Below are 60,948 nucleotides of genomic sequence, written 5' to 3'. Positions count from 1 at the left end.
CAGAAAGAAATTTGTTGAAAATCACAAATGGAAATTAAAGAATAAATTCCTAAATAATTCATGGGTCAAGTAAGAACTCGTAAGGGGAATTAGAAATAATTTGAGATGAATTAAAATGAAAATATAACATATTAATACTTGATTGGTCCCACATACTCTTCTGCAAAGCAGAGGGGTTAGACAAAGAGATCTAAATTAATTAAAAAATCATTTATTATTCTGGGAATAAAAAGAACTGGGCTTAGTCTCAGTTTTGCCTTTATCTTTGTGTCTGTTGATTATCTTGGAATAGTCATTACATAATCAACATACAGTTGCCAGCTCAGGAATCAAATACTGTCATCTCTAGGGCTACCATAACAAGATACCACAAACTTGTTAGCTTAAAAGAACAGAAATTTATTTTATCACAGCTCTAGAGGCCAGAAGTTCAAACTCAAAGTGTTGAGAGGACCATGTTCTTTCTGACGCCTCAAGGGGAGGATCCTTTGTCTTAACCAGATTCTGGTGGTGGCCATCAATCACTGGTGTTGGCAGTTTTTTGATTTGCAGCTGCATCACTCTGGTCTCTTTCACTCTTGTCACATGGAATTGTCTCTGTGTGTTTCTGTCTCTGGAAACAATTTGAATAGAAATTTCTATTTTTAAAAAACAAACTGTTGATTATTATGCTCTATTTAGATACTTCCTCTAACCCCCACCCACCTCCATTTCCCCATATGTATTTGAGAAGGAAAGAGGAACTCCTGTGAGCTATCATATTGGAAAGAATCAATAATACAATGTTTTACTAGAGATGCCTCTTATCTAAAATATTTGAATTAAATATAAAATCTGGGGAAATGATCGCCCAGTTTCCCTCTTCTAGAGGCATGTTCTAAATGAAAGGCGGCAGAATATATTATACCCATGAGGTTTGCTGACATTATTGATTTCGTCCAGGATCTGTATTTTCTCTCTAAAGAAAACAGTATTCTCTCTTTACTTTCTTTAATATATAATGTTGGTGTCTTAAGTTTATTGTCAGAGAGGATGCTTATAGTTCAAATGATTTGGTTGTATTTCACCAGGATTATTACAAGATAGTCAAACAATGGCCGGGCTCCAGGATAGACCTCGGTCCCTTTGTTCCACTGGGATACTGATCTGAAAGCCACTGTTTTCTTATATTCCAAAGACCAAATAAATAAAACAAATAAATAAACAAACAAAAAAACAAGTAAATGAAACTATTTTAAAACCAACTCTCTTTTCTTCCTCATCCATGTTAATTCTCTTCTACCTAAAATTACTTCCTGGAAGTGATTTTTATGTTTCTTAGAGCTTCTTTATGTATATATCCACACTAATGCATATAAAACTGTGCCTTGTAGATCTTATACTTTTTCCATTTGAATAACTATTTTCTCATGTCATATAGAGTTTATCCACTGTCCTAGATATGCATTTTTCCTGTGTATTTGAGCATCATAGGAAGATAAATTCTACTCTTGAAAATGTTAACTGGTCACTGAGACACAGAAAGCTATTATTCTTACCAGTTTTCAATGGTGAGTAGATTCTGTAGGGGTGGAATTTTAAGATGTAAGTATACTGTTTTTCTACACTCAAATTCCGTTCCCCTTATCATAGAAATTGACCAGCAAAGTGTGCTGCTGACTTTTCAGAATCCATGTACATATAATCCATTAGGTTATTAGATATAACATTGGTCAGAAAAGCATACTGTGAAATGTTGCCTTTATTTAAACTCCCACTATTTTCACTACATGGTTTCAAGATTTTACTTCATTATTGTCCTCTGGTGGTGGGCTCTGTGAACTGCATATTTACGGGTCTGGAGCACATATCTTCCCGGAGGTATACAACTCCTCAGGTACCAGCTAAAGAGTAGATGATAAGAAGCATTCAGATTTATTAAAACTCATTAAGAATATCAGTAGCCTGACTGTTGTTTCTAAAAATATAAAATATTTATCCTTCTGTTGTCAAACAACCATACTTCATGAAAAGAAGTATAAATCCTTTTTTGCTTGCAATAGAAGAACGATAATTGAAGATATTCTTCATTTGGACCAAATACCTTCTCTGAAAATATAAGTTAAAATAGGAGTTGAAATTTCCAAAATATTCTTTAGGAAATAAAACTCCACATATAATTTCAAATTATAATTTAGTTTTACCTTAAATTTAAATATCTATATTGAATTTAAGGAAGGAAGGAAGGAGGAAAGAAAGAAGGAAAGAAGGAAAGAAAGAAAGAAAGAAAGGATGGAGGGAGGGAGGGACGGTGGGAGGAAGGAAGGAAGGAAGGGAGGAGGGAAGGAAGGAAAAAGGAAAGAAAGAAAGAAGATAAAGTAAAATAAAATAAAGTGAAATATAATAAAGTTATTAAATTAAAAATTACTTATTAAGAGAGAAAACGAACGGATAGAAGCTTTGGATAAATGGTGGAAGCAAAGCTATACAGACAAAATCTCATACAGAAGCATACACTTACAAACTCACAAAAAGAGGAATAGGGGAAAAAATCATAAATCTTGCTCTCAAAGTCCACCTCCTCAATTTCGGATGATTCTTTGTCTAAATGAGGGAAGGAAAGAAGGAAGGAAGGAAGGAAGGAAGGAAAGAAAGAAAGAAAGAGAGAAAGAAAGAAAAAAGAAAGAAGATAAAGTAATATAAAGTTATTAAAATAAAAATAATTATTAAGAAAAAACTTTTTTAAAAAAACAGACAGAACCCTAGGACACATGATGGAAGCAAAGCTATACAGGCAAAATCTCACAGAGAAGCGTACACATACACACTCAGAAAAAGAGGTAAAGGGGAGAAAATGATAAATCTTGCTCTCAAAGTCCACCTCCTCAATTTGGGATGATTTGTTGTCTATTCATGTATTCCACAGATGCAGGGTACATCAAGTTGATTGTGGAGCTTTAATCCGCTGCTTCTGAGGCTGCTGGGAGAGATTTCCCTTTCTGTTCTTTGTTTGCACAGCTCCCGGGGCTCAGCTTTGGATTAGGCCCCGCCTCTGCGTGTAGGTCGCTGGAGGGCGTCTGTTTTTCACTCAGACAAGACGGGGTTAAAGGAGCCGCTGATTCGGGGGCTCTGGCTCACTCAGGCCGGGGGGAGGGAGGGGCACGGAGTGCGGGGCGAGCCTGCGGCGCCACGGGCCGGCGTGACTTTGCACCAGCCTGAGGCTCACCGTGCGTTCTCCCGGGGAAGTTGTCCCTGGATCCCGGGAACCTGGCAGTGGCGGGCTGCACAGGCTCCCCGGAAGCGGGATGTGGATAGTGACCTGTGCTCGCACACAGCCTTCTTGGTGGCGGCAGCAGCAGCCTTAGCGTGTCATGCCCGTCTCTGGGGTCCGCGCTTTTAGCCACGACTCGCGCCCGTCTCTGGAGCTCCTTTAAGCAGCGCTCTTAATCCCCTCTCCTCGCGCAGTAGGAAACAAAGAGGGAAGAAAATGTCTCTTGCCTCTTCGGCAGCTCCAGCTCTTTTCCCGGACTCCCTCCCGGCTAGCCGTGGTGCACTAACCCCTTCAGGCTATGTTCACGCCACCAACCCCAGTCCTCTCCCTGTGCTCCGACTAAAGACGGATGCTCAGCATGCAGCACTGCCCACCCCCGCGGCTTAGCAGACAAACCTCTCGGGCTGGTGAGCGCCAGTTGGCACCTATCCTCTGTGCGGGAATCTCTCCGCTTTGCCCTCCGCACCCCTGTGGCTGTGCTCTCCTCCGCGGCTCCTAAGCTTCCCCCCTCCGCCACGCGCACTCTCCTCCCGCGAAGGGGCTTCCTAGTGTGTGGAATCCTTTCCTCCTTCACAGCTCCCTCCCACTGGTGCAGGTCCCGTCCCTATTCTTTTGTCTCTGTTTTTTCTTTTTTTCTTTGGCCCTACCCAGGTATGTGGGGAGTTTCTTGCCTTTTGGGAGGTCTGAGGTCTTCTGCCAGCGTTCAGTAGGTGTTCTGTAGGAGTTGTTCCACGTGTAGAGGTATTTCTGGTGTATCTGTGGGGAGGAAGGTGATCTCCGCGTCTTACTCTTCCGCCATCTTCCCCTCCCAGGTATCCGTTTTTTCTAGACTTTTCTTTCTTCAGCTCACAAAGGGGCCCCTGAGGATTAAGCAGAGGAACGTCAGGGTTTCTTCCAGGCCAGCTTCAGCCCTGGGATGTTCAGGGCAGACTCTCATTACAAACCTCAGTTTCTGAGGCTCCTGGCTTATGGCCATTTAGTATAGAAGGAGGCTCCTGGCTGGGGAAGGCTCAGACAAAACGATGCAGGTTCTAATCTGTGGCAGTGGGCAATGGGGGGCGGGGGGTGTCAGTGCAGGAAGAGGCATTCGCTGCCTTAGGCATTTAAACCATTGCCTTCTCTTCAGGATGACTCACCTGCAAGATTCTGTGGGGTCCGCCTCCTGCCACCATGCTACAATTGCCGGATTTTGGGTCTGGAGCAACCCAGGTCTTCGTCCGGCATTTCCAGAGAGTGCTTTCTCTTCGGAGCACGTCTGGGGACTGGCTTCTCTGCTTCCACCTTGGCTGGCGAGGCCAAAGGAGCATCTTCCATGGGGAAGAGAGGGAAGATATTCCAGTTTGGAAGAACAAAAGCAAAGACACACTCTTCTCTACCTTGTCCTGCCCCAAATATAAATTCATAGCACCTTCACATTTTTATAACTATGGACTTAAAAAGACCAAGAGATTAAGGGGCCTACCCAGTGTTACACAGGTAGTGGAGAGGTGTTCTGCTCAATGGTTAGGTTCATGGTGGGGCTCCGGATTTACAGCTGATAGGAATGTGAGGACAAGCTCATGCCATTTCAAACATTTCCAAGTGGTACTGAGAGAGATGTTGAAGGTGCAAAATGAGGGTGCTGAATGACCTCACAAAGTGGGGATGGTGGGCCCATTTTAACATGAAATTGAAAATAAATTCATGACAAAAGGACATAATAGAAAATGACAACATAATCATAACACTCCCCTCTCCCCTGGAAGTAAAATTCATTAGAATCCTCTCTCTCTCCACCATGAAAGGATGAGATAAAGTCTCAGCAGCAGCCCCCGTGAAAAACATGGTCAACAGGGTGAAGAGGTGTCACTAAGACCATATGGTGCGACTCAGAGAAGCAAAGAGACAGCTCTGCCCTTAGCCTGATGAGGCCCACAGGAAGGAACATGTGTGGCAACCTTGGATAGTGTGGCAATGAGAGAGAACCTTCTTTAGGAGGGGACTCCCTGCTGCCACCTTGAAAAAGCAAATATGGGACATTCGTTTACTGTGGCTCTTGCAGAGGCGATGTGCCCAGAGGTTGGGCCACCCTGCTTGACAATCAAAGCACCTTGTATTCCTGTGCTGCTTGAAAGCTCCAATCGCCGGATTTTGGGTCTGGGGCAACCCAGGTCTTCGTCCGACCATTCCAGAGAGTGCTTTCTCTTCGGAGCACGTCTGGGGACTGGCTTCTCTGCTTCTACCTTAGCTGGCGTGGCCAAAGGAACATCCCCGTAGAGCCGGTAGCCACCAACCAGGCAGTATGTCTCCCCATGCCAGCCCAACTGCGTTTCTCCACACCCGCGGTACAGGACATGGTAGTGACCAGGTGTAGGATGAGAAGCGGGAGCCACTGCTGCTGCAAAGAAAATCAGAACTGATCAGTCACTTCTGCTGTGCACAGTCTCCTGCCAGAATTTCCCTCTCTCATGTCTCTCCCAGTTTCTGGCTGAAGACCTTTTAATCTACTTGACGTCCAAAACACAGCCTTGGCGCATCATCTCTATGAGTCCCTAGAGAAGGGACACTGGCTGCAAAAGCAATCCCTAGAGCCTAGGGCTGCAGCACATGAGGAAGTCTCTTCACCATTCCCAGGGAAAACAGTAGAACCCGAAAGTAATTGCAATCATGATCCTCTCCATCTCTCCCTTCCACAACAGAGAAAACATTTCTTGCAGTCTGTCACTTCTGAGGCTTTCATGGAAATGTCTTTCAAGTTTTGGAAAAAAATAATCTAATATAAATTGGTTAAGAGCCCCGCCCACCTTGGCAACCCCTCTTGGGCCCCATTTATACTGCCTATTTCAACCACACTGAACTCTAGCTGTCTAATACTTTTATGTCGATTAGAACAAGGCCAAATACTGAGGCAGAGTGATCAGGAGACTCAGAACCGGGTTCTGGGTACCAAGTCTAGGCTCACATCAACCCAGCCTCCTGGGACACCATCTCCTCAGCCCTCCAGTCTCATTAGCACTTCATCACCGCCCCCCCTTCGTTCTTACGGTCTTCCCATCAATATGGCAACACCCTCTCCCCTAGTACTCAGCAACTCAGTAAGGGATGTGTCTGAGGGGACCGATATAGATGTCTACATGATAGCACAGTGGTGCCTGGGTTTGAAGGTGCGGTTCAAGAGTGGCCCTGTTCCTCAAACCGCTCCATTTGCAACTTGCCAACAAAAATGCGCTTGTCTTTTGTTAAGAGGCCAATCAGGAAAGGGTCTGAATGGAAGCATCCTGTAGCCCAAAGGGTAAGGCTACATTTATAAAGCTCAGAACCGTCCTGCACACTTGTCCAGGGATGAGCTCTCACTTGTCCTCAGCAGTGAGAACTGGGCGTCCCTGAAGGCGTCCCAGGTCACTGGTATTACTTACATTTGGGGGGAAAGTGCTCAGCTGTACGTAGTTGGCAACCCCCACAGGAACATGTGCCAGCCGGGTGAGGTTGTGTGTATATCACACCTCCTGTAGAGTTGCCCTGTCTGGGTGTACCTGCTGCACTGCCCACCCAGGGAACAGAGCACAGGTTAGAGTACACATACACTACCCGGTCACACATTTTCACACAGACAGCCAAAAAGATTGGTATCTGGTGGAGAACGGGTAGAGAAGTTTCTCTGAGCGCAGCCCGTTTGCACAGTTATGCTGCCATGGAAACCCTGAGAACGCCTGTGAGGGCATCACTACCCAGTGACGTCATATATGGAACCTTTGACTTGAGGGGCAGGCTTGAGGAGGAGGGGCAGTTTTGTGGAGGAGAACAGGGTAGAGGCAAAGGTACTCTGCCTCGCCCCTCACCCCTGGGCCTCCCCACCCACGCCCCAGCCTAGTAGACACCCCACGTGGGGCGTGCCGGTGGGCTGGCACAGCCGCAGGGGCCACAGGAGGGCAAGAGACACCCATATTCTGAGTTTGGCTTGAGAGACAAGATTAACGTAAGAGACAGCTAGGTTGTATGGCACTGACCCTAAGAGGCAGAGATTTGTGTGGCCTGGGGAATCAGGGAAGGCTCCTTGGCAGTCGGCCTGAAGGACAAGTGAGATTTGGACCCATGCGGAAGAGAGGGAAGACATTCCAGTTTGGAAGAATAAAGGAAAAGACACACTCTTCTCGACCTTGTCGTGCCCCAAATATAAATCCATAGCACCCGCACATTTTTACAACTGAGGACTTAAAAAAACCAAGAGGCTACGGGGCCTACCCAGTGTTACACAGGTAGTGGAGAGGTGTTCTGCTCAATGGTTAGGTTCATGTCGGGGCTCCAGATTTACAGCTCATAGGAATGTGAGGACAAGCTCATGCCATTTCAAATATTTCCAAGTGATACCGAGAGAGATGTTAAAGGAGCAAAAGGAGGGTGCTGAATGACCTCACAAAGTGGAAATGGTGGGCCCATTTTAACATGAAATTGAAAACAAATTCATGACACAAGGACATAATAGAAAATGACAACATAATCATTACACTCCCCTCTCCCCTAGAAGTAAAACTCATTAGAATTCTCTTTCTCTCCACCATGAAAGGATGAGAGAAAGACTCAGCAGCAGCTCCCATGAAAAACATGGTCAACAGTGTGAAGAGGTGTTTCTAAGACGATTTGGTCCGACTCAGAGAAGGAAAGAGACAACTCTGCCCTTAGCCTGATCAAGCCTACGGGAAGGAACATTTGCGGCAGGCTTTGATAGTGTGGCAATGAGAGACAACCTTCTTTAGGAGGGGACTCCCTGTTGCCGACCTCGAAAAAGCAAAGGTGGGACATTCGTTCACTGGGGCTGTTGCAGAGGCGATGTGCCCGGGAGGTAGAGACTGCTTCGACTACCATTTTAGAGGTTGGGCCACCCTGGTTGAAAACCACAGCACCTTCTATTCCTAAACTGCTTGAATCAGCGGGTGCACGTTAGGACACACGAAGTCAGGCCCCATTTGGAGCAGATTGCCTTTGGGAATGGTAGAATGTAAAATGTGAAGGGGAATGCTCTGGAGGAGCTTTGTCATGGCAGGTGGGCCAGCATGAGACCATTCAGATTCTCCAAGGCTCCAGAGATTACTTGGCTGGGAGCATCCCTCTGATGTGGTGGGGGAACTTCTACCTTAATAGGACCTGGCTGGGCATCTGGGGGAGGCAGAATAAATGGTTTATTAACTACGAGAGCGAGAGACTCACCTGGGGGGTTCCACAAAAGCACTTAAAAAGACTTGTACCTGGATTCTTGAGCCAACCCCAAGAAAACTTATCTAGATGTGGAGTAGGGCTCAGGAAGCTGCACTTTTAATAAGCTTCCTGGGCAGTCCCACCACAGTGGTCCATGGATAGAGTGACCAAATTATTGTGTATTCTCGGTTGCTTTTGGGAGTCAAAGCGGGCAATATGAGAAACCGCAGCAGCCCTACGTATAAACAGGGAATATTCAAGGCAAACAGAGGTGTTTAGTTATTCTATGCATGAATCAGATTTGAGAAAAGCTAGCCTGCTGGTTAAAGAACACAACCCTTACGACAGACAGACCAGATTCTGTCCTACTTACTTGTGTGATTTTTGACCAAGTTCTTTTATCCTTCTGACTGTTTCTTCATATGGAAAAGAGCTATGGCTGTACATTTAGCACAATATTCTCTTTTGGCAAAAGTTGCTCTGGGTCCATGTGTGCTCTCTGCAACGTAATCCTTTACAGTGCGCAAGCATTTTTAAGTTGTTTGGTGAAGTACTACACTTGACTTTTAACTGTTCATTACTTTGGGCAAAGCTTATGTAGTGCTGCAGAGACTAGAACCTATGCAGAGATAGTGAGAGGATGTTATAAGCTTATTCTGCTGGTTTATGAAAAACTTTTAACCTTTTCTCCTCTTCCTCAACCTGCCACCAAGAGATGAGAAAGAAGGCAGAGCCTGGAAATGCACACCAAGCAATACTTCTGGGGAGTTAGTTGGAGCGGGAGGGCTGACGCCTGAGCCCAGCTCCGCTTAGCCGTGCGGGTCCGCGGCGTGTCCAGCGGCTGTGGCGGAACCCGAGGGTGGTGGGCGTGGGCCCGTGTCGCGGCTGCACTGGAGCGGTTAGTGAGGGCCATGGGCCGTTCTTGCGCGGCCGCCACATTCCCAGACCGCCCGCCAGCCCTCCTGGTTCCTTCGCCGCTCCCCGCCGCCGGGAGCCGGGAGCCCAGAGAAGCCCGCAAACGGGCACCTGCGCCCGCCGCCCGGAGATACACCAGAAATACATCTACACGAGGAACAACTCCTACATAACACCTACTGAACTCTGGCAGAAGACCTCAGACCTCCCAAAAGGGAAGAAAGTCCCCACGTACCTGGACGTGTGGATGAAAGGCTCTTGGTGCTGCAGCCAGGAGGCAGTGCTGTGCCTCTGAGGTGGGAGAGTCAACTGCAGGACACTGGTCCACAAGAGACCTCCCAGCTCCACGTAATATCAAATGGCGAAAATCTCCCAGAGATCTCCATCTCAACAACAGCACGCAGAATCACTCAACGACCAGCAAGCTACAGTGCTGACACCCTATGGCAAACAACTAGCAAGACAGGAACACAACCCCACCCATTAGCAGAGAGGCTGCCGAAAATCATAATAAGTCCACAGACACCCCAAAACACACCAACAGACGTGGACCTGCCCACCAGAAAGACAAGATCCAGCCTCATCCACCAGAACACAGGCACTACTGCCCTCCACCTGGAAGCCTACACAACCCACTGAAACAACTTTAGCCACTGGGGACAGACACCAAAAACAAAGGGAACTACGAACGTGCAGCCTGCAAAACGGAGACCCAAAACACAGTAAGAGAAGCAAAATGAGAAGACAGAAAAACACACATCAGATGAAGGAGCAAGATAAAAACACACCAGACCTAACAAATGAAGAGGAAATAGGCAGTCTACCTGAAAGAGAATTCAGAATAATGATAGTAGAGAGGATCCAATATCTTGGAAATAGAATAGACAAAATGCAAGAAACATTTAACAAGGACCTAAAAGAACTAAAGATGAAACAAACAACGATGAACAATACAAGAAATGAAATTAAAAATACTCTACATGGGATTAATAGCAGAATAACAGGCAGAAGAACGGATAAGTGACCTGGAAGATAAAATAGTGGAAATAACTACTGCAGAGCAGAATAAAGAAAAAAGAATGAAAAGAACTGAGGACAGTCTCAGAGACATCTGGGGCAACATTAGACGCACCAACGTTCAAATTATAGGGGTTCCAGAAGAAGAAGAGAAAAACAAAGGGACTGAGAAAATATTTGAAGAGATGATAGTTGAAAACTTCCCTAATATGGGAAAGGAAATAGTTAATCAACTCCAGGAAGCACAGAGTCTCATACAGGATAAATCCAAGGAGAAATACGCCAAGACACAGATTAATGAAACTGTCAAAAATTAAATTCAAAGAAAACATATTAAAAGCAGCAAGGGAAAAACAACAAATAACACACAAGGGAATCCCCGTAAGGTTAAAAGCTGATCTTTCAGCAGAAACTCTGCAAGCCAGAAGGGACTGGCAGGACATATTTCAAGTGATGAAGGAGAAGAACCTATAACCAAGATTACTCTACCCAGCAAGGATCTCATTCAGATTTGATGGAGCAATTAAAAGCTTTAGAGACAAGCAAAAGCTGAGAGAGTTCAGCGCCAACAAACCAGCTTTACAACAAAGGCTAAAGGAACTTCTCTAGGCAAGAAACCCAACAGAAGGAAAAGACCTACAATAATGAACCCAAAACAATTAAGAAAATGGGAATAGGGACATACATATTGAAAATTACCTTAAATGTAAATAGACTAAATGCTCCCACCAAAAGACATAGATTGGCTGAATGGATACAAAAACAAGACCCATATAGATGCTGTCTACAAGAGACCCGCTTCAGACCTAGAGACACATACAGACTAAAAGTAAGGGGATGGAAAAAGATATTCCATGCAAATGGAAACCAAAAGAAAGCTGGAGTAGCAATTCTCATATCAGTCAAAATAGACTTTAAAATAAAGACTATTAGAAGAGACAAAGGACACTACATAATGATCAAGGGATCGATCCAAGAAGAAGATATAACAATTGTAAATATTTATGCACCCAACATAGGAGCACCTCAATACACAAGGCAAATACTAATAGCCATAAAAGGAGAAATCGACAGTAACACATTCATAGTAGGGGACTTTAACACCCCACTTTCACCAATGGACAGATCATCCAAAATGAAAATAAATAAGGAAACACAAGCTTTAAATGATACGTTAAACAAGATGGACTTAATTGCTATTTATAGGACATTCAATCCAAAAACAACAGAATACACATTTTTCTCAAGTGCTCGTGGAACATTCTCCAGGATAGATCATATCTTGGGTCACAAATCAAGCCTTGGTAAATTTAAGGAAATTGAAATTGTATCAAGTACCTTTTCCGACCAAAACGCTATGAGACTAGACATCAATTACAGGAAAGGTCTGTAAAAAAATACAATCACGTGGAGGCTAAACAATACACTACTTAATAACGAAATGATCACTGAAGAAGTCAAAGAGGAAATCAAAAAATACCTAGAAACAAATGACAATGGAGACACGACGACCCAAAACTTATGGGATGCAGCAAAAGCGCTTCTAAGAGGGAAGTTTATAGCAATACAATCCTACCTTAAGAAACAGGAAACATCTCGAATAAACAACCTAAACTTGCATCTAAAGCAATTAGAGAAAGAAGAAGAAAAAAAGCCCAAAGTTAGCAGAAGGACAGAAATCATAAAGATCAGATCAGAAATAAATGAAAAAGAAATGAAGGAAACGATAGCAAAGATCAATAAAACTAAAAGCTGGTTCTCTGAGCAGATAAACAAAATTGATAAACCATTAGCCAGATTCATCAAGAAAAAAAGGGAGAAGAGTCAAATCAATAGAATCAGAAATGAAAAAGGAGAAGTAACAACTGACACTGCAGAAATACAAAAGATCATGAGAGATTACTACAGGCAACTCTATGCCAATAAAATGGACAACATGGAAGAAGTGGACAAATTCTTAGAAATGCACAAGGTGCCAAGACTGAATCAGGAAAAAACGGAAAATATGAACAGAACAATCACAAGCACTGAAATTGAAACTGTGATTAAAAATCTTCCAACAATCAAAAACCCAGGACCAGATGGCTTCACAGGCGAATTCTATCAAACGTTTAGAGAAGAGCTAACAGCTATCCTTTTCAAACCCTTCCAAAATATAGCAGAGGGAGGAACACTCCCAAACTCATTCTACGAAGCCACCATCACCCTGATACCAAAACCAGACAAGGATGTCACAAAGAAAGGAAACTACAGGCCAATATAACTGATGAACATAGATGCAAAAATCCTGAACAAAATACTAGCAAACAGAATCCAAGAGCACATTCAAAGGATCATACACCATGATCAAGTGGGGTTTATTCCAGGAATGCAAGGATTCTTCAATATACGCAAATCAATCAATGTGATACAACATATTAACAGACTGAAGGGGAAAAACCATATGGTCATCTCAACAGATGCAGAGAAAGCTTTCGACAAAATTCAACACCCATTTATGATAAAAACCCTGCAGAAAATAGGCATAGAGGGAACTTTCCTCAACATAATAAAGGCCATATATGACAAACCCACAGCCAACACCATCCTCAATGGTGAAAAACTGAAAGAATTTCCACTAAGATCAGGAAAAAGACAAGGTTGCCCACTCCCACCACTCTTATTCAACATAATTTTGGAAGTTTTAGCCACAGCAATCAGAGAAGAAAAGGAAATAAAGCGAATCCAAATCGGAAAAGAAGAAGTAAAGCTGTCACTGTTTGCAGATGACATGATACTATACATAGAGAATCCTAAAGATGCTACCAGGAAACTACTAGAACTAATCAATGAATTTGGTAAAGTTGCAGGAAACAAAATTAATGCACAGAAATCTCTTGCATTCTTATACACTAATGATGAAAAATCTGAAAGTGAAAACAATAAAACACACCCATTTACCATTGCAACAAAAAGAATAAAATATCTAGGAATAAACCTACCTAAGGAGGCAAAAGACCTATACGAAGAAAATTATAAGACACTGATGTAAGAAATTACAGATGATACAAATAGATGGAGAGATATACCATGTTCTTGGATGGGAAGAACCAACATTGTGAAAATGACTCTACTACCCAAAGCAATCTACAGGTTCAATGCAATCCCTATCAAACTATCACTGGCATTTTTCACAGAACTAGAAGTAAAAATTTCACAATTTGTATGGAAACACAAAAGACCCCAAATAGCCAAAGCTATCTTGAGAACGAAACACGGAGCTGGAGGAATCAGGCTACCTGAGTTCAGACTCTACTACAAAGCTACAGTAATCAAGGCAGTATGGTACTGGCACAAAACCAGAAAGATAGATCAATGGAACAGGATACAAAGCCCAGAGATAAACCCACACACATATGGTCACCTTATCTTTGATAAAGGAGGCAGGAATGTACAGTGGAGAAAGGACAGCCTCTTCAATAAATTGTGCTGGGAAAACTGGACAGGTACATGTCAAAGTATGAGATTAGATCACTCCCTAACAGCATACACAAAAATAAGCTCAAAATGGATTAAAGACCTAAATGTAAGGCCAGACACTATCAAACTCTTAGAGGAAAACATAGGCAGGACACTCTATGACATAAATCACAGCAAGATCCTTTTTGACCCACCTCCTAGAGAAATGGAAATAAAAACAAAAATAAACAAATGGGACCTAATGAAACTTCAAAGCTTTTGCACAGCAAAGGAAACCATAAACAAGACCAAAAGACATCCGTCAGAATGGGAGCAAATATTTGCAAATGAAGCCAGTGACAAGGGATTAATGTCCAAAATTTATAAGAAGCTCATGCAGCTCAATGACAAAAAAAAAACAAAGAAATCCAAAAATGGGCAGAAGACCTAAATAGACAATTCCCCAAAGAATTACATGTATATTGCAGTATAACTGCTTTACAATGGTGTTCGTTTCTGCTTTATACCAAAGCGAATCAGTTATACATATACATATGTTCCCATATCTCGTCCCTCTTGTGTCTCCCTCCCTCCCACCCTCCCTATCCCACCCCTCTAGGTGGTCACAAAGCACCAAGCTGATCTCCCTGTGCTATGCGGCTGCTTCCCACTAGCTATCTATTTTACGTTTGGTAGTGTATATATGTCCATGCCACTCACTTTGTCATGGCTTACCATTCCCCCTCCCCATATCCTCAAGTTCATTCTCTAGTAGGTCTGTGTCTTTATTCCTGTCTTACCCCTAAGTTCTTCATGACATGATTTTTCTTAAATTCCGTATATATGTGTTAGCATACAGTATATGTCTTTCTCTTTCTGACTTACTTCACTCTGTATGACAGACTCTAGGTACATCCACCTCATTACAAATAGCTCAAGTTTGTTTCTTTTTATGGCTGAGTAATATTCCACTGTATATATGTGCCACATCTTCTTTATCCATTGATCCGATGATGGACACTTAGGTTGTTTCCATCTCCTGGCTATTGTAAATAGAGGTGCAATGAACATTTTGGTACATGACTCTTTTTGAATTATGGTTTTCTCAGGGTGTATGCCCAGGAGTGGGATTGCTGGGTCATATGGTAGTTCTATTTGTAGTTTTTTAAGGAATCTCCATACTGTTCTCCACAGTGGCTGTACCAATTCACATTCCCACCAGCAGTGCAAGAGTGTTCCCTTTTCTCCACACCCTCTCCAGCATTTATTGTTTCTAGATTTTTTGATGATGGCCATTCTGACTGGTGTGAGATGTGTAATACCAAGAATGAACTGCAATGTAGACTATGTAATGTAAACAGATGTAAACTATGGACTCTGAATGATTATGATGTGTTACTGTATGTTAAACAGGTGTAATAAATGAACCACTCTGGTCGGGGGAGGCTGATAATAGGGGAGGCTATGCATGTGCAGGGGCAGTGAGTATAAGGGAAATTCCTGTACCTTCCCCACAACTTTGCTGTGAACCTCAAACTGCTCTTTTAAAAAGTATAAATAAATAATAAAAGAGAAATCATATCCTTCAAGAACAACGAAGTGGGGGAAGAAGGGGTACGTCTCCGTCAGAGAATTATTAGCACTGCCTTCCCTTCTACTTAGGGCTCTAAGGCATTAGGGCCATATGCTACAAACAACATTCAAACCAAAATAACAAATGAAAGATTACCACTACTAAGATGAGAAAATGGATCTGTTGAGATGCGGCAGGGTGCTGAATATATCTACTTCCTTTCCCTGATGGTTCAAAACACTGCTAACTCCCTGCCACATCCTGGTAGAAAGGCTGGATTCACACACTTTCCAAACCGTAAAATCTAGAAATACATATTCCAACAAAACCTTAACTAGATATAAAATTACTCTACAATCAAGCAAATTGGAGGTAGTATGGAATTCATTTTAAATTGGCTTTTGGCTGAATATAAAAATCAGCAGTTTAAAGGCCCAGAATAATTTTCAGCAACTAAGGCTTACGCATAACTTAAGAAACTCATTAGCTTCTTAAATTCTTAAATTTTCAGAGCCTGTGAAAGCAGTATAGCCTGGCTATATATTTCAACCAACACTCAAAGCACGTAACACCAGGTAGCATCAGAAAATTTTTTAAGAAATTGATAAAATGCCTCAGCTGCCTGCTGGAGCAGAGGGAGGAAACAGAGCAGAAAAAAACAAAAGACAAATACAACCAATAACAAAAGCAGTCATCTCACAAACTTTTAGCTGAAGGCCTCCCTCCAGACTCTTGCATGATTTCCTCCTTTGCCTGATTCCTTTTAGATGTAAACATTTATATGGTGATCCTACGGTAAAGATTTATGTGAGTCACCACTTTGTTCTATATGTCAAACAACCTAGTGCCTTCCACATATTCTTCTCCTGTAACTCAGAGCAGAACAAGACAGGAAACCTGTACTCTCTCAGAGACAAGACTCTGCCAACATAGGCCAACTTCCTGAGAAGATGAGGGTTCCCATCGTTTTAATTTGCTGGTAAATTATTGTAAAGGCAGACTTATTTTGTTCTTTGTTTGTTTTGACGGGACACCTAAGTCAGCTTGAAATTACCTTTGATTTCAAACTCAAGACTAAACTTTATCAGACAGAACAGGAATCTGCCCAGTTCTGCCACTTGCTAACCAGGTAACATTGGGAAAGTAACAGTAACTGAGTGTTTGCTACTAAAGCACCGTTCAAACTGCTTTACTTAGATTCATCCATTTAATCCTCAAAAAGACCCTTTGAGGGGAGACCCAAGGAGACAAAGTAACTGTGTGAGAGAACAAGTAACCCACTCAAGATCACAGAGCTGGTAAGACAAAGAACTAGGATTAAACCAAGGTAACCTTTTTGCCAGAGCCTGTACTCTTAACCACTTTACTGGTGGGTTTAAAATTTTTTTAATGTAACCCACTATAAGAAATATGTTCTACAGGGCTTCCCTGGTGGCGCAGTGGTTGAGAGTCTGCCTGCCGATGCAGGGCACACGGGTTCGTGCCCTGGTCCGGGAAGATCCGACATGCCGCGGAGCCGGCTAGGCCCGTGAGCCATGGCCGCTGAGCCTGCGCGTCCGGAGCCTGTGCTCCGCAACGGGAGAGGCCACAACTGTGAGAGGCCCGTGTACCGCAAGAAAAAAATAAAAGAAATATATTCTACAGCACAACCCAATACATATATATTTTATCAATTAAGACTGACCTGTAACTTGAGAGTCTTTGTTATATGTATAATTGAAACCAAATTTTATGAAAATATATTCATTTTATGCAGTACACTGGTATTTTCCTACTGTATTTTATTGTTTAAAATTCCTTGTCAATCCTCACCAAACTGATTTCAACTTCCACTGAGACTCATGACCTGAACTTTGAAAAACAAGGTACTACATTTCTTTTTACCACCATGGGAATTTTGTGAGGATTAAATATGATCATGTGTACAAACCTTTAGCACAATGCCTGACACAGACTGTGCACCCAGTGCGTGATAGTGATTATTACTGATCTTGTAAATTAGCAGTAAGTAAGGGAGGCAAGGACACTTAGGGGGAAAACCTGACTGGAGTATAGGTGAATTTATGGCCTGTTGGCATCTTTCCCGGGCAGTGAGATAGGGAATTTCCCCAGTATTTTCAATTTATATTGTAATGGAAATCCACATTTAGAAAGAGACCTGGCTTGTAGCTAACTCTGATTTCCTCTTCTTCACTATAAAGGGCAATTTACAAGTTGCTATGCCTCTCTGCTGGAACCCTCAGTAGACCCAATTTTTGCATTTATGTTCCCATCCCGCACTACTCTGGACACTATGAGCTTTACGAAATTGGTCTTCAGCTGGGGAGGTGCACTCATTTCCTATTGATGCTTTAGTAATTACCACTACCTTAGTGGCTTAAAACAACACACACTTATTATCTTACAATTCTAGGGCTCATAAATCTGAACCAGACCTTACTGGGCTAAAAGCCCTTCTGCTGGCTCTGGGAGACAATCCCTTTATGTTTTCCAGCTTCTTTTTAGATGCCAGTATTCCTTGGCTCTTCTTCCATCTTCAAAGCCTGCAACAGCAGGTTGACTCCTTCTCACATCAAATCACTCTAACTCTGACACGGATTCTTCTTCCCTGAATCTTCTGCCTTCGTCTTCCATCTATAAAGGATCCTTGTGATTATACTGGGTCTACCTGATAATCCAGAATAAGTTCCCTATTTTAATAACTTTGATTTAGTCACATCGGCAGAGTCCCTTTTGCCATGTAAGGTAACATTCAGAGGCTCTGGTGATTAGGATGTGGACATTTGGAGGGGGAAGAGGGTCAACTATTCTGCCCAACACAGGAGACAAACCTTACAAAATAGCAAATAAGATTTAACAACAACAACAATAACACATAACATTTATTGAACATTTACCATACAATAGGCATTGTGCTGAGTGCTTTACCTGCTAACTCATTTCCTTGTTGAGAAACCAAGGCTCCAAAAGATCAGAGTGTCAAACCTAGGTGTGCCTGACTTCAAAGGTCATGCTCTCAACCACTTGACTACATAATTAGGTACTAGATGTGTGTACAATTAGTGGTTTGCAACTTCTCCCCAGCAAGTACTCCTTTTTCTCTTTCCCCGCAAGAACCATATTTTGAAAAATTCTGTATGTTAACTTTTTTCATTAATCAAAGATAATTGTAACAGCTGATAGCTTTGAGCTAACCTCTCTGCCTCTTTGGATTTATATAGTTCCAGCCAAATAATGCAGCTTAATATTTTATTTAACATATTTTGGCATCATTTTGGGATACTGAAGCATAACCCACTTTGTAGATGCCTAGGAGTTCAGAGAAGAAGGAAATCAATGGGGATGGGTGGAGCAGTCAGAAGAAATAGGGTCTGACTTCAGTCTCAAAGAAGCACAAATTTCACATAGACTAGAGAAGAGAAAAGATCATGAATGAGAAGTGAGAACAAGTACATGTAGGAATGAGACATAGGGAGCTTGTTAGGAGAACTGGACAAAAGAAATTAAAGAAGAATAAATAAAACATTGAGGCTTTGAAAGATAGGTAAATAAGGTTGAATTTAACCAGACAGGAAAATGCAGAAGCTGGAAAATTTCTGAGCAGGAGCCCTTGGGCTTGGGGAGATTAATCGGCTAGAACAAAGAGCATGAAAGGAGGAAGTGAGAGACTGGCAATTGTAATTCACCTTCCAGGAGGGAAATTGGTGGCTGGGAGGCATAGAAAGGGGTAGAGACTAACTTTTCACTATACCCCTTTTGATTCTTCTAAATTTTATACAATGTACATGTATGAACTAATGTCATATATAGATACACATATGTAATATATATAATGTATAAGTAACATATAGAAGCAGACATGTATGTACGACTATTATTACTGACCCAAAATACCATATAATAAAACTACACCTCTACTTTTAGCACACTTAAGAAATAAGGATAAACCACTCCTCAGTTGTACTCTGCACCCCACAACGCCTGCCCTGAGTAGAGCAACTTCAGCAATTTTCTCATTGGTTTAAAAAATTGATCCTTTAGTCTCTGTCTACCTACCTCATCCTAAGCATCAACTCCAGGTTGGGCTGGTGCCCAAGCAATTATATACTGCTCTTACATGTTTGCCCAACTCGAACGAGAACCTACTTCAGAACTGACTCAGAAATCTCACAGGATGTTGCCATTCACCCCCAGGATCAATGATCAATAAGAGAGTTATAAGGTCTATACCTTCTGACCCAGCTCAAGGTCCTGACTCAGACAATGCTTGCTAGCTGGCCTCATCCCCACATGAGGAGCCCCTCATCCCCTAGGCTCCACTTCATCACCAGTGTATTGGCATCAATATTTATCTTTTCAAAGGAAATTGTTTACCTCATAAATCAATAGGTATCCTGTTGTTATCAGTTGTTTTGTTTTTAAGAGCTAATTAATGAAATAACTTCATCAACGATTTTGTGGGAAGATGTTGAACCTTTGTACTTTCTGAATAATCTATGTTTTATTTGTAGTGTTAGAAAGCTCAGCAGTGAAAGCAAGTACCCCATACTGCCCAGGCACACAACCTGCTGCATTAGCGCTCTGAGCAGTAACTGAGACAAATGGACGACTACATAATTATTCTAATGTTTTGAGGTTTAGGGAGAGTTGCATTAGAAAACAATTCCTTCATCATACTGTGACTTCATTACATTCAAAGCCATAGTGGCTAGCTCTTATAGTTTAGAAGTTATACATGAAGATGACATAAATAAATACAAGATACAGCAGGCAGAGGAGAGAGATAATAAACCAAAACTGACTGACACAGCTAGATCCTAAAAGCCAGCTTGGTTACTCTTTGAACATGTTGCCAATTTTCATCTGTAAGATAACACGCTATATTGTATGAATCAAAGTGTTACATCTAATTATTTGATCTGCCTGTCTTATGTTAGTCAGTGGAGAAATATTTATTGAGCTCCACACAGATGAGTAATTTTAGAAACCATGTTAGTAGGGAAACATCCAAGAGTGGAATAAGTGCTAAGCCTCTAAAAACTGTTCTCTCTTTTCTTGAAACTCCTGGAAGGCAGGAAATACCCTGTGTTTTTCTATATGTGCCTTGTGCAGTGCTCACCCTCAAATGACACTAAACTAGAACAAAGAAAACCTTAAAGAAGAGCCATGATTCAAAACTAAAATTAATTAGTATGTCACAGTTCATAAAGTACTTCCCTTACGGATGAGGAAAGCAAGTTTCAGTAAGGATAAGCAATGCAGGTACAAAAATAGAGACTGGGGTTAAAACCAAACATGATCTTGTTAACGTGTTTTTATATGTGTGATTAAGGCCAAGCCTTTGCCCATCTACCCACAAATTATAGGTAAGATGTTACAAACTCATATTATGGAACCTGACTCTTAAAACATTTTATTGCCCAGAGTGTAGTGAGGTACACACTTCATTCAGCATGCTATTGCTTCTTTGCAACATACACACCCACCAGTTGTCCTGGTGGGACGTGGTTCTCATTCTTGGATTTTGTAGCCCTCTCTAAAATGTACCAAAAACTCTCTGGAAACAACGAAAAATGATTCTCTCCTTTGAACTGACCTTCAGATCACCTCTTTCTGTAAGTTTTTCTCAATCATTTACACTCTACAAAATAATAGTGATTAAATTCCTCGTTCACTAACTCTCTGGTAACTTCCATACTTCAGCATGAATATAATTGAACCTTTTTACTGTGTTTCTGTAAAATATTTGTGTGCATAAACATATGTACACTCTGCTACGTCTCCAATGATAGCTTCTTAATAACTGAGATATTTCAGGCATTTAATTCAGATGTATGCACCATTTGAGTACTCACTAAATAAAAATATATACAATGCTTTTATTCTAATAAGTTCATTATCTCATCACAAAGCAAATATAAAGAAAGCTGCAAATTTATGATATTCGGCTCTAACTTTTACATGTATAGGTCCTGGTTTTACTGTGATTCTAGGATACTATATCGTGTACCTCATTAATAAGAGCCCTCTGATAAACCTGAAATAAACCATCTGGTTTACTCCCAGTTCTATCACCTTTTACTTGTAATACTTGAAGCTAGTCAATCTACTCTTAGACTTAGTTTTCCCATCTTTAAAATGGGAATTGTTGGGGAGAACACTTACCACCATCCCCTCATTCCACGTATTTTCTTCCAGGAGGAGTTCTTTCACTGGAATAACGTACCCAGGCTCTCGCTGTACCATCCACTCCCCTTCCTTCATCAGGCCAGTACTCCTTCCTAGGGGAAGAGAAGTATCTTACCTGACTTGTAGGTTTGGTAACATAGTAGCTTATCTTTTTTCTTCCCTTTCTTTCTGGAATCTTCCTGTCTTTATAATATCATTTATTAGCCCCATCATATCTCAATAGAGATAATAATTACAACACAAGCTTGTCTTAATGATATTGTATTTGGTAGAATGTAAAACATTTTTATGTGTGAGAAGTTAGTATTTCAATTTTAATACTTCTTTCATCTATTTATTTCATAATAAGTTTTTAAAGATTGATATATTCATTCAATCAGATGACTAAGTTTTCACTAAATCTACTAAAAGGAATAAACTTAAGTTAATACCTAATTATGCTTGAAATCAAATATCTTCCATCCAACATATTCAGTTGTACATGGTTTCTTTAATAATATTTTAATTTTCTAAATAGGTGAAAGAAAATACTACTGCTACTTAGACTACAGTCTAAGAGTTTAGAGATAAAGTTTAGATTCAGAGAGTTATCAGAATATTGGCTGCAAAGATTTTTAAAAATCTGGTACTTTTGTCATAATTTTACCTTTGTGTTGGTGTATTAAGTGAGTTACTCTATGGAAATTGCTTAGAAGAGTCCCTAACACGAAGCAACATTATATAAGTGTTAGGTTGTTGGGTTTTTTTAATTTATTAATTAATTAATTTATTGGCTGCATTGTGTCTTCGTTGCTGTGCGCGGTCTTTTCTAGTTGTGGCGAGAGGCAGCTACTCTTTGTTGCGGTGTGTGGGCTTCTCATTGCGGTGGCTTCTCTTTGCTGTGGAGCACAGGTACTAGGCACGTGAGCTGCAGTAGTTGTGGCACGCGGGCTCAGTAGTTGTGGCTTGCAGGCTCTAGAGAGCTGGCTCAGTAGTTGTAGTGCACGAGCTTAGTTGCTCCACAGCATATGGGATCTTCCCGCACCAGGGCTTGAACCCGTGCCCCCTGCATTCGCAGGCGGATTCTTAACCTATAAGTCTTAGTTATTATTGCTGTTGTCGATATTGTTGTTGTTGTTGCTGTTTTAGAAATTCAGTACCTCATGTCCATATCCCCATAATCCACAAAGGACTTGAAGGGGGATATTATGGCCAACCAGAATCTCTTCCTCAGGAGTTCTGGGCTATGAAAAAGAACCTACACCATAGCTAAGTCCCTAGAGAAGTTAGAGGAGCCAGTTCTTTAACTGAAATGCAGACAGTGAGGGCTCCAGGCTGGGTAATAACTGCTCTATGAATCTGCCAACGTCGTCTATCCAAAGATCACCAGGAACACATCTGCAGTTCTATAAATCTGGGTTTACTGACTCATTGCAAGCAGGAGTTATGGGTACCATGAGGAATCAGGACATCTCAGTAAGAGGATGTTAGAAATAATTTATTATAGGATTTGGACTTCTTGTAGGTGATTCTGTGGAGCATTCAAGGAAACGGGTATCTTCCCTGCATTGGATGCTGTCTGGAAGCAGGAGTGATTCTCTGATCAGGTATCTCAATAATTTATATCTAGACAGTGAGAATAATGAAATTGAGATAAAGCTATAATTGGTAAAGAAGAAGCAGGCACTTATTATTAGCCAGGAAAGGGCAATGTTTGCTCATTTTTGTGGTTTGAACAATGTTTTTACCTCTGTCTGTTCAAACATGATAATGAAGTGGTCTTATTTTTTCTTGCTCCACTACAGTGACAAAATAGTCCTGTCTGACGTTGATGTTCTATGAAAGTGTTTATGTTGAACAGGAGAATGCCACAGATTCACTGGGAGTGCCAGGCCAGCTTCCAGCTAATAAAGGCTGCTTTTCTCTTTTTTAAACTAGGTAAGAATGCTTTGCTTGAAGGGCAGAGCTGGCCAGGAAAATAACTATTATTATTATTATTTACATAGATTGACAGGTTTATAACTTATAAAGTTCTTTTATATTCATTGTAAAACTTGAGTCTCTCAGAACAATCCTGGGAGACAGGTAGGCTATAGGGCCTCCACGTCGCACAACTCTAGGGGGCCCATTCATAACGTATTCCACGTGAATGGCACCTCCCCAGTGTGAACAGTGTCCTTGGCAGGAGTTGTGCAACAAGGTTTCCCTGGCAGGGCAGACATTTCTATTCCTTTTTACAATTATAAAAATTAAGTCAAAGAAGCTTCCTGAGTGTTCCTTAGTTCCCAATAAACCTTAAGAGTTCTCTCTGGCAACCTGTTCAGCTGCTGACATTGGATCTTTGCTTCAGTCATGTTTCCGATTCCAAATTGCACCAGCCGGCGCTGTTATGACCTAGACCAGTGGTCCCCAACCTTTTTGGCACCAGGGACCGGTTTTGTGAAAGACAATTTTTCCCCGGACTGGGTGGGGGGGATGGCAAGCGATGGGGAGCGATGGGGAGCAGCAGATGAAGCTCCGCTCGCTTGCCAGCCGCTCACCTCCCGCTGCGCGGCCCAGATCCTAACAGGCTTGTGCACCGGTACCAGTCTGCGGCCCGGGGGTTGGGGACTCCTGAACTATACTGGCTACTACAATAAGAAAAGCTCTGCCTTCTTCCACAACTTTGTCTATGCTTGCCCAAAAAAGGACACTAAAAAGGGTACTGAACTTATAATCTCTTTCATATAGCCACTGCCTAAAGCAGAAAAAAAAAAGTGTGTCTTTGTCTGTGTGTGTGTGTGTGTGTGTGTGTGTATTGCCTAAAAAATATATCTTAGTATATTTTGCCTACAAGCTAGGAGTGACAGCTGGAGAAAATGATTTTGAGTTCTGAAGACATTTGAAAAAGCAAAATATCCTGCTTAATTCAGGAGCTAAAATTTTTAAATGCAGACTGAGCTACTGGTAACACATCTTTCCACACTCTTGGAAACCTGCCAAGTAAAATGTCAAAGAAAATGGAATTTCCCATGAAATGTCCATTAATAATAAATTTTTGTCCATCACTGTCTTTTTGTAGCTGGGAAATTCCCCCTTGCTACTAAATTCCTCTCCTGAGATATCATATAAAGTGAAACTGAAAATGTAATACCCTAGTGACACAGCAAGCAGTTTCTGGAAAGAATATGAGCTTTAATTCAAATAGATTTGTGCAGGAATCATGTCTCTGTAGTTTAAAAACTCTATGACTTTGGGCAGTTTGCCTTACCTCTCTTCATTAAATTACCATGCAGGCTTCTTTCCCCTAATTTCTGAGTGTGCCCTGGACTTCCCTACCAGAACATTTATCACACTCTACTGTAATTGTATGCTTAGGTTCTATCTCCCTTAGAACACTAAAAGCATTTTAAGGACAGAGACCATGTGTCTTTTGTTATCCCTGTATTTCCAGCACCTAGCATTATGGCACATAATATTTGTTAAATTTATTTGTTGTCTTAGGGAAGGTGAACTGGAGATCTGAAGAATCAGGAAGCCTTACTTCTCCTTTACATACCTTTTTATAATTCTTGTGGTTCTTTGTTATGGCAGTCCCTGGAAACTAATACACCCAGGTACAACTTTTTAAAGCTTTTTAGTTGGAGATAATAATAGACTCACAGGAAGTTGTAAAAATAATACAGAGTGGTCCCACATATCCTTCACCCATTTTCCCCCAATGGTTACCAGATGCTTTCAGACCAAAAAATAGAAAAAATTAGAATATGAGATGTTTTTAATTCTTGCATTTGCACTTTTTTAAGTGGTTTATTTTTCAACTTTTCTGTCTTGTTTCTAATTTTAAAGACTATGAGATATATCCCCTCTTTTTTTGGATTTCCTTCCCATTTAGGTCACCACAGAGCATTGAGTAGAGTTCCTTGAGCTATATACAGTAGGTTCTCATTAGTTATCTATTTTATACATAGTAGCAAGAGTGTATATATGTCAATCCCAATCTCCCAATTCATCCCCCCCCCCACTTCCACCCTTGGTGTCAATACGTTTGTCCTCTACATCTGTGTCTCTATTTCTGCTTTGCAAATAAGATCATCTATACCATTTTTCTAGATTCCACATATAAACGTTAATATATGATATTTGTTTTTCTCTTTCTGACTTACTTCACTCTTTATGACAGTCTCTGGCTCCATCCACGTCTCTACAAATGACCCAATTTCATTCCTTTTTATGGCTGAATAATATTCCACTGTATATATATACCACATCTTCTTTATCCATTCCTCTGTCCATGGACATTATATGTATACATATAGCTGATTCACTTTGCTGTACAGCAGAAATTAACACAACATTGTAAAGCAACTATAGTCCAATAAAAATTAATTTTTAAAAAAATTAGAAAAATAAATAAATATAAAGAACTTACAGGAATAAAAGGCATTGAAGTTAAAAAAACAAGCAAAACAAAAAAACAGACTATGAGAGATTTCAAGCATGCCATTTCAAGCTACCATGTCCCTAAAATAGCACATGCAGATATAAATAACCTTTATTCTCAGTAAATGGAAAATATGACTTAATATGATTCTACAGAATTTTGAATAGATGAATTCAACATATAGGTGTGAGGCTTGTTTTTAAGCCTAATTTGCATAATTATTCTCATGTTTTTTGTTTCTCATTTAGTTGATGTAGTTTAGCATCAGTATTCTTTAGGTTTCCTGTCATTAGCCATTCATTATAGGCATTAATTAAACAATCTACATATCACTAAGAATACATATTTTTTAAGCTGTATAATGGTGAAACTATCATGAAAGCTAAAGTTTGAGGTTGTGATAAAAAAATTGAAGCCAGATATTCAGAAGGTCTGCAATAAAAAGAATCTTAGCATTTAAATAAGTTTAGAAGCACTGAAATACAGGAATCAGCAGATCAATATTATACTATCTATCTTGAAAAGAAATGAAAGAAGGTGTGTGGAAAACAGCACTCTCATTTGTCTGCAGAAAAAGAAAACTGGAACAACCTCAGTGAAGGTCAATTCAACAATACAAACCAAAATTACAAATGAACATAACTCTTTTGTCCAGCAGTTCAGCTTCTAGGACATATATATGGATACACTTACACATGTATGAAATGACATATGTAATGATTACTTATTGCAGCATAATTTGTAATAGTAAATATGTGGAAACCAGCTAAGTGTCCACCAATGAGGGGTAAATTATGGCATATCCATCATTTAAAAAAAAAAAAACTTGAGAAAGCTTTTTATGTATTTGTATGGAAAGATATCTGAAATAGATTACTAAGTGAAAGACAATCAAGGTGAACAGTATATACTGTAATACTAATTAAATAAAAGTAAGAGACATAATATACACCCACATATATTATTTATTTTGTATTTAAACCTATTAACCTTTTATTGAAGTATAACATATATATATATATATACAGAAAAGTGCACATTGTGTAACTTCAAAGAATTTTCATAACTGAACATACCCATGTAACTGGCACCAAGAGTCTAGGTCCTAGATCAAGAAACAGAACATTTCTATCACCCCAGAGGCCTCATCCTGTCCCTTCTAGTCACTATGACCACTCTACAAAAGTAGACATTATCCTGATTTCTAAAAGCATAGGCTAGTTTTGCTTACTTTTGTACTTAATAGGAATTGACTCATAAAATGTATACTCTTCTGTGTCTGGCTTTTTCATCCAGTATTGTATTTGTGCAATTCATCAATATTGCACACTGCTCAATATCATTGCTGTTTAGTATCCCACTGTGTAAAAAAATGGGCCACAAATCATTTACTCATTCTACTATGTATGGATATTTGGGTAATTTCCAGTTTGAAGCTATTATAAATAGCACTACTATGAACTTTCTAGTATATGCATATGCATGTCCATATACCTAGGCAAGGAATTGCTGAGGATCCTCATAACGGCAATTTTAATAGTACTGCCATACAGTTTGCAAAATTGATTGTACCAATTGACACTCCCACCAGCAATGTACAAGAGCTCCAATTGTTACAAAACCTCACCCACACTTGCTGTATTCTGTCCTTTTAATTTTAGTTATTCTTGTATTTGTGTAGTCATACTGCACTGTGGTTTTAACTTGTAGTTCTCTAATGACTGATGATGTCGAGCACCTTTTCACATTCATGTACTATTTGCTATTTAGATATACCCTTGTGTGAAGTATCTAGGTCTTTTGCCTAATTTTCTATTGAATTATCTGTCTGTTACACTTTTAAATTTTGAACCATGTGAATACTAATTTTTAAAAATTTTAAAGTAATGTGATTAAAAATATACATAAATTTCAGAGTGCTCTATGCTGCATGTTCTCTCCTTCGAGGTTTATAATACACGAGTATTTCAGAAGCTCTAAAAAGTCTTAGAATTTTCACCACACAACAGTTGGAGAAACGCTGTTTCCATTCTTGTCTAATTTTTAGTTTTCATGGAATTAATAATTGCTTCCGTTTTTTACTTGCTTATATTTTTTAAGTTCTCTCTCGAATTTTATCACGTATTTCATTAGATCTATCAAACATCTATCAATATAACTACCCAAATACTCAAAATTAGTAATCTAAATAAATTCAATTACACTAACCAGTCTTTCTTCTTGGAGTCTGCCATCTTCCTTCTCCGGTGAAAACGATTGCTCTCTAATTCTGCCACATATCTTTCACCCTGGCATTTCCCTTCACATTCTCCTGGTCCTTTTTTCTGGATCCCATGTCTTTCTCTTTCTTGTCTTGCTCTCATGTTTTGTTGGAGCACAACCTCTAGTAACTTGCCCTAAAAAAAAAAGAAAAAAAAAAAAAGGTGGATGGATGGATGGAAAATAAATGTTTTCATCCTTGTATATGTGAAAATGTTTTTATTCTACTCTTACACTTGATGGATAGTTTGACTATAGGATTCTAGGTTGGAAGTTATTGTCTTACAAAACTTGAAATTTCACTGTAGTGTTTTAGCATAAAAGTGTTATTGTTGAGAAACCCAATGCCATTCTAATTCCCATCCGTTTATTCCTGCTTCTTCCCTCTAAAAACTTTTAGAATCCTCTCTTTATTCTTCGTGTTCTGATCTTTTTAATGGTCTGCTTTAACATAGGTCCTCCTTCATTCACTGTGGGTAGCTGGTGGGTCCTCTAAATATGAAGATCTTTGTCTTTTGGTCCTGGAAGAAATCCTTGAATTATTATTTTGATCATTTCCTCCCTTCTTAATGTTTGTTCTCTTTCTCTAGAGTTCTTAGTTTGTAAACTGACTGGATGAATGAATGAATGGGAAAAGTTTTCTGAGCACTTTTTGTAGCAAAAAGCTTATTAAGGAATGAACCACAGATTATCAGACCATATCTTTAGAGCTAAGTATTTTATTTTAAATTATCAAATTTTAAAACACACTCTTTCATTACAGCTTCCATTTATTGTGAAATGTAACACTGCTACTCTCATTTCAGGCAATACAAAAATACAGGAAGCACTGATTTTCTGTAGGCAGAAATCCCTGATTGAGGTCAGGCATTCCCTATTACTTTTGCTTTAGAATTCATTAAATGCCTAGCATGGACTTGGTATTGTGTATAATATTTGCACCACACTTTGCAAAATAATCATTTCTGGTGTAGAAAAGTGTTTGTTTAAGGTAAAAAGATCTTTGCAGTCTCTTCTGAGTGGCATTAAACACCGCATTCTTCCCAGATCTATAAGAAAGTAATGTTTGCAGTCTTACCTGGAATCAAGGGAGGGACTCTCTCAAGGTTACTTTTCAATCTGTGTCTGTAATTATGCATGTCAGGAGAGAAAAAAAAAGTCAGAAAAATACGTCCCTAGTAGAGAAGCACCCAACAGGAACTAAACATCTGAACGTTTAGACAGGATTAAACTCTGACAGGGCTTATCAGCCACCCCCACACGACTAATGTAGTTGGAAGTGAGGTTAGATTGGAGTCCAGATAAGCAAGTGAATCTACAACCCTACCTGACTCACCGGGCTGAGAAGTGCGGAGCCCTAGTAAGTCACCACCGCACGTCCTCAAAGGGATTTCCGCGCAGGCGCGGAGTCAGGAAATGGCAGCTGCCACACCCACCCCACTACCTCTGTCTGGTGTTTGGTGACTCCCGGAAGACGCGCCGATGGGACCACGGGAGATTCCTCCTGGGTGGGAGGGTCCGCTGACTGGGTGTGAAGCTGCTAAGAGGAAATTTCCCCAAAAGAAAACCTTTCCAACCTAGTGGGTTGGGTGGAGAGAAGACAAATTGAGCGCCCCTGGCTCACTTTCCCACTCCCAAGCCCCTGCCCGAGCCCTACCGGTGTGGCACACGTCGTCGCGGGCCAGTGGCCCTCATTCCCGCCTTGGCATCCGCCGCTGACGTCGCCTGAGACGTCTGGGGATGGTGGAGCTCTGACAGGCGGGCTCCGGTGGCAGGCAGCGCCTGGGAGGGCCAGGTCGGAGAGAGGAAGCTTCTCCCCTGTGCGCCCCGCCGCCGCAGAGTTGACCAGTCTCTAGAAGAGAAGAGTCCGCTCCGGCTCCGGATAAGCAGTGGCTTGGCGTGGGCTGCGCGGAGAATGGACGGCCTCGTGACCTCATGTCCGGCAGGCTGTAGGGCCTGCCGACCCGGCTCGCGCAGGGGGTGGAGCCGGGGGAGCGGCGGGCACTTCCGGAATCGACCAGCTGCCTGAGTGCCCGCGCCACCCGCTACCATGAACGAGGAGGCCATCTGCAGCGTCCTGCCCACCATCCCGTACCACAAGCTCGCCGACTTGCGCTACCTGAGCCGCGGCGCGTCCGGCACCGTGTCTTCTGCCCGCCACGCAGACTGGCGCGTTAAGGTGGCCGTGAAACACGTGCATATTCACACCCCGCTGCTCGACAGGTAGGGCGCCCTGGCGGCTCCACCTCGGAGCCCGGAAATGTGCGTTCCCCACCCCACTGGCTCTTATCCCGTGCAAGCGGGCTTTGAAGCCCAAGCGATGGTGACCCTTTAGGATCGGCCGCACACCTCGTCACCTCTAGGCAGCCGTTCAACGCTTGGGCTAACATGGTGGGGAGAGCAGGCTTCTCTGGAGATGCAGCAATCACGCTTCTTTTCACTGCCCTCTCCTTTTTTTCTTACTCCTGGGCCTCCTTTCTCCGGACACCAAAAATCAGCAATCACAGCCCAACTCTAAACGTCCTCTTTATTGAAATTGGGTTCTGTTTGCTTTGTTTTTCCCTTTTTTTTTTTTTTTGAAGTCGAATTCTAGGGCTGCAGTGCCCAATAGGTAGCTCTTAGCCACAGGTGGCTATTACTTTTTTTTTTAAGTGGCTATTAGAAAATTTCAAATTGTATATGTGGTTCACATTATATTTTTATTGAACAGCACTGCTGTAGAGTCTGGGACGTTTTGGTTTGGGCTTTTTGTTGTTTTTGGTTTACACATGTAGGCATGAAAGTTTAGATATCAAACTCAATTTAGTTTCTCCTCTTACCGTCACAGGGAAGGAAGCCTGTCTCTAGAGGAAACTTGTATTATTTTTGCTAACAATAAACGGAAATCAGAAAGCTGTTAAATGACCAAAACTTTTGAATGTCTCTCCCATCCTGGAACAAGTTTAGTGCAATGTCCAGATTTCAAGGGAAGGCTAGATTAGTTCCTGTTTCCAGAAAAACCTTTCAACCATATATATTAATCAGTGAGTCTAGTCACTAGCCTTGTGTATTTTCCTTCCAATAGGAATTTAACTAGGCCCTGCATTCAATTCTTAGTGAGTTAACATCCATGATTGCAACATTCTCCTCTCCTCCCCCTAGATCTAAAGTGAAAATACATCATGCTAGATGCCTGATTAGCCAGAGGCTGTCAGTATCCAACAGCAGATAAATTCCTCAGCTTCAGCCCTGCTAATGGTATTGACTTTCATCTGCCTGTGGCTTTTACTTGCTCTCTTGCGATCAGGCTTGGATGGGCTAGATCTCACAGTAAGTTTGAGACACCTCTAGAAATTGTTCCCGCTTTTTGTGTACCATAATCCTGATTTAGTGATATACAGGGTCTATTTACCCTGGGTCTTGAATTCTGTGGAGCAATTACTGGGAAATTATGTGTATGTAGTCAACTTTGAAGGGTGGTAGTTGATTAGAGAGGGTAGATGTATTTTAGAATCAACTATTAAAATATATGGAAATCTAGCACTGATGGACTCCTTAGGTATTTTAAAGGAGACTGATCCTCCCATTTTGGATGCTGCTTCTCAAGATTTTAATTTATCTAAGTTTTGTGCCATTTGGGGCCAAGAAATGAAGGGAGCTCCCTTTCGTGCTCATTAACAATTTCATAATCTAAAATTCTTCACTACATCGGGTAGGAAATTAATTCTGCCGTCAAAGACGCCATAAGGACCAGTGCAACACTCTGGCATTACTGCATCACATTTTTCTTCCACTTGTTTCCTAGAATGTTAACATTAGCGGTATTTATGTAGTCTGAGCATAGGACTGGGCTATGCAGTTGACTCACAGGGTGTCTTATGTCCTCACTTATGAAGTGGGAATAATAGATACAGGTACTTCTTGGGCTCTGGTGTGGATAATGTTTGCATTGTTCTTTGAGATCACAAAAGAAAAATAAGTTTATGTGCTGTAACATGTTCTTATTTTAGTGATTGGTGAATTATTCTCTGTAACCTGACTTCTGCCCATGAGAGGACCTTCCCCAACAATCTCCCAACGCCTTATGAGTAGGTGAGTCTGATAGGTTGTTCAAATACCTTGTGTAAACAGTGTAACTGTTTAGTAACTGAAATTTGCTATGGGTAATTTTGGTAATATGTCTATAAAAGCTGTTTTACATTTTAATTTTTTTAATATAAAAACCTATTTTTAAACTGTTTTGGCTTTCTCTGTTTTCCCATTCATTCTTCGTGAAATCTGACTTCAAGAATTTTCCTTCTCTGATTAAGCAGTGAGTGGAAAAAACAAAGGCTTTAGAGTCCCACAATTGCAATTCAAATCTGACTCCAAATCTGCCACTTATTGTTGGCATGACCATTAGAAACTATTAATTTATGTGAGCCTTAGTGTTCTCATATATAAAGTAGGGATAATGAAACCAACTGTAGTAAAGTGGCCAACACATAATAGGATCACAAGAGAAGGAAGAATGCATCATACTCTTAATGGGAGGAGGAATTAGTATATTAAGTATCACTAAGATATCCCCTAGCATGCCCTCTCTATAATTCTTTCTCAGAGTATCCAGGAACCTTCCCGGCAAAGGTGCTACTCAATAACTGTCTTGTTGACCTACATTTCATGAGGCAAATACAGACCTGTTTCAGCTTAGGAAATATAAATTTAATTAAAACAGGTCTCACAAACTGGTATAATTGGGTGCCTCACAGTTGGGATATTAAGTGGCTGAAGAGCAGGGAGAAGAAGAGAAACTCTTTATGCATTCTTGTAATTCTTGAATTTTGAAACATATAAGTATATTACCTATTCAAAACATAGATGACTAAGATTTTTTTGGTTTATTTTGCTTATTGTTTGCTTATTGTTTAGAGCAAACTCTAAATTTTCAGCTTTCTTCCAGTAAAACCAACTGGAACACTTCACACATAATGGAGAATAACCACCATTTTCAGGTTTGGGATTCAGTGAATTGCTAGGGGTACTAAGGACAACTTTGTTTTAATACTTTTTACACCCAAATCCCTTCTATCGTGATGAGGCATAAGTGGCCTTTTACCTTTCAATTTAGTGCTTACCCTTATTAAATTTACCAGTCAATTGGCTAATATTTAGAGAAAGAGCCTCTGCTCTATGTATTACCAGAGTTGCCACCAGACCCTTGCTCAAAACTCACCAATCCCTCCTTTGAACAGGAACTAACGTATATCTTTAAGTCACAGGGTCTGGACACAAAGGAAGTTATAGGAAGAGAAAAAAAAAACTGGTTAGAATCAGCTGAAACCAAAATGGCTACGAATCTGACCTCCAGCAGACCCTGAGTCTCATTTTATGCTGATTTTACTATATAGTATACTATATGACACACCTACAGGTGACTATGACCGGATGTCACAAAGCAAAAAAGGACAGAAAAGGGGTGGTACCCCATTTCCAGGGAAGCCCTGCTTCTTTCCCAGAAAACCAATGCACGTGCCTCACCGTCATTAGTCTCACTCCTACCCTCATCGTCCTTATTCCTTAAAAGCAAATCCCTCTCACCATTAAGGTGAGAAGTTGATTCGTGAACTAAGTTTCTACTTCTCCATTCTCTGACCATTGAATAAAGCTGCTTCAATCTCAGCCTCGGTTTTATTTTGGCTGCATGAACTCAAAGGGAGAAAGAACCTTCCCCACTGAGGCAGAGGGCCTCAGCAGGGCTAGGGAGCAAGCAGGGGTCCATAAGACTTAATTTCGTAAAGTATACATAACAGTGCTTTGGGAAAATTCCTTTAAAATAGTCAAGTAATGACATGAATGTTCACAGAATGCATAAAGCTTGAAGGTATTCCTTTCATAGAATCTTTTCAAGAAGTAATACTTATTCTGATAATACTACTGTTACTAAAAAATATTTTTGAACCATTTGTTTGGAGATGTCTTTAGACTCAATTTACAATCTCATGTTTGCACAGTTATAGCTAATATAGACAAGTAAATAAGAGATGATAAGTCCACCATAGTTTAGAGTAGGAAAAACTCATTTCAATAGAGATTGACTAAGGAATGACAGGGCATCTGCTCCACACAGAGCAATCAGCTCACTGCTTTAAGGGAATATTTTAAAAATAATTTGTTCATTATAAAACTATATAACAGAATATGTGCATCCATGAATGATTTTCTTTTCAGAATTATCTAGGTAAGCAATATAATAATACTATGATTGCTAAAATATTCTTAAATTAGCCATTTAGTGTGCCTTTAGACTCAGTTTACAAGTAATGTGAAAGACTTAATCTCATTTTTGTTTGGTTATCGTTAATGCAGGACACTAAATGAAAAGATAAATCCTAATATAATTCAGAGCTAAGAGATAGCATTTCAATAGACATTGGCCAAGAAATTATCTATGAAAGAAGTAAGATTTAAATTAGACCTTGAATACAAGTACCATTTGGAGATGTGTAGAGAGATAAAGATAGCACTCTATGCGGAAACAACTGTGTAAACAAAGGCATCAATACTGGACAACTCAGATTCTGCTCATGAGAGAGTAAATAGATGTAAGTGAAAACAAATATGTAAGGGAAGACTGAGAAACAAAATTAGGGTAAGAGTTTGTACGAAATTGTGGAGAGCTGTGGGCATATATGAGCTTTGATTAGCATGATGCCACTGGTAGCCATACACCACATTCAAAAACCATTTTTATTATTTTGCTATAAGGCTTTCCATTAGCAGTTTGATGGGATTCATTGTTTGGTAATACTTCAGTCTGTATGCTGCTTTCATTAGCTAGTATAAGCAAGATTCCTATTAAAGATTTTTTATTTCCTATAACATTTCTATTTTAATTTGTTAGATATTTATAGTTTAAAATATTTGATGAAGACTCTATGACCTTTGGAAGATCAGAATAGGAGAGGTATGAAAAACAAATGACTCCATTCATTAAAATGTGAAAAAGTAGCTTATTTTCCCAAGAGTGGTGCATGAAAGGCCACTGTGTAGATTACATAATCTTGCAAAGAAAACAACAAGCCTGTTTTTCACCAAAGCGGATCTGTTGGAGTTTTCTTCTAGTTCCTACTTCATTCTTTAATTCACAGTTGTATGACTTCTTTATTCTCCTTGTTTTACATTGTTTACTATTTCTTCCTGTCTTGACTCTTATTCCACTAACTTGTCCTAAAGCCTCAAAATCTCCCACCTACACCGTTATGTTAGTCACCACGGCAATGCTTAGGGCAGGTTATAATATATAGGCAGATACTGCCTTTATCTGGCATGTTCCCTTTGTGAGTACTTTTCAAACATCTTTCAGTGTTTCGTACTTTCTTCATTCCTGATCATTCAGTATGTCCATGACCTCAAGTGAAATCACTGTAACACTTTTACTAAGTATTATGAGAGATTGGACATGATAATATTATGGGACTCTCTAAAGGAAATAACAAATCTGAACTAGAAATCATTATGCAAGGCTTCCTAGTGGAGAAGAAACCTAAGGTTAGCCAAAGTGATAATCAGGAGCTACCCAGGCAAAATGTTGAGGTAAATAACTGCTGTCAGAAAGCATGGAATAAGCAAGTGTTCAGAGGAGAAAGAGCTGACGGTTTTGAGGGAACTGCAGGTGACTTGGCAGAGATGGCACATGGGCAGTGAATCTGAGATGGGCGTGAGGAATGAGGCTGACAGGGTAATCAAAGCCTGGGTTGTGAAAGGACATGGATGCCATAGGATAGATGATGTCTTTCATCCTGTAGGTAAAAAGATGCTACCGACAAATTTTAAGGAGGAATATTACATGAAAACATACAAAGTTTTAGGAAGATTTTTCTAGCTTCAATGTAGAGAATGTGTTAGGAGTGCTCAAGACAGGAGATAAGGAGTTCCACTAAGAAGATATTTTAATATTCTGAATGAGAGATGATAGAACCCTGAAGTGGAAATATGGTAGAAGGAATGGAGTGAAAGGGAATACTCTAGTGATGTTATGCGGGTAAAATGAACAGGATTTTGTGCTTAATTGAATGTGAGGAGTGAGTGAAAATAAAATTTAGTCTCTGAGAATTAAAAAGTATAATATATGTAATGTTTTCTTCAAGCTAGTATTCAGAAATATTAGTTTTGATTTAAATTCTGTTTATACCATAGTGTTCTATCCATTATAGGGATAGAATTTTGTGTAATTTTATAAAATTGACTTCCACCTAGTCTGTATTTGTTTCTAGTACATTTTTAAAGATTCTTCATTATGTGTCTAGTTTGATGAATTCCTATGATAATGTCTATTAAACTGAGGCCTGGCGTATAAATGTCACTGTGAAATGATTACTCTGATGATATGTGGAGACTGAAATGGTAGAGTCAGGAAAAGTGGGGTTTAATATAAACAAATACAGTAATTGAAAGAAATACAGCAATATTGTACATCAGGAATATCATAATAGTGTATGTGTGTAAGTACCTAGGCACATGAATTTTTATTGAGAGAATTTTTATAATAATAAATATTTGGAAAGAGCTTAAATTGTCAAAAATCAGGGATTGGTAAAATAAATATGCTACTCTCCACTCTAAAGAAGCCACTGATTTTGATTTCTAAAAAGCATATTTAGTACACAATGTTCACAGTACATGGTTGACATAAAATAATGTTCATGACACATTAAGTGAAAAACTGAATATCTATATGACAGATTCATATTATATGCAAATAAACACATCTAGATGGAAACACTAAAATGTATCTCTAAATGATCAAGTTATAGTTGATTTTATTTTCTCCTTTTATTGGTATTTAGATTTATTTTCTGAATTTTTATAACAAGTGAGCACTGTATGCATGATTTCTGCACTTGTCCACATGATGAAATATTATAATGCAGCACTATGGATGTGGTCATGAAATTTGAGAGAAGGGCACAGTTTTGGAAGTCAGTGTTAGATTGAACTGGAATTTGATGACATTGAGTTCATCTAGAATTCTAATAAATTTCATGTGATTGACCAATGTCACCACCAATGAAGCTCTACAATGTAGTCATTTCTCAAATATTAACTTTATGTGTATCACAACCTTACTTCATGGGAGAGAAAATGTGTGAAGAAAGAAAACAGCCTTACAGTCAAGGAACTTTTGTATGGTAATGTCTTATAGTATAGTCTCTAACTACATAGGATAATTATATCGGGCAAGGATAATCTACCACTAGCAAACCTTTGAAGTTTTCAGCTACAAAGAAATTACGTCTCTTTCCAAATAAAAGTTTAAACTCCCTTATATTCTAACAAAATATTTTCAGTTAAAATAGACAATGAATTAAGTGAAAATGTATGGCATCAGCCAAACATCATGTATGCTTACTATAAAAAAATTTCTTTTCAGTCACAGACAAAATACACCAACCAGTGCATTATGATTTACTTCATTCAAAACATATTTTCATTATGTATCTTGTGCAAGGCACTGTGTTAAGCCCTGCAGAGCATACAAAACTTATGAAATATAGTATGATCTCAAGGAGGTAATAGTCAGATGAAATGACATAAGTATTGATAGCCAGAAAGCAAGGTAAATATAACAAGGTAACTATAACAACAATAAGAATCATACAGACAACTAGTTTAACTGAATAAGAAACAGAACTCTTTAAGTTTTAGATTTTCATAAGAAGCTGAGAACAATACAATAGGTATTGCATACCCTGCCGCTTCAGAGGGTGGCAGTAGATGCAAGACTTTCCAAGAAATTATGAGCTGTTATGCCATCATTAACCCACCATGTTCCTATAGACGAAAGTAACCCACTTTACTGAATGGAAAGTTTTCAGCTCAAAGGGAGGTTGTATAGAGGAGGATTTTGAGAAACTGAAAGAAGTGAATTATGTTCTCAATTATTAAGTACGTAACTGGCAACAGATAGCTAGCAAGAAAACCCGATAGATCAGCTCCTCCGCAGTCCTAGGTCTTGAGTGAGTAGCAGTAAGAATCTACACACATAATTTTAATTGTCATAAGAAAATATTAATTTCTAATTTTGACTATGGAGTATATACTCACAGTCCCAAAATCAAGTGATTGCTGATGGTTTCAAAATACTGCTTCATTTAGTAGATACAAAGTTTACACCTACATGGATCATATAACTAAGTCCTTAAGAGTTTAAGTCATATGATACATGATGGCATAAACTATATATATACACACACACACACACACACACACACACATATATATATTAAGATTTACAACAGTGATTCTGTGATATGAAGAGTTAGATGATTTATTTCAGAACAAGCTTTGTTCTCACAGGTTATACCTATTTTGTAATCACAAGATTATAAAAGAAAATTTTATAAGAAATCACAAGGATTTGAGGAGCAATCTATTTATTTTGAGTAGAATGGGGTAAAATTCTGCCATTGTGCATTTCAAATCCGGGAAAGGGAAGCTGAATTATTTAATACATATTTTTGAGACAAATAGCTCACTATTTGGATAAAATAAAGCAAAATCCATACCTCATTCTTTGTAACTTCCAAATTGCTCAAATGGCTAAAATACTTAAATACAAAAATAATCCATAAAAATAGCATAAGAAATCTTCCTAGGGTTTAATTTTTTGAAGGTACTCTAAGAATGGGGAAGACCTGAGTACAGTAATAACTTCAGACAACATAAAAGATAAATTTGAAAATATAAACATTTTCAAGAGTTTTTAGGGGACACACACTCCAAGTCAAATACATAGAAAAAGTTGTTCTATATCCCTCATAGATACACAGTTCCTGAGGTGGCTCCTAATGATCCTTATCCTCGTGTATTATCCTTCTCTTAAATGTGGTCTGGATCTGGTGACAGTTTCCAACAAATAGAAAAAGCAAAAATGATGGATGTTACGTTCATGATTAAATAATAAAGGACTGTATCTTCCTTTCTCTGGCTTCGACACCTTAGACTGCTGCCATGTCATGAGGACATTCAGGGAGCCAGTGGAGAGCCCTATGTGACAAAGAAACAAGACCTGACAGCAACAACATGAGCAATCTTGGAAGGGGACTCTCCCCCAGTTGAGCTTTGAGATGACTGTAGGCCCTGCCAATATTTTGATGGCACCCTGCCTGAGAGCCGGAGCCTGAGGCTTTGACACTCCCAGCTAACTTGCACCTGTTTTCCTATATCTGTTTCCATAGAAACTGTGAGATAATAAATGTCTGTTGTTCTAAGCTGCTAAAGTTTTTGGACTATTTCTTACACAGGAATACATAATTAATAAACCTCTTAATTCTTTTTTTTTTAACGTCTTTATTGGAGTATAATTGCTTTACAATGGTGTGTTAGTTTCTGTTTTTTAACAAAGTGAATCAGTTATACATATACATATGTTCCCATATCTCTTCCTTCTGGCATCGCCCTCCCTGCCACCCTCCCTATACCCCGCCTCTAGGTGGTCACAGAGCACCGAGCTGATCTCCCTGTGCTATGCGGCTGCTTCCCACCACCTATCTATTTTACGTTTGGTAGTGTATATATGTCCATGCCACTCTCTCACTTTGTCACAGCTTACCCTTCCCCTCCCCATATCCTCAAGTCCATTCTCTAGTAGCTCTGTGTCTTTATTCCCGTCTGGCCCCTAGGTTCTTCATGACCTTTTTTTTTTTCTTAGACTCCATATATATGTGCTAGCGTATGGTATTTGTTTTTCTCTTTCTGACTTACTTCACTCTGTATGACAGACTCTAGGTCCATCCATCTCACTACAAATAACTCAGTTTCGTTTCTTTTTATGGCTGAGTAATATTTCATTGTATATATGTGCCACATCTTCTTTATGCATTCATCTGTTGATGGACACTTAGGTTGCTTCCATGTCCTGGCTATTGTAAATAGAGCTGCAATGAATATTTTGGTACATGACTCTTTGAATTATGGTTTTCTCAAGGTATATGCCCAGTAGTGGGATTGCTGTGTCATATGGTAGTTCTATTTGTAGTTTTTTAAGGAACCTCCATACTGTTCTCCATAGTGGCTGTATCAATTTACATTCCCACCAACAGTGCAAGTGGGTTCCCTTCTCTCCACACCGACTCCATCATTGTTTGTAGATTCTGACCAGTGTGAGATGATATCTCATTGTAGTTTTGACTTGCATTTCTCTAATAATTAATGATGTTGAGCATTCTTTCATGTGTTTGTTGGCAGTCTGTATATCTTCTTTGGAGAAATGTCTATTTAGGTTTTCTGCCCATTTTTGGATTGGGTTGTTTGTTTTTTTGTTATTGAGCTGCATGAGCTGCTTGTAAATTTTGGAAATTAATCCTTTGTCAGTTGCTTCATTTGCAAATATTTTCTCCCATTCTGAGGGTTGTCTTTTGGTCTTGTTTATGGTTTTCTTTGCTGTGCCAAAGCTTTGAAGTTTCATTAGGTCCCATTTGTTTATTTTTGTTTTTATTTCCATTTCTCTAGGAGGTGGCTCAAACAGGATCTTGCTGTGATTTATGTCATAGAGTGTTGTGCCTATGTTTTCCTCTAAGAGTTTGATAGTGTCTGGCCTTACATTTAGGTCTTTAATCTATTTTGAGCTTATTTCTTTGTATGGTGTTAGGGAGTGATCTAATCTCATACTTTGACATGTACCTGTCCAGATTTCCCAGCACCACTTATTGAAGAGGCTGTCCTTTCTCCACTGTACATTCCTGCCTCCTTTATCAAAAATAAGGTGACCATGTGTGCGTGGGTTTATCTCTGGGCTTTCTATCTTGTTCCATTGATCTATCTTTCTGTTTTTGTGCCAGTACCATACTGTCTTGATTACTGTAGCTTTGTAGTATAGTCTGAAGTCAGGTAGCCTGATTCCTCCAGCTCCGTTTTTCATTCTCAAGATTGCTTTGGCTATTCGGGGTCTTTTGTGTTTCCATACAAATTGTGAAATGTTTTGTTCTAGTTCTGTGAAAAATGCCAGTGGTAGTTTGATAGGGATTGCATTGAATCTGTAGATTGCTTTGGGTAGTAGAGTCATTTTCACAATGTTGATTCTTCCAATCCAAGAATGTGGTATATCAGATGGAGACCTCTTTGTATCATCTATAATTTCTTTCATCAGTGTCTTATACTTTTCTGCATACAGGTCTTTTGTCTCCTTAGGTAGGTTTATACCTAGATATTTTATTCTTTTTGTTGCAGTGGTAAATGGGAGTGTTTTCTTGATTTCACTTTCAGATTTTTCATCATTAGTGTATAGGAATGCCAGAGATTTCTGTGCATTAATTTTGTATCCTGCTACTGTACCATAGCTCTAGTAGTTTTCTGGTAGCATCCTTAGCATTCTCTATGTATAGTTACCTGCAAACAGTGACAGCTTTACTTCTTCTTTTCCAATTTGGATTCCTTTTATTTCTTTTTCTTCTCTGATTGCTGTGGCTAAAACTTCCAAAACTATGTTGAATAAGAGTGGTGAAAGTGGGCACCTTTGTCTTGTTCGTGATCTTAGTGGAAATGGTTTCAGTTTTTCACCATTGAGCACACTGTTGGCTGTGGGTTTGTCATATATGGCCTTCATTATGTTGAGGAATGTTCCCTCTATGCCTACTTCCTGCAGGGCTTTTGTCATAAATGGGTGTTGAATTTTGTCGAAAGCTTTCTCTGCATCGATTTAATTCTTAAGATATAAGACATTAGAAATAATTATTCACACATCCTATTGACAAAGAATGAAGGTTAATGATGCCCATTCTTGATAAAGTGTGGGAAAAGAGACTTTGCTTACTGTTTATAATGTATAAATTCTGTCATTTTTAAAGGTAAGATTTTTAATGTGTCTGTGGTTTTAAATGTTTATACCCATTCACCCAGCAATTTATTTGATAGAGTATTATGAAAGTACCCAAACTATGTGTCCATCAATAGATGACTGATTATATTAGTTATGAGTCACACATGCGATGGAATATTTTGTGAAGAATAAGATACATCTAAATGCTAATGTCTAAATTTGCCAAGGAAATGATGCTGTTACCTTTGCTTTATTTTCTATTTCATTTTGCTCCATTTTCTAAAGATTCTTCCCCCTTACCCTAACATTGTTTTCAGCAATGTTTATTCTAACTTGTAACAGGTTAGTTTCGAGACTAAGTTGTTTACTTTGGAAGCAGATTATCTGAGTTCAAATCTCTTCTCTGCCCCTTCTTTTGTGACCTTGGACAGGTTACTCTGTGGCTTCTTCATCTGTTAGTAGTTACTGTTTCATAGGTATATTGTGAAAATTAAATGAGTCAATATAAGTCAAGACTTACAATAGTATTTGGAACATAGTACAAACTGCATAAGTGTTGATTCTTTTCTAAGTTGTAGTTTTGTCTAGGTTAGATATTTCCTAAAAAATAATTTCAGAATGTTTTAGGGGATAGATGAGCAGCAGGCACATTCAAGGATGTGGTCTTAGAATAGTCTCATCAGGTCTGCTCTTGGTACATCTCTTATTGGTGTCCTCTGGGTTCAATGTTTTTCTCCTTCTTGGTTACCAGGAAACCTGTGGATTGAGTTAAACCCCCTACTTTAGAAGATTTACATGAGATGCTTTGGATATTAAAAATTATTATTTTCACTGGTACTGGCAAAATATGCTACTACATTCACTTTTTAAAAAATGAAACAGAGTGTCCTTTGACCCACAAATGACCTCATTCCATTTCCAGATGAAACCACCATTACCAAAATGCTGGTATCCAGGCACCACCCTTAGTCTGGAGACCAACTCGGAATTGCCCATGGAATTTTACAGCATTAAGGATGGAATGGACTAAGACTAAAGTACAAGGGGAACATTGCTGATGGGGCAACTGCTTCTGTGCACAGGAGTGGGAAATTTTTCACAGAATGTATCGCATGTAAGATAAGATATTAAGAAAGTGTCTGGTAGCCATAGAGAAACTGGAAAGAAAGACTGGACCTCAGTCAAACTTAAATATTAGAAACGACTCATATGTAAAAAAGAAAGGTGCTATTAATACTACAATTTTTAGATGATAATTATGAAAATGGTATAGAAGATTGTTCAAATTGCATAGAGGTTGATGGTGGAAAGCCAGCCAAAGGAAGAGGAAGGCCTAAATCAAGGCAGTGGCAAGGAATGGAGCTGGATTTCAGAAACTCATCTGATGTGAAAAAAAGGCTATATAAATGAGATGAGGGTGTGGTTATAGATATATATGAATGTGGAGAGTTTTACTATAAATGTAAAGAAAGGAATTTGTTTAATTTGTATTAGATACCTGTGAAAACACCTGTCAATCATGGTTCCATCTACTTATAATACAACTTTGACTGTGCACGATAAGTGTATGGATGACAAAATGCAGGTTGATCTTCATTATCTAGTCTGGAATCATTTTAGAATAAGTTTTCTAGCCTAATCTTTAAAAAAATAATACATAATGTATATCTATTTCAATATTAAGATGGATCTATATTGCTAGCACATTTATATCAGCCCAGATGAAACACTATTAAATTTCTTTTATGTAATGTTAAAGGTAAGTTAAGCATTTCTAATTTTATGGCATGTTTGTGTAATTTCCCCTTGCCCCCAAGTTCCACAGGGGTGGTGTGAATGAGGTCAGATGAATGCCTGCCCATGCAGTAGCTTTAGTGCAGGAGAGGAACTCTGAGCTGACCGAACCTGACTATATTTGAATGGGCAGAAAGAATGCTGCCCTTTGCTCTGGAGGAAGACGTTCTCTTTAACCTATTGCAGAATAACCTAAGCATGCCTGGTTTTGCTCCAGCAGGAGACACTATTTCTCTCTATCAAGGTATACCAAAATCCTTGAAATTACAGTTTGTTAACAAAGGACAGTTAATTACAACACAGGTTTGGACTGCTAGGGTCCACTTATACACTGAGTTTTTTCAATAATAAATAACATAATACTACATGATCCACACTTGGGAGAATCCACAGTTGTAGAATTACAGATACAGAGAGCAGACTGTAAGTTGGCTGACTATAACTTATATGCAGAGTTTCAACTGCTAGGGGGTTAGGGCCCCAACCCTTGTGTTATTCAAGGGTTGACAGTATTTGTTTGCAAAACATGCAGAAATGTGAGCCACCCATGGAGAGTTGTCTCCAACAGACAGTGTAAAGCAAAAGCACAATATCACAGTTGGTAACCATAAGTTTGTCTTTTGTGTCTGTGAGTCTATTTCTGTTTTGTAAATACTTTAATTTGTATCATTTTTTTAGATTCCACATATATAAATGATATATGATATTTGTCTTTCTACATCTGGCTTACTTCACTTAGTATGATAATCTCTAGGAACTATATATCAGAATAACCTATAATGGAAAAGAATCTGAAAAAGAATATATATACATATACATACATACATACATATATATATATATATATATACACACACACAATATATCACTTTGCTGTACACCTGTAACTAACACAACATTGTAAATCAACTATACTTCAATTTTAAAACAGCACAGTATCACACTGCCAATTTCACAAGTGTTGTTCTAGTCATGTAACATTAAATCCCCAGTGATGATAGCAATCACCTAGTGATGACAGTTTGATTCGGATCAATATTGTGAATAACAAAACAGTATTCTAAGTTGGCGATCTCTAGTGGACATTATTTATTTAGATCATATTGCCCCAAAAGTTTTATTTAGTTACTATATTTAATATAAGAGAATTCAATAAAAGTCAATTTATAAAAATAATGCAGAAAATTATTTTCAACTGATATCTATGCAAATATGGCTTAGCATGAGATGCATGATTCCTGCAAATTAAAAATAAACTATCAAATAAAATATGGCACGGATATATAGGAAAATTTATACTTCCCAAATCATTTGAAGGAGCAAGGGAAAATATACTATTCAAATTATATGGATTTACCTGGATATATCTAGAAATGCTTGGCTTATTTTACCATTCTATCTTGGTATGATTACATACAATTTCTGAGCACCTTTCTGTGATAAGTTCTTAAAACATATATCTACCATCTTCCTTTCACAAAACACAAATAATACTTGCAAAATATTTCATTTAAAAAAGTAATTTACTTAAGACACCAGGTTTATGCCATTCTGTGGCCTGGTTAAAATATGTCCAAATCAAGAAAGTTACATTTAGACATTTCTTACTTTTCATTTCTTCCAACATTCTATAATAAAAAAAATTCATATAGAAAATTGAAAGAAATGTACGATGAAATCCTGTGTACCTTTCACTGGAACTAGTATCCTCTTTTTTTCAGAACAATTTGAAAGGCCACAGCCATCAGAGAAGAGAAAGAAATAAAAGGAATCCAAATTGGAAAAGAACAAGTAAAACTGTCAGTGTTTATAGATGACATGATACTATACATAAAGAATCCTAAAGATGCTACCAGAAAACTAGTAGAGCTAATCATTGTATTTGGTAACGTAGCAAGATACAAAATTAATGCCCAGAAAGCTCTTCCATTTCTATAAAGTAATGATGAAAAATCTGAAAGAGAAATTAAGGAATCACTCCCAATTACCGTTGGAATACAAAAAGAATAAAATACCTAGGAATAAACTTACATAAGGAGACAAAAGACCTGTATGCAGAAAACTATAAGACAATGATGAAAGAAATCACAGGCGATACAAACAGATGGCGAGATATACCATGTTCTTGGATTGGAAGAATCAACATTGTGAAAATCAACATTGTGGGTAGTAGTATACTACCCAAATTAATCTACAGCTTCAGTGCAATCCCTATCACACTACCAATGGCATTTTTCACAGAACTAGAACAAATAATTGCAAAATTTGTATGGAAACACAAAAGACCCCAAATAGCCAAAACAATCTCGAGGAAAACAAAACAGAGCAGGACGAATCAGGCTCACAGACACTAGACTGTACTACAAAGCTACAGTAATCAAGAGAGTATGGTACTGTCACAAAAACAGACATATAAATCAATGGAACAGGATAGAAAGCCCAAAAATAAACCCATGCGCATATGGTCACCTTATTTTTGATAAAGGAGGCAAGAATAAACAATGGAGGAAAAACAGTCTCTTCAATAAGTGGTGCTGGGAAAACTGGACAGCTACGTGTAAAAGAATGAAATTAGAAATCTCCCTAACGGCATAGACAAAGAGAAACTCAAAATGGATGAAAGACCTAAATGTAAGGCCAGACACTATAAAACTCTTAGAGGAAAACAAAGGCAGAACATTCTATGACATAAATCACAGCAAACTCCTTTTTGACCCACCTCCTAGAGAAATGGAAATAAAAACAAAAATAAACAAATAGCACGTAATGAAACTAAAAAGCTTTTCCACAGCAAATGAAACCCTAAACAAGATGACAAGACAACCCACAGAATGGGAGAAAATATTTGCAAACGAAGCAACTGACAAAGTATTAATATCCAAAACATACAAGTATCTCATGCAGCTGAATATCAAAAAAAAAAAAAAACCAACCACTCCCAAAATGGGCAGAAGACCTAAACGGATATTTCTCCAAAGAAGATATACAGATTGTCAACAAACACATGAAAATATGACCGACATCAGTAATCATTAGAAATCAAATCAAAACTACAATGAGGTATTACCTCATACTGGTCATCATCAAAAAATCTACAAACAGGGCTTCCCTGATGGCGCAGTGGTTAAGAGTCCGCCTGCCGATGCAGGGGACACGGGTTTGTGCCTCGGTCCGGGAAGATCCCACATGCCGTGGAGCGGCTGGGCCCATGAGCTGTGGCCGCTGAGCCTGCGTGTCCGGAGCCTGTGCTCCGCAACAGGAGAGGCCACAACAGTGAGAGGACAGCTAATCAATGAATTTGGTAAAGTGGCAGTATACAAAATTAATGCACAGAAATCTCTGGCATTCCTATACACTAAAGATGAATAATCTGAAAGTGAAATCAAGAAAACACTCCCACTTACCATTGCAACAAAAAGGATAAAATATCTAGGAATAAACCTACCTAAGGAGCCAAAAGACCTGTATGCAGAAAATTATAAGACACTGATGAAAGAAATTAAAGATGATAACAAATAGATGGAGAGATATACCATGTTCTTGGATTGGAAGAATCAACATTGTGAAAATGACTCTACTACCCAAAGCAATCTACTGATTCAATGCAGTCCCTATCAAACTACCACTGGCATTTTTCACAGAACTAGTACAAAAAATTTCACAATTTGTATGGAAACACAAAAGTTGCTGAAGAGCCGAAGCAATCTTGAGAAAGAAAAACGAAGCTGGAGGAATCAGGCTACCTGAGTTCAGACTCTACTACAAAGCTACAGTAATCAAGACAGTATGGTACTGGCACAAAAACAGAAAGATAGATCAATGGAACAAGATAGAAAGCCCAGAGATAAACCCACGCACATATGGTCACCTTATCTTTGATAAAGGAGGCAGGAATGTACAGTGGAGAAAGGACAGCCTCTTCAATAAGTGGTGCTGGGAAAACTGGACAGGTACATGTCAAAGTTGAGACTAGATCACTCCCTAACAGCGTACACAAAAATAAGCTCAAAATGGATTAAAGTCGTAAACCTAAAGCCAGAAACTATCAAACTCTTAGAGGAAAACATAAGCAGAACACTCTGACATAAATCACAGCAAGATCCTTTCTGACCCACCTCCTAGAGAAATGGAAATAAAAACAAAAATAAACAAATGGGACCTAATGAAACTTCAAAGCTTTGGCACAGCAAAGAAAACCATAAACAAGACCAAAAGACAACCCTCAGAATGGGAGGAAATAATTGCAAATGAAGCAACTGACAAAGGATTAATCTCCAAAATTTACAAGCAGCTCATGCAGCTCAATAACAAAAAAAACAAACAACCCAATCCAAAAATGGGCAGAAGACCTAAATAGATATTTCTCCAAAGCAGATATACAGACTGCCAACAAACACATGAAAGAATACTCAACATCAATAATCATTAGAGAAATCCAGATCAAAACTACAATGAGATATCATCTCACACCAGTCAGAATGGCCATCATCAAAAATTCTAGAAACAATAAATGCTGGAGAGGGTGTGAAGAAAAGGGAACACTCTTGCTCTGCTGGTGGGAATGTGAATTGGTACAGCCACTATGGAGAACAGTATGGAGGTTCCTTAAAAAACTACAAATAGAACTACCATATGACCCAGCAATCCCACTACTGGGCATATACCCTGAGAACACCATAATTCAAAAAGAGTCATGGACCAAAATGTTCATTGCAGCTCTATATACAATAGCCTGGAGATGGAAACAACCTATATGTCTATCATTGGATGAATGGATAAAGAAGATGTGGCACATATATACAGTGGAATGTTACTCAGCCATAAAAAGAAACGAAATTGAGCTATTTGTAATGAGGTGGATAGACCTAGATTCTGTCATACAGAGTGTAAGTCAGAAAGAGAAAGACAAATAGCATATGCTAACACACACACACACACACACACACACATATATATATGGAAATTAAGGGGGAAAAATGTCATGAAGAGCCTAGGGGTAAGACAGGAATAAAGACACAGACCTACTAGAGAATGGACTTGAGGATATGGGGATCAGGAAGGGTAAGCTGTGACAAAGCGAGAGAGAGGCATGGACATATATACACTACCAAATGTAAAGTAGATAGCTAGTGGCAAGCAGCCGCGTAGCACAGGGAGATCAGCTAGGTGCTTTGTTACCGCCTGGAGGGGTGGGATAGGGAGGGTGGTAGGGAGGGAGATGCAAGAGGGAAGAGATATGGGAACATATGTATATGTATAACTGATTCACTTTGTTATAAAGCAGAAACTAACACAGCATTGTAAAGCAATTATACTCTAATAAAGATGTAAAAAAAAAAAAAAGAAAAATTCTGTGGAGAACGAAGAATGAAGCCGACCACGGGCTGTCCCATTCCTGCCCCAGGATCTCATAGAGCCTGGCTGTACAACCTAACCCCAGGTTCCATGCAATATCCCTCCACGCTCTCAATACATTTCCTTTTCATCAGCAATAGCTATTAAGACTGTGGTTTAAATTGGTTTCCTACCCACCCCTTTCTCACAGGCTGGCTTCCGCCCTACTAAAGCACCCTCACCAGCCCCCCAGTAGATGTATCCCTATCCCACCCGAGGCCCTGGCTGTTTTCTCGGTCTGCTATTCTTCATGCTCCACAAGTACGAATAGAATCTGACCGCCAAGCCTTCTTCACACTCTGTCCTCTGTTGGTTTCCATGACATTGTGCTTCCTAATTTCAGCCTCTTCCCACGTCTTCTCCCAGCCCCTTCTCTCTCCTCGGTGTCCAGTCCATGATTGATCTTTGGCTCAGTCCATGGGCTTCTACTCTTCTTTGTATATAGTCTTTCTAGTAATTCTTTCTCTTAGTGGCCTTACCCAATACCAGGCCTATGGTTTCTAACTGTATTGTTTAGCTCTTACTTGTCCATGAGCCCGCTGAAATTCAATACGTACAAAGCAAAACTATCTCTGCATCCAAATTTTCCTCAGTTACCTGCCCTTTTTTTTTCTTCAATTTTCTATACACAAGAGACCTCAGAACTTATTTCTGACTCTACTCTATCCCTTACGTGGAATCTGTACTATAATCTTGCAGGTTTTCTCTTCCAGATAGCTCTCAGATTTGTGCTATCCTCCCCGTCCCCAATGCCATTACCTTTGCCCTAGCACATATTACTTCAACAGACTCTTAACTGGTCTCTTGTTTTCCACAGTCTCTCAATCATGTCCATTCTGTACATCATTGCAAAATCTCTCCCGCCTCCCTTGCATTGGGCATGTGATTCCCCTATTCAGAACCAACAGTGGATTCCCCATCACTAGTATCCACAAATATTTACTGAATTCTTACTATGGATGCTTGCGTGTACAGATGCAAAACATCTTCTAGGAGCCTATGATACAATTATGGAAATTACAGAGGACATAGGTTTTAAAAGATGTAAAACCACGGTAATATAATGTATCAAATTAATGGTGCAAATAACAGTGCCAAATAACCTCCATTCTATGGAGGATGTGATTACAAGGTTGGGGAAGTTAGAAGAACGGGAGACATGACAGAGAGGCAGTAAGAAAAACATTCTATAGAGAAACTAGCATCCGCAAAGATCAGAAACTCTCAGTGTATTTTCAGGAAACAGGAAGAGGAAGACAGGCTGGTGAAGATAGAGGGGAGGATATGCCATGTAGAAAAATTAGAATAGTCAACGAGGCAGGAAGTTACCTAATTGGTTGGAGAAGAGTCACCAACAGCCCCATTAGTCAAGAACGTGGGACTAAGACATTTTGTCTAGTGCGAAGACGTTCTGTAGTGTGAAGAGTGCCAGAAGACAGCATTGGAAATTTTGATGGAGAATCCAGAGTTCACTGGGAGCCACTGAAGGCTTTAAGACAACCGAAGAAGGCCATCAAAGAGGTGTTTCAGGGCCCCGAGGACAAGGACCAGATCCAGCCTGCTAACATAGTGCTGAGCACGTCAGAGGTACTTAATATTCAGTGGTGCCTGTCAACGAGAAATGTGATCCTTAGGGGTAGGGGGAGAGCTAACTTGGGGGTAAGGAGGGTCATGATAGAAATAGAAGACTAAATAGGAAATGCCACTGGCAAAATAAAAAAAAGAGCTGTGTCGGACCACACTGCTTATTTATACTAAGCACCATTCTTCAAGCAGGGTAACAATGAGAGCACAAGCTTGTGGGCAGGAATAAGCATAGTTATCATCATCACGTTCATCATTTTAAAATAACAACAGGAACCATAACTTACATGTACTGAATGCCTACTGTATGCCAGACACTGTGCTAAGTGCTTTTCTCCAGGCTGAAATGCCAGCTATTACGATACTGAAATGTTGTCACGTGCATTACCAAGCAGCTATTACGCTGAGCATCCTTAGGGAGCCCCCACTGCCCTGATCATCTGAGCTCTCCCCACTACTAGAACGTCCTGTGTCCCCTCCCTCCAGGAACTAAAAACATAAAAGGAGTCTGCTAGGACCCCTCTTCAGCCTTGTGACCTGTGCCTCTTCTGATTGGTCAATGCCCCCATTGAATATTTTGAAAATCAGTGCTGTATTCCACTCATTAGCCAACTTTATTCTTACACTAGTCTTATATTCTGCAAGAGCAGACTAAAGCTCAAAGAGGTCGGAGACTCGAAAGGTCATAGCTCATTAGGGACTGAGCACAGATTCTATCTGACCCCAGTTTGCACTCTTGCTCCCCCTCGTAGGGCAGGTTTTATGCTGGAGGTTGTAAGACCTCAGGCTGAAAAGACCGGCCACACTAAGTACAACAACAGAGGAAACATGATTTCCAGAAACATCCTGTTCTAACAGGTCATAGAAATCCCCAAATTCTCTTAAGAACATCAGGCTCCTTAGCCCACAATCCATACTAAATATTGTTAAGCCTGCTGGGTGAGCCCGCACTGCTAAGTTTATGCAGAGGGTAACATTGCCTTCGGTGGTGACATTCAGAGTGGACTGTTTCATCTTCATCTTGCAGAAAAACCCAAATTCTTTTCTTCCATTCTTAAATTTAACTGATCTCATCCCAGATGCTATGGTTATTTGTCTCTAGCTTCCAAAACACAAGTAAATGGCAATACCATCTGTTAACAGCCAGCTATATGAAAAGGTCACCAGCCTCTCCCATTGTCTCTTTACTCCAAGTTAAGTGTTATCAAAACAGAGAGATGTTTATTTAGTATGAACTCTTGAGTTTCTTCTGGTGGTAAAAGGAGGGTCAGAAAACAGGACTCAACTTAGGTTGCCATAATATATGACCATGAGGTCAGAAAAAGGACAGCAAAAGCCTAAGGAAAACAAGAAATACTTACAATAGGAAAAAAACAGAAATTAAGGAATTCGAAAACCAGACTAAGTCTTTATGTAAGAAGTCCATCAGCTTCTATAGGAAAACATATACAGATCAATAAATATGTAGACAAATACTGTTTTTCATTGTTTCAATAGGTCAATATAGAAAATGCTCAATAGGCTGTATGACCATTTCAAAGGGCTCCAAAAGGCACTTGAGGAAATGCAACATTCATTCTTGAATTTTTTTAGACAGGTAATAATATATATGCATAGCGAAATACCCAGAAGGGTATACAGAGAGATATTCATCAAAATGTTAACAGTATTTATCTCTGGGTGACAGAATTTGGGGCCATTTTTCTGTCTTCTTTACACTTCTCCATACTTCTTGAATTGTTTACAATGAGCATTTATCATTTTTATAGTCAGAATAAAACTTCTAAAGCCATGTTCATTTTTCTAACTGTCCCAAACATGATTCAGTGTGAAACAAAATACACACAAAAAACTACATCAAATGCAAAACCAATCATAGTCGTATTTGCTTTGTGACAAAGTAAGAATCACACATTTTGTATCGCAATGGAGAATAAAAAGAGAGATCTCATGAAATGACCTACTACTCTCCTGTCAGATTACTCCCCAACACGTGGAGGGCAGTGGGGTCCCGATGAGTGAGTGAGCCCAGTGGCCTGAGAAAGCCAACCACAGGCTGACCTCACCTCAGAGACGGGGCTGATAGAGCTCACAGGGAGCTTCACCTGAATGTCACTGTGCTAGCACCTAAAACAAGACCAAATGACCACAGTTAATTTTGTATAAACAAGTCCAGTAGAACTGAAGACTAGTGGACGAAGTTAAGTTAGTCTAAACTACCCTTAAATTAATAAGCAGACTTGGGAAAAACACTCCCTCTCAAATTTTTAAAGGCCTCTTTCTAGTCATTAATGGAAAGTGCATGAGGGCGACATCTATACGTTTGTAGGCATAAACCCCTTCTTTATGTGGGGTCACAGGGATGGGCATGCGACCCAGACCTGGCAAGTTATCTCACCCAGTACAGGGATTGGTCCAAGAGATGGGCACATAACCAACAGGACCAGTCGGTATCCCAGCATTAAACCAGAGACTGGGAGACTCTGGGATCACAGGCTTTAAGGACCATGTAAGCCAGCAGCCAGTGGGGCTCATCTTACCACCACTTGGAGATGTACCTAAGAATGAATCCAAGGGAAAGCAAGCAGTCTAGAAACACAGAGAGACAATGCTGAGGAGTTCTTACGACATGCCAAGCACTATTCCAATCACTTTATGGGCATTAACTCATGAACAATTTTAACAATCCTATCCCCATATTACCTATGAAAAAGGAGGCACAGAGGGCTTCCCTTGTGGCGCAGTGGTTGATAATCTGCCTGCCAATGCAGGGGACACGGGTTCGAGCCCTGGTCTGGGAAGATCCCACATGCCGCGGAGCAACTGGGCCCGTGAGCCACAACTACTGAGCCTGCGCGTCTGGAGCTTGTGCTCCTCAACGAGAGGCCGCGATCATGAGAGGCCCGTGCACCGCGATGAAGAGTGGTCCCCGCTCACCGCAACTAGAGAAAGCCCTCGCACAGAAACGAAGACCCAACACAGCCAAGAATAAATAAATTAATTAATTTTAAAGAAAACAGACATAATTGGCTATAACATTATAAAAAAAGAAAAGGAGGCACAGAGAATTGAGTAATTTGCCTGACCTCACTCAGCTAGTAAATAGCCCAGCCAGGATTTAGACGCAGGTGCTAGCCACAATGCTGCAGTTGCCTCTCCAGCCCAGGCTTACACTCAGCCAAATCCATCGTCATATTTCCTACTTGTCAGTTTTATGGTATGTGACCCCTGGTCTGCAGAGTGGTGCCACTGGGTTATTGAACTGAGAAGGGCCTGTTTGTCCTCTGCCAGGTTTTAAGCAGCCTTCTACAGGGGCACGTAAGAGGTGCTCCCAGGGTGAGGCAGAACCCAGAGTATCCATGGCTGACAATCGCAGCTGTGGAGACAGAGTCACCACTATCCTTGCACATCTGACCTCACAGTTACAACACAGTCACCAGCCTACCTGACGCTCAAACACAGTAAGCCTCACACAGACAACAAACGAAAACATAAACTGGAATTCGTCAAAATTAGAAACTCTTGCACATCAAAAGACACTATGAAGAGGGAAAAAAACAACCCACAGAATGAGAGAAAATATTTGCAAACAATTACATCTGATAAGGTATTACTATCAAGAATGCCTATGGGCTTCCCTGGTGGCGCAGTGGTTGAGAGTCCGCCTGCCAATGCAGGGGACACGGGTTCGTTCCCCGGTCCGGGAAGAACCCACATGCCACGGAGCGGCTGGGTCCGTGAGCCATGGCCGCTGAACCTGCGTGTCCGGAGCCTGTGCTCTGCAACGGGAGAGGCCACAACAGTGAGAGGCCTGCATACCACAAAAAAAAAAAAAAAAAAAAAAAGAATGCCTAAAAACTCCTATAACTCAACAACAACAATATAAGTAACCTGATCCAAAACAATGGGCAAAGGATTAGAGTGGACATTCCTCCAAAGAAGACATGAAATGGCCAAACACATGAAAAGATGCTCAAAATCATTAATCTTAGGGAAGTGACAATTAAAACCACAATGAGATACCACTCCGTGCCCATTAGGATGGCTATTACCAAAAAAATGGGAAACCCCTGTATATTGCTGTTGGGAATGTAAAATGGTGCAGTAGTGGAAAACAGTCTGGCAATTCCTCACAAAGTTAAGATAGCATTATCGTATGATCCAGCAATTTCACTTCTAGGTATATACACAAAAGAATCAAAAGCTGGGACACAAAGACACTTGTAGTCAATGTTCCTAGCAGGTGGAAATAAGGCAAATGTCCATCAACAAATGAATGGATAAACAAAATGTGGTAGGTATACACACACACACACACACACACACAACTGAATACTAATCAACCTTAGAAAAAGAATAAAATTCTGAAACAGGCTACAACGTGCATGCACCTTAAAAACGTGCTAAACAGAAACAGAATCACAGACATAGAAAACAAACTTACGGTTACCAGAGGGGAAATGGGGGCAGGGGGGAGGGATAAAGTAGGAGCATGGGATTAACAGATACAAACTACTGTATATAAAATAGGCAAACAACAAGGATTCACTGTAGAGCACAGGGAACTAAATTGGATATCTTGTAATAACCTATAATGGAAAAGAATCTGAAGCTGTTCACCTAAAACTAACACAATATTGTAAATCAACAATAAATAAAAACAAACAAATACTAATTAATAAATACCTTGTGCTAAGTGAAATAAGCCAGTCACAAAAGGACAAATATTGTATGACTCCACTGAGATGAGCTACCTAGACTAGTCAAATTCACAAAGACAGAAAGCAGAATAGAGGTTACCAAGGACTGAGGGGAGGGGAGAACGGGAAATTGTTATTTAATGGGTTTCTGTTTGGAATGATGGAAAAGTTCTGAAAAGGATTAGTGGTTATGGCTACACAACACTGTACAAATTGTGAGTTACTTAATGCCACTGAATCGTACACTTAGAAATGATTTAAATGGTAAATTTTATGTTGTCTATATTTTACCACAATTAAAAGAAGCATTAAGCTATACAGAAAATCTCTGCCCATTCAAAATCAAATAGCAAAGTCTGAAAAGGGTCAGGCGACTAGATAGAAGAGAATCTATTCATTTAGCCAGAAGGATAGAAGAAAAAAAAATATTTAGGCAACAAACGGTCAGCAAAAATTGGTAAATCTTCAGGACACACCAACAGAGCTTTAAAACACAAAAAAGCAAAGAGCCTAGAAAAGAAACTTTCAGAAAGAATTAAATACAATAATGTTTACTTATTAGATATATGCTCACAAAGACATGTGCCAGGATAATAAAATAAATGTTCAAATTTTCAGCTACCAAAGCAGTGGAGAAATGAAGTTAAAATGCCCTGGTTTCACATGGATCTGAATGCAGAATAGAGCCTGAACATTTTAATTACAACCAAAGTCTATCCAGGGAAACTGCAGTGTCCTTGGGAGCTTTCAATCCTTTCCAAAGGGCTAACACAAAAGTTTTAAAATATAAGTCTGCCATAAAACTATCCATTAGAGACCAGCATATTTTAATAAAATGAGCTGCGAACTCCATAACTGCAAAGCAAGGTCATGGGATTGTAAATTACTCTGCAATCCTCTGTCTTCGACTGGAGCATTTTGGATTCTCCCAAACCTTTAACTTGGCCCACATTGGGTAAATGGGGGCTGGCGAGTCATAACACTACAGGAATATTGGTTTATTTAAGAGGAGACTAGATTCAACCCCAGGATGTGCCATTAAGTTACTGGGTGACATTGGGCAAGTCACTCAATGTCCCTAAGCACCAATTTCATTTGTGTGAAATAAAGAGACTGGACAAAATAACCTCTGAATTCTCTGTAACACACTATGAGTCATATTTTTTAGGATAACTTTTGATTCAATTTATTTATTTAAACTAAAAAACAAAAGGACAAAAAACAATGAGTCATCTTCTGTTCCATCTTTTCTCTTGGTGACATCTTTTTGCTTCTCTTTTCTAAATACGTCAGTATCCAAATTGAAAGCTGCAGTGTTTCATAAACTTCTCATAAAAATGTTATTCATTCAATCCCTCTAAACTTACTCTCCTCATCTCCCAGTTGTCTGCACCCAAAGATGATTAGAGAAACCTCTCTTCATTGTATTTATTTGAACACATCACTTCAATCTGCAAGAATTTGCACCTAATTTCATTTGCTTCTAAAAATTTCAAAATTCTCTTGTATGAATACTGTGCATAATCTTATTTTAAGACTAAATCCTTTTCACCAAAAAAAATGCACGCTTTAAAGTGTTTACTTGTTTTATTTTTTCCATTAAAACAGGAAAGTGACATATGGATAAAGAAGGATGCTAAATGAATGCAGATTGGATACGGATGATTTCCAGCCAACTGCTGCCCTTTCTGTCCTGGCTTGATGGCTAATCACCAAAATACATTTCAGAGCTGTTCTCTTTCCTCATATATTTCATTTGAGAATGAATTCATTTCTGTTTCAAATGGTCCCATTTGGGAAAACCTAGATCCCATCAACAACAGCTTGAGAACAGAATCGAGGAGTAGAAAGGCAAGAAAGAAGAGAGGCATGGACATATATACACTAACAAACGTAAGGTAGATAGCTAGTGGGAAGCAGCCGCATGGCACAGGGATATGGGCTCGGTGCTTTGTGACCGCCTGGAGGGGTGGGATAGGGAGGGTGGGAAGGAGGGAGACGCAAGAGGGAAGAGATATGGGAACATATGTATATGTATAACTGATTCACTTTGTTATAAAAAAGAAACTAACACACCATTGTAAAGCAATTATACCCCAATAAAGATGTTTTAAAAAAAAAGAAGTTTTAAAAATTAAAATAATCTTTCTTCAGTCTGTGTACAGAAAGGAAACTCTGGCGATCAGTGTGCAGTCAGTCTATACAGGGAAGATTCTATTCTTCTTTTGTATTAAGTAATCAAACAGTTTAATAACATTTATTAGTCTTTAGTCAGGACTAAACTCCACAACTGACCTCCTTCCCCTGGTGCAACCACAGGCGGCGGCTGAGCTGTTAATGCAGTCCTGGTCTCACGTGCACCTCATAGACCTGCCATGCCTGGAATTTTCTCAATATAGCTAGAAATTGTGTTTTGCAGAATTTTAAAAACAGAAAGACCCCAGCTTTTAATTATATAGGCAACTATACTTATACCAGCATCTGTATTTTATATGAAATTTCTTTAATTATTATTACAATAACAGTTTAAATAATGAAGACTATAAAGCTAGATCTATGGAAATGCTATATGAACCAATCCAGGCTCGAACCAAAGTGGAACTCAAGTGTCAAAATAAATCACAGTAATTTGATTCATTCATTTATTCATCAAACACAGATTGAGCAACATCTTTTTGCAACTATTCTAGGCATTGTGGGGGACCTATAAAGCTTACATCATCACATCCCATGGCAAAATGTAAAAAGTGCTTCTGGGAGGCATAAAGACAGTTCCTTCTCTGCTGCCCCTGAGAAGCCCCTTACAAAGATTCTGATGACCTGGGAAACAGAGGTGAGGTCGTAGCTTCCTCCAGACTCTAACAAGCCTGTGCCAGAGCAGGCATTATGACACCTTTGACCCAAAGATGGACGTCAACATGGATATACGGCTGGAGGGGAAAGCTGAGCTTACCTCAGGACAGACAGGACCTCTGCATGTAGAGCCAGTCCCTCAGCTCTTCGGCCCTGACCTCCCCTGGAATCCCAGAAGTTGAGAGAAATGAGACACCTCAGAGAAGCCATTATGAGAATAGAGGAGAATAGAAAGGCAAGAGAGAAGCCCTACCAATAAAATTAATCTTTCCTCAGCCTAAATCAAGACAGGATGATCTGCCTCTCAAGAGCTCATTCCATCCAAGAAGCAGAGAGAAGTTGAAACACAAACTAACTCTGAGCTAAAAGAAAGAGGAGTAATGCTCTCTGAGGGGTGGGAGAAGAGGAAGGAGTAACAAAACGAGCCCACATTCCATAAAATCCTGGTTTGAACTGTGGGAAGAAATAACACATCGGAGGGAAAAACAGAACAGCCCAAGCTGCCAATGAGTGACCAAGAGATTAAACAGCCTGACGAACTGATGACAAGCAGATTTCCAATTACAGCAGTGATATAATTGAGCACACAGGATCACTCATCCCCAAAGACTAGAAAAGACTCAACTCAGTCTGAAGGCAAGTTTTTACTTTAGAGCTCACAAGTTGCTCTTGTAAAAAATTCTGCCCCAGCGTTTCTTCTCCAGCCAGATCAGATATGTGCCCCACAGACAGCCAGGAGGTGAAACGAGTGTCAGCAAGTACTGATGAGTGGCTTGAAAATCCAGCTTTTAGAACCTCTAAGTACAGAAGTCTCACTCTCAAGAGAGGGAGATTAAAAGAAGTTGGGAGTGAAAGGACTCACCAGTTGTCTGTTTGGGTTGGGAATAGAAAGACACTGAAGAGCTGGAAGAGCAGAGAGAAGCCAGGAGCAGAAGTCCCAATGTTGGGCAGAATTATCATTGGCAATGGAAGGCAAGGCTGTGAAACACCGTGAGTCATAGTCTTAAAGTTAGAAGAGCCAAATGCACCCCACACCCCAAAATCTGCATTGCTCAGCTAGACCCAGCAAACAGACCCATGATCATCTTGTCTAGAAAAGCATATGATAGCACTCCCTGTGGGACATAATCCCTTTACTGATACTAGCTTTGACCCAATTCCATCCTCCCTTGGGTTTCCAGTAAAATCTTCTGAAACTGTAATTTTCAAAAAGTGAAAAACATGACTCTCATCCAAATATCAAATGAACATGTGTCAAAGATGTTATCCAACTTGTTAATTAATGAGGGAAACGTTAAGATGGTAAAGCTCCTTCAAAGAGCATTTTCAGGATCTAGATTTTCATAAGCATGTGGAACAACATTAGAACAAGATCACGATGTTAAATACAAAACTGGCTAATGACCTAGAGAGCAATAAGCCATAACCTTTGGGGTTATCTATTATACTGAACAGAAATTATTTGCCAGATCTACATGTTAACATGTGACTTCACTGAGTCTGGAAATTTTAATGAAAAATAATGGTTGGGATGAACAAAGCATATTCTCCTGCCTAAATACCCCTCGGGTGGAGCTGCTAAACTATGCCCCTAGATGATGTTAAAAGGACATATTACCTATCGTTCTGTCTTACTTCCAAGTTTTAAATAAGTTTTCTTAACTCCTTGGTGCTTTATTTTATAATAGAGGGTGGGCAAATCTCATTAACCACAGAAGCTAGAGAACCTCCCCTCCTCAAATTTTTAAAAACTGGACTGTCCATAGAAAATGTTGACCTTGGCCTTGACTGACTGGCAAGAGGAATGGTGTATGAGGAAAGAGAAGAAATTCCTGATTTGAAAGGTCACTCAGATGGCAATGGGAAACAACTAACCCCCGCTAATCTTAGCCACCTGCCAGCCTACCAGACCTTACTGACTATGACACTCTTAAGTCTGGAATTCAGAAGGGGAAGTTGTTCACCTTCCTCTGTGCTGATCAACCACCTGAGTATAGTTCCCTCACGATGGAACCACTGCAGTTAGAAATCCAAGGGCATCCTCTGCAGAAGCAGCACTTCTCAGGTGGGTGAGGTACAGACTACCCTTTGAGTGTGGTACAAAAAGCAACTTCAAGCATCCCTCAAAGAGACCAAGTGTTTAAATCAGTTGGTGTGGATCTCCAGACGTCTGTCCAAGAAGATGCTCTTGGTGCACCCAACTCCACATAGGACCAGGAGTAATTAACTATCTCACCTAGAACCTCTCCCAGAGAAAAGAACCCAGTATCTTTCGGTGAATATTGACCAAAACCAAAACACTTCCCTCCTTGAATCTTGGCTTTCATACCCTTTTTTGCATATGATTTTTTTTTAAGTATTTTCTGTTACGACAAACAAAGGGTCAGTAAAAGACATTTCACACAAAGACACAGAGTTGTACCCTAGGAACAAGATTGAGACAGGCGTGAAAGTAAGTGGCCAGGTATACAGAAGAGATTGGTGGTTCAAATGAATTTTGCCAAAGGATTTGCCTGGCATCTATTAGCTCTTATACTGGCTTGGAGTGGTGGTAATATGAAAGGTACCTTGTTACTTCCTAAAAGTAAGAATCAAAACCACAATGAGGGACTTTCCTGGTGGTCCAGTGGT

General features: G+C 39.7%; 3 long non-coding RNA genes across 3 annotated transcripts; 1 reads left to right on the top strand and 2 right to left on the bottom strand.

Moving 5' to 3' along the window:
• Positions 1 to 375: 375 nt before the first annotated feature.
• LOC149746993 (uncharacterized) lies at positions 376 to 2,842 on the bottom strand. The gene is made up of 2 exons (XR_016388435.1): positions 1,788 to 2,842; positions 376 to 613 (listed from the first exon to the last, which is right to left on the bottom strand). It is a non-coding gene; the product is annotated as an uncharacterized LOC149746993 (long non-coding RNA).
• A 792-nt stretch (positions 2,843 to 3,634) lies between these two features.
• On the bottom strand, positions 3,635 to 29,731 carry LOC149746992 (uncharacterized). The gene is made up of 8 exons (XR_016388423.1): positions 29,660 to 29,731; positions 29,294 to 29,340; positions 28,165 to 28,352; positions 25,679 to 25,844; positions 21,531 to 21,646; positions 5,340 to 5,627; positions 4,387 to 4,557; positions 3,635 to 4,110 (listed from the first exon to the last, which is right to left on the bottom strand). It is a non-coding gene; the product is annotated as an uncharacterized LOC149746992 (long non-coding RNA).
• A 225-nt stretch (positions 29,732 to 29,956) lies between these two features.
• On the top strand, positions 29,957 to 39,446 carry LOC149746991 (uncharacterized). Its single transcript, XR_016388436.1, has 3 exons — positions 29,957 to 30,438; positions 32,205 to 32,286; positions 39,178 to 39,446. It is a non-coding gene; the product is annotated as an uncharacterized LOC149746991 (long non-coding RNA).
• The last annotated feature ends 21,502 nt before the right edge of the window (positions 39,447 to 60,948 follow it).

The sequence above is a fragment of the Delphinapterus leucas genome, chromosome 17, assembly GCF_059928025.1.
Source record: "Delphinapterus leucas isolate spDelLeu-1000000601 "Yukka" chromosome 17, BTC_Dleu_Yukka2, whole genome shotgun sequence".
NCBI classification, from domain to species: Eukaryota; Metazoa; Chordata; class Mammalia; order Artiodactyla; family Monodontidae; genus Delphinapterus; species Delphinapterus leucas.
Note: the sequence above shows the minus strand (reverse complement) of the source record. Positions and strands in the feature narration are given on the sequence as shown.